At 44.9% G+C, this 69,199-nt stretch overlaps 7 protein-coding genes, 4 non-coding genes and 1 pseudogene across 13 annotated transcripts in view; 7 read left to right on the forward strand and 5 right to left on the reverse strand.

The window, feature by feature from the left end:
- LOC133924547 (DNA mismatch repair protein MSH1, mitochondrial-like) overlaps positions 1-854 on the reverse strand; it is a 15,273-nt gene extending 14,419 nt beyond the window's left edge. For both annotated transcript variants that reach the window (XM_062370136.1, XM_062370135.1), the window contains exon 1: positions 457-854. In XM_062370136.1, the coding sequence (XP_062226120.1) occupies positions 457-566 (110 nt within the window). In that variant the 5' untranslated portion in view covers positions 567-854. The remainder of the gene's footprint in view (positions 1-456) is intronic.
- A 1,589-nt stretch (positions 855-2,443) lies between these two features.
- On the reverse strand, positions 2,444-4,205 carry LOC133924549 (protein LOW PSII ACCUMULATION 1, chloroplastic-like; annotated as a pseudogene).
- A 778-nt stretch (positions 4,206-4,983) lies between these two features.
- Positions 4,984-16,799, reverse strand: LOC133924548 (CLIP-associated protein-like). The gene is made up of 21 exons (XM_062370139.1): positions 16,318-16,799; positions 15,444-15,599; positions 15,271-15,333; positions 14,765-14,833; positions 14,456-14,618; positions 13,250-13,411; positions 12,516-12,613; positions 12,276-12,350; positions 12,133-12,201; positions 11,967-12,052; positions 11,769-11,886; positions 11,107-11,205; positions 10,644-11,004; positions 8,435-10,233; positions 8,204-8,302; positions 6,863-6,967; positions 6,696-6,770; positions 6,549-6,617; positions 6,380-6,448; positions 5,696-5,797; positions 4,984-5,532 (listed from the first exon to the last, which is right to left on the reverse strand). The coding sequence occupies exons 1-21, from the start codon at positions 16,651-16,653 to the stop codon at positions 5,374-5,376; spliced, it is 4,332 nt and encodes a 1,443-aa protein (XP_062226123.1). The 5' UTR covers positions 16,654-16,799; the 3' UTR covers positions 4,984-5,373.
- Positions 16,800-28,823: 12,024 nt separating this feature from the next.
- Positions 28,824-32,486, forward strand: LOC133924550 (GDSL esterase/lipase LTL1-like). Its single transcript, XM_062370141.1, has 5 exons — positions 28,824-29,440; positions 29,589-29,716; positions 29,983-30,225; positions 31,793-32,045; positions 32,154-32,486. Exons 1-5 carry the CDS (start codon positions 29,212-29,214, stop codon positions 32,384-32,386), a joined length of 1,086 nt encoding a protein of 361 aa, XP_062226125.1. The 5' UTR covers positions 28,824-29,211; the 3' UTR covers positions 32,387-32,486.
- A 1,610-nt stretch (positions 32,487-34,096) lies between these two features.
- LOC133925541 (2-phytyl-1,4-beta-naphthoquinone methyltransferase, chloroplastic-like) lies at positions 34,097-36,578 on the reverse strand (the record flags this gene model as incomplete). Its single annotated transcript, XM_062371436.1, has 9 exons — positions 34,097-34,461; positions 34,598-34,727; positions 35,023-35,142; positions 35,426-35,487; positions 35,575-35,708; positions 35,834-35,918; positions 36,014-36,108; positions 36,224-36,288; positions 36,390-36,578. Coding segments are annotated over 7 exons (747 nt in total), but the record flags the coding sequence as incomplete, so codon positions are not given.
- Positions 36,576-38,552, forward strand: LOC133924551 (uncharacterized). The gene is made up of 2 exons (XM_062370142.1): positions 36,576-37,027; positions 37,657-38,552. Exons 1-2 carry the CDS (start codon positions 36,709-36,711, stop codon positions 38,370-38,372), a joined length of 1,035 nt encoding a protein of 344 aa, XP_062226126.1. The 5' UTR covers positions 36,576-36,708; the 3' UTR covers positions 38,373-38,552.
- Positions 38,553-45,078: 6,526 nt separating this feature from the next.
- On the reverse strand, positions 45,079-47,653 carry LOC133924552 (protein trichome birefringence-like 2). The gene is made up of 4 exons (XM_062370143.1): positions 46,416-47,653; positions 46,123-46,315; positions 45,613-46,049; positions 45,079-45,537 (listed from the first exon to the last, which is right to left on the reverse strand). Exons 1-4 carry the CDS (start codon positions 47,651-47,653, stop codon positions 45,195-45,197), a joined length of 2,211 nt encoding a protein of 736 aa, XP_062226127.1. The 3' UTR covers positions 45,079-45,194.
- A 954-nt stretch (positions 47,654-48,607) lies between these two features.
- Positions 48,608-51,594, forward strand: LOC133924553 (uncharacterized). Of its 2 annotated transcripts, none has more exons than XR_009910822.1 (6): positions 48,608-48,809; positions 49,530-49,601; positions 50,082-50,143; positions 50,455-50,513; positions 50,630-50,716; positions 51,272-51,594. XR_009910822.1 is itself a non-coding variant. In XM_062370144.1 (6 exons), exons 1-5 carry the CDS (start codon positions 48,733-48,735, stop codon positions 50,642-50,644), a joined length of 285 nt encoding a protein of 94 aa, XP_062226128.1. In that variant the 5' UTR covers positions 48,608-48,732; the 3' UTR covers positions 50,645-50,688; positions 51,272-51,594. The 2 variants fall into 2 exon arrangements, 1 of the variants encoding a protein (XP_062226128.1); XM_062370144.1 differs by having other exon boundaries at positions 50,630-50,688.
- On the forward strand, positions 49,133-49,220 carry LOC133925735 (small nucleolar RNA SNORD25). The gene has a single exon (XR_009911002.1). It is a non-coding gene; the product is annotated as a small nucleolar RNA SNORD25 (small nucleolar RNA).
- Positions 49,310-49,397, forward strand: LOC133925733 (small nucleolar RNA SNORD25). Its single transcript, XR_009911000.1, has one exon. It is a non-coding gene; the product is annotated as a small nucleolar RNA SNORD25 (small nucleolar RNA).
- Positions 49,486-49,573, forward strand: LOC133925734 (small nucleolar RNA SNORD25). Its single transcript, XR_009911001.1, has one exon. It is a non-coding gene; the product is annotated as a small nucleolar RNA SNORD25 (small nucleolar RNA).
- On the forward strand, positions 49,802-49,949 carry LOC133925697 (small nucleolar RNA snoR136). The gene has a single exon (XR_009910969.1). It is a non-coding gene; the product is annotated as a small nucleolar RNA snoR136 (small nucleolar RNA).
- Positions 51,595-69,199: the final 17,605 nt, after the last annotated feature.

Genomic DNA, 69,199 nt, shown 5'->3' on the forward strand with positions numbered 1-69,199 from the left:
CCTCCGAGATAATCAGCTGGTTACTAGGAAGGGCTCTGGGAACAGATTGCTGTTGGCCAGCAAGAGCATTCATGACAGTAAGAAGTAAACCTTGAGCACCCTGCATTCTCTAGTTGGTACTTGTACATGTTTCTTCAGACTTTCGGACCGTTCCGGTCATAGAGGCCGTAATCAAGTATAGTTGATTTAGTTCTCACCTCTCAAGGAATTCAAATATATTTATCTAAACAAGCGATTAATTCAAGCATCCATAGAATCGCCAAAAGCTACCCCACCATCGCAGCGCCGCACTCTAAAATCCGCACCAATGCCTTCGGATTATGGGGTTCATGTTCCACTACGCCCACACTAAGAAACAAAAAAAAAATCCACACACGCCACACTGCACAAAAAATACGCAGCAAAACGAGACAAAAATGCATAGGAGTAGGGAGGGGAGGAACTCTAGAAGCTCACAGCATGGGGAGAGGGGAGCGGCGCAGGCGGCGAGGCCGGAGGAAGGAGTCGGCAAGGGGCAGCCACCGCGGCATGGCGGCCACGAGCGAGCTCGCGAGCAGCCGCTGCATGGCGCCGCCGCGCGGGAGGGGAGAGCAGCGGGGCACACTAGGGTTCCGCGGCAGCCCTCCAATCCGCGGTGCGGGTCTCGGCTTGGGCGTCGTGTTCCCGCCGGAATGGGAGGTGGTGGGGGAGTGGGAAGTGGGAGGAGAGGCCGAGAGGCGGAGGAGCGGTGGGGTTTTGGCAGGCGTCGGGGCGCGAGCAGCAGCGAAGGAGGCGGTAATGGTGGCAGGCCGCGGCGGTTTTCGTCGCACGTTTCTCGGTGTGTAGTGCGCACGCCTCCCGGAGCGTCTGACTGATGGGCCGCAGGGTGGGCCCTCGCGATGTCAGGCCCACGAGGAAAAGACAACGTCGCATGAGCGTATCCATACATAGCCTCTCTCGTCTCCAACCTTATCCCACAGCGAGAGTTCAAAGATAATTTTGAGGTGAAATTTTAGGTTTTGGTATAGTTTTTAGAGTAGTTTTTGGTTGAAATTAGGAGGAGCTCTGTCAAACAGCAGCTTTCAGCTTTTAGCTTTCCGAGTGGAATTCGTAGGAGTGATTCTCTGAAATAAACTAAAAGTTGGGAGCTGAAAAAAACAGTTTTCCCTGATTCACTTTCCGTAGAGAATTACTTCCTTCGTATATTTTATTTCAGAGAATCACTTTCAGTCACAAAATCACTTCCTCTAAAAATTCACTCCCCGTAGAGAATTTGAATCAAGGAGAGCTCTACCAAAGGAGCCCTTAGATCCGACGTTGATCTCGCCATCTCCCATCCTCTAGCTGCCTTTTCGGCACGTCGGATGTAGTTAGTAGGGTAGGTACTAGTAATTTTAAGTGTAATTTAGTAAGATAGACTAGTTAGCTGGTTAGGGTTGTTTTGTGGTCATCCATGCTTTTGTTCCTCTAAGTTGGCTTCGGTGGCGACACTAGTGGTCGTTTCCTCTCCGGCGTCAATTTTAGGAGGCGTTTGAGGTATGTGTCTAGGTGTTATGTGTTAGTCATTGATAGGTTGCATGTGCGATTTGGAGGGATTTCTCAGTTCCACTTGAGGTCGCGTTTGTTTGGCCGGTTTGTCGGATTTGGGTTTGACAGCGTCAGGATAGGCCTTTGGGTCTACAACTTTGGCAAGCCAGCGAGCGGTGGCACTAGGTTGAAGTCAAATTGGCTTCTTGGTGGTGTTGCAGCCTATGGCTATCACACAAGGGCATGTGCGTTCAGCGTATCAACAACACATCGACATGTTTGAGGTGCTAATTCGTGGACCATAAAAAACTTTAAAGTTTCTTCGTCGAGAAGGTTTTCTGCTTCAAGCGGCATCCTTAGCGTGCTCTCTTGCCAGTGGTGGAGGTCCATCAAGTGCCTACTCCGAGTGCCGGCGATGAAGTAGACTGGGATAGCCTTGCAAGGATCTATATGTAATTTTTTATATCTGTATGGGTGTCTTTGTAAGGAATGGTTTGTAATCCTATTTATACATATATCAAATATATCCCGGTTTTTCTCAAAAAAATGAGCGTATCTATACACGGGTTATCTAATATGTCTATCTCTTTCATCTACTACTTTTGATTCTCTTATTTATCTGATGATTTTTTATCAATATTTTCAATATAAATTTTAATGTAAATTAACAGTCTTGATAGTCTATAGGTAGACAAAGGCTAGTGAAATTTTCACCTCCAACCGAGGGAGCGTTTTGTGTTCGGTTCTGACTTCCGAAACTTGGGCTTGTCTTTGTTGTTTGCATTATCATTTTCGCTTGTCGCTAACTGGCTAATCGTGCTGTTCTGTATGTGATTGGTGCGAGCGAGAGCTAGTAGAGTTTTTTTTTCAGGCAATAGATTTGCGAAGCATTGATCCATTGACCCGGATTTCGAATGATTATCTTGAGAAATCGAACAAAATAACGCCCACAATGTTTTTCCATCTGTATATATGAAGATGAACAGTACGCAGCCTGTGATGTTCTTGTTTTCGGGTCTGTGCTACTGATATGGCCTCAAATCTCGGTTCTTATGAACAAGTGAGCGTCATTCATTCCTTCTAAAAAATGGTCATATCTAGCCAAAACATGTTACAGCAAAATGGCCAAGTTTATCAGATATGATTTCGCCACCCCCTGGCCTAAAGCACCCTCCCATCAATCCCGCCCGACCACATGCCTCTCACCGGGAGGGGAGGTGCGCTACGAACGCTTGCCACGGCGGGTAGCCGACGCCGCTCCCGCTGACGCGCCCGTCCATCCGGAGCGAGAGGTACCTACGACACGAGAGTGAAATGTTCACAAAGCATGCTCAATAACAATGTTCGGAGCCAGGCGAGTTTCGTGGTGCTCACACGGGGGAGTCAGGTGGCACGCCGGCCAGCTTCTTCTGCTCCTCTAGCCATCTCCCATCTGCATCCGGTAGACGAAGTGGCAATCAGCGAGAGACTAAGGTTATGGGCACGGGTGCGATAAGCTCAGCGTGTTTCGTACTGTGCCCATTCGGCTGTGGAAACCGGCGTGAGCTGCCAGATCCTCTTGCTCTTCCTGGCAACGACGTCGTCGTCGTCCTTGGCCTCCTCTCCCCCGTCGAACCGCAGCTCCGGCGTGTTCCCGCCCGTCGCGAAGGGCACCGCCAGCACGGCCCTCTCCGCAAGCTCCCTCAGGAACGGCTGGCTCCGGCGGAACGACTCGGCGACGAACTCCGCGGGGCCCGCGACGATGACAAGCCGCGCGGTACCCTCATCTCGCTGAGCTGGAACGGCCTGCCGCCGCCGCCCTCCCCACCGGCGCCGACGCGGAGCTTGAGCCTGGACAGGCGCTCCTCCCGCGCGAGCCTGGCCACCTGGGCGTCCTTGGCCTTGCTCTCGCGCGAGTAGAGAAACGCGAAGAGCGAAGCCGCGCCGACGTCGATGCCCAGGCCATTGAGCGTGTCGGCCGCGCCGGCGGCCCTCGCGGGATTCGCCAGCGCGGACAGGAGCTGTGTGAGAGCGATGAGGCCACCCAGCGCGCCGCTGGCCATGAACGCGAGGTAGAAGAACATCCCCACCGACCGGAAGGGGGACAAGACCTCACTCCTTATCTTCGCCATGGAGCTGGGACAAGCAAGAACACGGCCGGTTTCCAGGATGACCTTACCTCGGAGGAGTCCGGAGTTGTGGGAGGAGGGGAGGGCTTGTTTCCGGCGGAGCAGCGGCCACCACTGTGGCATGCTCTGTTACAGGAGAGCGATGGCTTGCGAGAAATCGGCTGCCAGGAGAGGAGAGGGGCGCGGAGGACGCAAGGGGCGGAGACGGAGGGAGGGAGATCGGAGGGCCACCGCCATTTCGGAACCGCTGGCTCGCTTACCTGCCTGCCAGCAGAGTGCAGGCCAGAGCGTCTGGTCTGCGTCTCGCTGATGGATAGCAGAGTGCAGGCCGGAGAGTAACGGCCGGAGCGTCTCGCTACTTGGTCTGTGGCGGCAATCGCAACAGCGAGGAGGCAGGGAGAGGCTCAGCCTTTTGGCCTCACGCAGCCGCACCCACTCTTCACTTGCTGAAATAAGATTAGGTTGTTCAGTCCAGTATCCAAAACAGTGCCACCAGAGTTCTGGAAACGGGCCGGCGATCCAAACAGAACATACAAAATGAACCTGCTTGCGGTTGCACAGGACTCTAATTACGCTGTGCTGCAGCAAATCTCCACTCTCCAGCTGCTTTAAATGTTCCTCGAGCACTGGATGGCAGTTCTTGGACGACGATGTTTTCAGGGAGACTGGCAAGCATCAACGGCTGAATGTAAGCAAGAATGCCAGGAAAGTGAGGGAGGACAAGGCGTGCAGTTCCTCACGGAGTGACGGGAGATCCTGAAACAAGCAGAAACACCAGCAGAAAAGCAATGCGAGTCCGTGACACCTCAACGTGAGCACCTTGAACGACAACGGAGGCAGTGGACTGGTAGTAAGATGAGATGTAGATTAGGCAGGTGACGCTTCCCGCGAGCGTCTACGACGAGCTAACCTGAACCGCACTGGTACCCGAGCACAATGGTCCGACAGCGCCACTGAACGACCACCGGTAGTGCCGGGATCACCCGCGGCAGGACGCCAGGACCTCCCGCGCAGCTCGTCGATGCCATCGCGCCTGAAGAACGCCCACGTCCGGTGCACGACATTGTGGACAGGATTCCAGGATGGAGCTTGTCGTTGGCCTCGAGCTCGTACTCCGGGTGGCCGAAGGTACATGGCAGAGCTTGCAGAAGACAAAGCAAACCCAATAGGCACAGAAAAACAATAGATCACTTGGCATTGTCTAAATTTGTTTGGACAAAGCAAACCCACCCACAATCACACACTCGCCGCCAGAGGTCTCTTACACAATGGGTAGAATTTATAAGAGTTCAGCAGTTTATCACGGTGCTCACACTGGAAATATAGAAAACCAAGCTGCAACGAACGCCTGCTTCCACACTCAACAGCCAAACATTAACTACAACAATCAAGTTGACAGCTGGGAATTCACAACAAAGTTTTGCCAGAATGGACCGGCACACCATCATTTAGCCAAGGAAAATGGGCCAAAAATTACATTCCACAAAGATTCTCCATGAAGCTACACTTTCCTTTCTTTGTACAGTGTATGTGCCAAGTAGTACGAATGAAGCCGACACTCAAACACTCTCCACAAGCTAACAAAGAAAAAGGGAAGAAAAAAAGAAGAGAGAATACATAATCACACGGAGCAAAAGCCATGAGCTCCCAGTAGAAGGGAGGCACTTGTTTATACTATACACATACACAAACAACTGAAAAAAACAGCCTACCGAAAAGAAATGTTCATATAGATAACAAATAATAACAATGTTACATCTCATTGGTTAGAATCAATTGCCTTGCCAGACCTTGCTTGTGAAATCCGGTTAGCGTAGATAGTTACCAGGCGCAACTGGGTGCTGCTAAGCCCTTCCAAGTATGGAGCAAATGCTTTCCCAAGCATGATATAGATATCCACCAGGCAGAAAACAACAGTCTAAAAATAAAATTATCAAATAATCAGATATGAATCACTGGGGCAATGCATGAGGAATTTATTCAAGGTAGATGAAAATACCAGTAAGCAATTGAAAGGTCTTGTACAGAATAAGCAAGGGAAAAACATAACATAGCTTATCCAGAACCTCGATTGTACCCACCTTTCGAACATCTGGACTTTGGTTATTAAAAGAATCAAACAGTGCTGGCAAAAATGTAGGCAATTGATCAATCAATTCCTCTTGGGAAAGGCGCCCAACAAGCTGCACGTTATCAGATGAAAACAACCGTCAACAATGTATGTACAAGATGTGTTTAGTTTACTACTTTCTAATAAGCCAGAGCTACTAAACACTCACACAGCACTTTAAGCAAATTTGAATGATTCCTTCCGCTGGATTGATATTCAACTAAAATGATTTTTCACACTATAAGTTCACTTGCCTCCAACACGTAGATGTGACACACACTCAAATGAGTGTCATATATACTCAAACCACAAGTCAAAGAAATTGAAGCGTGGGGCGACTAAAATTCAGAAGACTAGGTTGCGTATTCTGACAGGACAGACTGTTTGTGAGAAGCTTAACACCAATAGTGACTAAAGCTTGCAAGCAAAGAACACGATATGATTGTGAACTGTCACAAGCAACTAGGGAACCTAAAAAGAAATAAGTGTACCGTATTGGTTTTTTGTGCAGCAAAGATAGCTGGTAGGACAGGGTCCATTAAAAACTAACAACTCATAATTCAGAATTGAATGCTCAAATAGTAATATGTTGTGCCATTCAAATTAGTGGGAAATGGTCAGACAGTAATAAGAAGAAACCGCATATATGAGATACCTTTGTCAAACAGTTGATACACACGACAAGTATCTTCTCATCATCACTGACCAACAGAGGTACTATAACCTGCATTAGAACCCAAGACCAATGAAATCAAAGTATAGTAGATTGCACTAAATAGAAAGGGAAGTAGCAATAATTCATACGAGAAAATATTTGTACATACAGCAAGACATCTGAAAGGATCATATTTTACCAACAGAACATTTAAGCATTGGTTTGCCTCATTTGAAATCTGCACAGCAACTAAGAATTTTAGCACAAAACAATCAAGTACACAGATCACAATGGGGAAAACGAAGGAAGGTAATACCTTCGCCACCACATCTTTGGTCACATGCAGAAGTTTTTCAAGAACAATCTCGATAGAGTCTTCAATGGCATCTTTCTGGGAGAAATAACCGTTAGTAACCAAAAAAAAAAGTAGAGCCAATCAACTAACCTAATCTTGTTCATGTGCACAAACGGTGAAAATCAGACCTGATTGTTTAGCATCTCGGCAATTAAAGATAAAGCAAGCTCCCTCGTTGATGAATCAGAGTCGTCCAGTACCTCAAGCACAGCTGTTAAGATTTGATTGAAGTACTGTTGGATGATAGGAAGGCCAGCATTAGAATGCAAATATTATATATTGAAACCTTCCGCGTTTTAAGCGTACTTTGTACTTAATCTATGTGATTCAACACCACCAATACCACAACTAGTCATAAAATAGTGAGCTCACACAGCTAGACAAAGGAGAAAAAAGAAAAAAGGAAAAGAAAACATGCAAGTAGGAAAAGTAGCATAATATGTTCCCACAGGATTCACTGTGCATCTGGGCACACAATTAAAGCAGTTAAAAGTCAACCCAGAGAGAGAATTCTTTCAATACGAGGTACTTTAATTTCTAGGTTAAGCCTCTCAGTAGTGATCGGCCAAGGTCCTGCGATGTATGGTAACTGGTAAGGTCCATTGGAGATTGGAAGGGCCTGCAAACCTCCTACAAGGTCCAGCAGTGATCAAGGTTTAATAACATTTTGGTTCCATGGTAGCGGGCCGAGCTGCCAGATCCAGAGACTGCAGCAACAGCCACTCATTGACCGGTGAAGTTTCAACTTTCGACCATCAGGTGCTATAAAAATCCCTTTCACTTTTAACAGGATATCCCATGATCCCGGAGCCCCACCCTACACCAATTCAAGTAGAGATGACCTCAGATGGGCAACCAAACAGTTCCTTAATATCCATATTACTATTTTCCCTCTTCTCTCTTTCTACCACCGTTCCTAAATAAGGCATTCCAATTAATACTCAACAATGGCAGACTAATCAATCTGCGAGCCACGTCTCGTGCATTGCTGAGCTATCTTTTGTGAGATAAGGAAACTTTGCATAGGTCCAAACCTCAAGTTATACTAGAGGTTTCTTTGTTTCTTTTTGAAGAAAAGTGAAATTGTGGCTTTAACCAAGAGACCAAACTCCATTAACAAGCCAGCGATTGCAGTATCGAACATATCAGTTTGTACAACAGAATCAGACCAAAGGTCAGCATAGATATAAACCAAATAAGTTACACTAACCCAAACTACTTTTACATCACAAATAAATTATCCAAAAAAAACCAGTGTTATAAGTAAACATGGTCATTAAATATCTAAGCTACATGCAAAAACTGTTGAAAAGATTAGATCTCTTCTGTTCTCAAAGAAAAATCTAAAGATTTCATCATGAATTTAAACAGTAGATAGTCCAAGGAGGATAAACAAACTCAGAAAAAACAATAGGAAGAGAGGTGGGGTTAAAATAAGGAATATTTTGTAAGATAATCAAGCTGCAAACCTTTGCCCAAATGGAGCTGTTGTTATCGAGGGAAGCATCAGCCAACTGTTGCAATGCTTCCAGCTTTTCCAAGCTTGAAACTTGAGTATCATTGCTTATCTAAAAAGTTGAGATTAGCAAGTTACAATAATTGACACAGATTTTAGGTAAGAAGACACAGATTTTAGGTAAGAAGAGAAAACAGTCGTAGGCCAGCGATGGACTGACAGCGAAAGGATTTTCTATTGCTACCTGATGAAGAAGTTGCGGTATGCTCAGCCCATTGTCAGCATGTAGGCTGGTCTTTATAGAACTAAGATTCACAATCATATCTCCCTCTTGAACACTTTCTCCAGTGGTTGAAGCAGCAGCATTATGCCCATCAGAAGTAAGAAACCGGCTGAAATTTACCCGAGTATCAGTGGCAGTTTCACCCTCTAAGGAGGCATCAGTTTTTTCAGGATAGTTTGTCCAAGATCGAGCAGCTTCCACAACTGAGCTACTATTGTTCTTTGATTCTCTACTTCTATTTAAAAGAACTTCAGTTCCTGTGGACAGTTCCAAGCTTTGAATAGCATGATCTATGTTCATATCAGAAGTCGTTCGACCTATAGAGACATTATGCAGTGTTGATTCTTGTATTGTATTCATCTTCTTTTCCCCTTCAGCGTCAAGGGAACTAGAAGAATACCGCCCAAAAGGATAACTCTTCTTGGATGCAAATGCATAGCCATCCTCTGAAGAAGTTCCAAAATCTGCCTGGTCATAAGATTTGGGGCGCGGACGTTCTTTCTTGCTCTGCAAGTAGTTCACCAGATCAACCTCAATACGAGGGGTTTTTTGCTTCAGGGCTCGCCTCAAGAGGTTTTGATCTTCAACTGATAAACTCAGAATAAAATTTAGCACTGCTGTTGAATCAAAGTGAGAATAAACGGATATGATACCAGAAATAGATGCCTCCTTCAATTTTGCGTTCTTTTCATTTACTAAAGGTGCCAATTTTGAAAGCCATAATTTAAGGAAGCCACTGTTACTATAACCATCAGAATCTACAGTGTACTTGCTGAATGATTTATTTGCAAACTCAAGAACAGCCAATTTTGCCTTTGGGGACCTCTGTTCATCTAATGAGCGTACAAGCGCAGGTAGCAACATATCAATAGCATATGTTTGACCAACAATCTCCAAGGTTGACGAGCATGGTTTTTTCACCAACTCTTTTGGATCAATAAGCCGGGAAAATACATATGGCAAAATCCTTTCAACATAACTTTCAAATGGCTTCTTGCAAGCTGGAATAATCTCTGCAAGTGTAGAGAAAGCTGCCTGTGCAACCTTATGATGAGGATCATCCAAATGACGGAAAAATAGCTTCATGACCTTTTCAAGATTTTGAGTAATTTCTTGAATACCTTTCTGGCCTTGTTGCAGTAAATTCCGAATAAAATCGAAAGCTGAAACTCTTACTACCCAATCAGAATTAGGGCTGAGACCCTCCGAAAGTGCATCATTTAGAGAAGCTAGAGAATCGGTATAGCCAGACACATCACCCGGTGGTACATGGCTATCATCAAAGCTGTGTCTGCCACTTGCAGATGCCCTTGACATTACCTGCTTCCTTAGAAGAGGTCTCTGGAAATTCGGGACATGGTTATTATGTGAATCTCTGTAGGTGGCATCCCTATAAGGCATATCAACATAGTTTTTCTCCATGTGCATTTGAGGGATTCGCCTAGTTGAACGAATGTCATTAGTCTCGTCCATTCGGCCTCCTTCTTTAAGCCTCTCTGAAGATCTTCTTAAGTAAGGCAGTGCTAAGCCAGACATGGACTCAGATGATATATTACTCAAATATGGTGATCTCGATCGCTCCTTGGTGGCCACTTGTGTTGTCATTGTATCCAATAAGCGGTAACCTCCATTTCGTGAACTAGCACCTGTGATAGCAGGAAGGGATGAATCCAACAGTGCTGAGTTCTGCAAGGACAGAAGCTTTGAAGCTGGTGCTGCAAGTGGCACAGGAGGATCACGAGATGATGGAGGATCAACTCCTGCACTAGGATTAAAAGTAAATAAGAAACTGAATTCTTAAAGTAACATTGGAAAAAGAAATTATAAAGTTGTCAGGCAATGTCTAGAAAATGCTCCCTCCGTCTCTTTTTGAAAGGCATATAATTCTCATCCTGCTGTTGTAATATAATGTGTGCATGTGTTTATCGTGTCTTCTCACTCCCACATTCACAAGTAATGCTCTCAATAACTATTCTCTCCTAATTCCAACATACTCAATTAGGGTGGCATAGTCATTTTATCTTCTCTTTCTCTTGGTTTCACAGCCCCCTTCCTCTAATCCTTGTACATACTGAAAATACACCTTATAATTTGCAGTGGAGGGAGTATATCATAAGAAGAGTAATTCAATTTCTTAATAGAATTTACAACTAAGCAGTTTAAAGAATACCAAGATCCAAGCTTGTTGAGCGTGCAGCAGCGAAATTTTGCCTATCTGATATGCTGACACCTTTCAGCAAACTTTCAATGGCAGAAACTTTTTCTTTGCTGGAGTTAAGCACACTCTCCAAGCTTCTTTCAGAACTTCTGCCAATTGTCTTTGACTGTGATAAGCGAAGACTGTTTGATGAAAAAGATGAATCTGATGAAATAGCTGCACTCTTGTCCATTGCAACGATAGCTGAAGTGCCATATCCAGGTATATGTGTACCACTTGCATGGGATGAAGCACGAGAAGGCTGCGCAACCCTATCACGCAACGAGGGAGAAGCATACCTTTTGTGCACACCACCATCTTCATCATTTATTATCTGCATTTATTCTCCAATTAAACAATGCAATGCAAGTGCATATTTCTTTGAAAAGGGGTCTTAAGATGGGAAGAGCACAGAATGAAGAACAGAATGGCATACCCTCTGTATAGCAGGATCGAATGACATAAAAAGCCGGCGTGACCGCTCAGGCCATGTCTTTGCAAACATTCTATAGCAAGTTCTTGCAGTTGCACGGACCTAGAGTTGCGAAAACGCCATGAAATACAAAATAATCCAAAAAATATATGAATTGAATCAATGATACATTGATACCAAAGAATGTGTGCTTTCACAAGACCAATAGCACAGAGAATGGGAAAAAAGTATATGTGTATTGAACAATTACATCCACCATTAACCAATAAGCAGGTATAACAGCATTCATTAACTATATGAAGCATGAACTTGAAATAGGGAACTGCTATTGCCACATTATTCTCCCTGCAACCTTTTTACTGTGACGCGTAAAAAGGCTGGCACAGCCAGTCTGGTCAAACAGGAAGGAGACACTCGCATGTGTGTGCGAGCACAAGTGCACATGTTAACTTGTTAATTGGGTTCTGAGCATCTGATCGCTGTAGTTCATTGCTATGCCAAGCAAATTAAAATATTTTTTAATGGATTTCGTAGGCATATCTGCAGGCAGAATATAAACCAGGGCGCCATAGAAAGAGAGGAAACTGGCAGGGGTGCGAACATGGAGTGAAACATTGAATAATTCATTTTCAGATATGCAACAAAGGCCAGAAACCCAATACTACCTCACTCATTGCGTCTGCTACACAGCATTTTATCATATCTTCATATAGATCAGCTGAACGTTGTATTTCTGGCGCATCAGCCCAATACTCCAATATTAGAAGTGCATATTCACAGCACCTGGTATAGTGGAAAGTAAATTTGAGTGCCTTGAAGACACATGAACACTGGACAATGTGAAAACAATAAAACACATATACCTTGCACGAAGGATTGCACTTCGGTCATTCTTTGCTGTATCAGCTATGCGAGGAAGAATCCGTGCAACCTTGCAGTTCCGCAGGATCTGCAAGATATTCCATGTTAGTAAAGAGATGAAATAAATGACATCCATGAAGTATATTGACAAACATACAAATAACTCACAGTTTTTATACATGTGTCCGCAGATTCGGCGATTACAAGCACAGTTATGACAACAAGCTTAAAAAGCATCTGAAAATTTCACAAACATGTTAGGTTTATTTAAAAAAGTATACGGAGGGATAGAAAACAATGCATGCAATTACCGGGATGAATAGTTCGGCACATGGCTCAAAGTCACCGAGGAGTTCTTTGGATAGTACATTAAGTAGATGACATGCCTGGTCACAAAAACAAGAGTGAGGAAGTTTTCATCTTGAAGAAATTCATCGTGTCAAGTATTCATTTCATCTTGGGCAACAAAACAGAGGCAAAGGAGTAGGTTTGGGGAGGGGGGAATAATTCTCTACTTAACAAAAGAAGGATAAATGGGTAAACAGTAATACCTGTTTTACAATGCTAGAACGTCGATCAGACAATTGAGTGGACAATGGAGGAACCAGTTGCTTCAATAGCATAAGAAATGATGGATAATCAATAGCACCTGACCAAAGTCACAAAACAGAAATAGAAAACTTGAGTTTTATAACTGAGCATACAAAATCATATTAGCAATGATTAGAGTGTTCTCTCAAAAATGAAGGTTCGGAGTGACAAATTTCTCCAGCTTCATTACATGTTGTAATTGCAATGTGATACTTTCTCTCTTTTTTTCAATTTTGAATCAAACAGACAAGGCCTTTCACAGTATTAAGCTTCAACTCCTTATATCCTTTTTTATGGAACACCCCGGTCAGATCCTCAAAACTGCAAACTGCATTATGAAGTATGAATAGAACTTTTCTTCACCAATACTACTAAAAATGATGTTTAGTGAGTTAAGGATATCCTGTTGATTCTAAAGATGAAATTCGAGTATTTTTCACCTTAGTGCGTATTTCAAGAGCTTGAAATCAATCAGGATAGGCACATAGTTGTTAAGGAATAAAAGGAATTTGTCTCTGCACCCTTCCATTCTAGCCTGCCTAGCAATGAGCCGCCCTTGTCTAGCCATGTAAACATTTTCTAAACTTGCAACTAAGACATACCGCAAAAATCTTCTCTATAGACATAATTATGGCCTAGCAAAACTGCATAAAGCATTATTTAGGAAATAATGATATAGATGCAGAAAAACAACCTCCATAGACCAGGGCTTCAATCCTTTGCATGGCAGCAGTACGAAAAGACCAATCCTTTTCTGGAACAAGGGTAGCTGCAATCTTCTCAAACTCCCGAAGTAATTCTTTCTCAGAATGAACTTTCACTGGTTCCACTGGTTTTTCTGTCATATCAGTGTCACCTGTAAATGTCACAATAAATTGCACATGAGAAACATGTACGTGTGGCAGGTGGTAACTATCAGAAAACACAAACCAACTGACCAACCATAACTTGAGATACAGATTATAACAGATCCACTATAAACCAGAAAGCTACTGATTTCTCAGAAAATATTAATATCTTGTGATAGGGTGTGTACTCCTAAAATTTCTGGAAAGACAGCTCAATCAGAGAACTCCTGGTTACAAGAAGATACTATTCCCAGGTTCACTAGCCAAACAAAAGAATTTAAAGCCCGCATGCATAAACTCCCATTCTTTCCTGCAACAAACATCTTATAAGGATTATTTCTGAACATGATTTCATAAGAAGTAACACGCCTGTACTATATTTTCAAATTAAGAACCTACAATATGTTCTGGACGAAATTATTAGAATAAAATATCATAACGGTGAACACAGTGGCCTTTTGGATTTTCTTTTAAAGGTGTGTTTTATGTGTGATCATCAACTAGAGTACTGCTAGATCATATCAATGGTTTGAGATCAGCGGTCTAAAACAAGCCAGCTATGCCTTACAATTGCAGGTTAGGCTGCATAATAGGACCGGTTAGGTTGTATAATCACTACTAGTGACTGACTGAGCGAATGCATGTTACCTACTTTTAGAACACTGCTTGAGACAAACCTATGTGGTCTGAAAACTCATCAGTCATATTATCTCCAAAAAATTAACTGTATGCATAAAATTTCGGTACCAGTACCATATCATAATTGTAACTCAAAAAACTGAAATTCAGTTTGTTTGTTTTTTTTACAAAGTTCAGAACCGCTAATACAGGATACTCGACACAAGGTTGCCTGTCTGCCTGGTGCTGCTAGGAAAAGGTAGCCTCTTCATGGCTGACTACACCCTATTATCATGACATGTCCTGGGATATATGCAGCAAGAAAAAGAAGGATATGGAGCAATAATGTCCTGGCTTCCACTTACAGTCGGATGAAAATATATTCAAATGTTCATGTGCAAAGTGTAAACTCTTCATCAAAATATGGAAATTACCTCCAAATAATGTACTTTCCCTTGATGTGCTTTTTGTCCTCGGGCTGCCTCTTTTCGGATTGGCACTAACAGATCTAGATTCTGAAACCTTATACTGCATTACAGTATCAGATGATCGAACCTTTGGTTCTATTTTATCCAACCTTGAATTTATTTCTTTTAGCTGCAGGCATCAAACAATACAAATTAGGGTGATCCAGCTGTGCTGTTCTGCAGACCATTATAAACATGAGCACATAATCATCTAATTATCTAAAGTATGAGATTCCTAGTCCAAATATTAAAAGGAAATTCTAGCGATAAAAGTACCATGTACGAAGGCAGATTATGGCGCTGCAACTCTTCATGAAACTGTGATCCCATGTGCTTGTACATCTCCTGTAGTGAAAAAAAAAAGATAAGGCCTACCACATAACTATATGCTGACTAGAGAACGGGTGCATGCCCCTAACTAAGCGATGTGACCAGCTTTCTACCAGTTTCAAAAAAACGGGGCAACCTAGTTAAACAGAACAATATATGTAGTACATAGAAGAAATAAAAATGAATGAAACTGAGTACAAGGGATTAAATGAAACCAACTAGAAGTAAGGGTTTGGAGCTACATTCAATGATTAAATGCTTAACTACAGTAACTTGTAATAAAATGATTCAGCGTCTCTAACTTGCAAAAGTGGGATGGAACTATTGAGAAATTAAACAATACCAATAAATTAGAAATGGTGAGCATACAGTCAAACGCAGCATAAAATCATGAGTGGGAAAAAAAAAGAGATAGCAGCTGAAGCAGGTCTATATAGTATGGACCAACTAACCTCAATACAAGAGATAGCAGCTTCTCTAACACTTTGGTTTGAATCATTCATCAATTGCAAGACCTGTGACGCCAAAAAAACTTAGGGCATCTATTTATAGAGTACAGAGGAAGATAAATTTGGATCTATGAATAAAAAGAATAAACAGCAACTATCTCAACGTGTTGACTTACAGGTGAAAGCAAAACTCGTTGCAAGGATATCTCTGTAGAAGCAAATAGCCCAACAGCAGTTGCCACTGCACGTACAAATTCTTCCCGCACCCTCCAACTTTTATGAGTCCATGCATAACTTCCAGCTCTTTCAACAATGATCGTTGGCGAAGAAACCTAAGATTTGGAGAAAATCAAAATATTGCATGCTAATCATCCAAAACTTTAGAACAAGTCAAACATGATTGGCTTGACAGTCAAAGGATGAAAATAGATACGCAACCATTGTTTAATAATGGTAACTTAGCACTGTAATTGAGCACTGACTGGTAAAAAGGAAAAGGCATCAAGATTCAGATGTTATTTACATTGTGGAGATTGAGCACTAAGACATTTGTAAAAGTTCACAGCTCCAACGGGCATTCTAGATTCCAATGCTAAAAGGTAAATACAATAAATAATGATCTTTACATGCTCCAACATCAAACTGCAAACAGGGAAGCAGTTAAAATCTTTACTTGAATCCCAAGTTTATCTTTGCTACAACCAAATTCACCCTGGAATAGGTAAGATGCGCCCCTGGAAAACTTCGGAACAGTACTCGAGCTCAAGAGCACACAACTCCTGCAAAAGTTAGCCTATTGGTCCATTTAGATGTTATACCTCTCAATATATTATGATCCGCCAGATATAACTGTATTTCTCAATTCAGCACAGGTCTGCAACTTTACGTCTACCGTGCCCCACCCGAACTACCCAAAACAAGCCCCAAATCTCCAATCATCTCCTGCTCAGACTCTTAACTCGAATTCGCACCCTCATACAGCTTCCAAAGTACACACATTTCTCCGGAGTGATTAAAAAGCTAATGAGAACACCGACGAAGGGAGCTCACCTCCATCAGGGTGATGAGGAGCTGCCGCGCTGCATCACGGACGGGCTGCTTGCCGTCGCCGAGGCGCTCGACGGCGGCGGGGACCAGGGCGTTGAGGTGGATCTTAAAGTGCTCGCCGGCGACGACGGCGGCGGCGGAGAGCGCCTGGAGCCCGCCCTGCGCGACGCGGAAGTTGGCGTCCCGCGTCAGATCCATGCAGGTGTCCACCAACGCCGTGACCTCCGCGACTGTCAGCCCCCGCCGCGCCGCCGCGTCCAGCGCCTCGTGCAGCCGCTCCACCCCGGCCAGCCGCTCCTTGGTGTCCTTGGCGCGCGCCGCCTCCAGCGCCGCCTCCATTTTCCGCCCGCGGGCTCCGGCTGCTCCGCCACGGAGCAGGCGCTAGGGTTTTCGAGCCCGGGGGCGGGCGGCGAGGGGAGGGGAAGTGGCCGGATCTGAGGATGGAGGAGGGTGGGGGGGAGTGAGAGCGCAAGCAGCGAGTCGAACACCAGATGCTAGGGTGGTTGGGGCTTTAGGTGGCTTTATGTACTTAGACCCCTGACGTTTTGTATCCTTACACTTGGGTGCCTCTCGGTACAAGTCTCCTGGTCTCCGCATGAACTGTCTCGGGAGACTGGAACAGTGGAGCCCGCTGCGAAATTGAGTTACTTGGTGTGTTTGATTTTGTAAAGAGGTATGATATAGGTTTTTAAGTGGAATAAGTCAAAATGAGCCATATTTATTAAAAAAGGAGTGTTTAATTCTTTATATTTGTTTAGATAGATTGAGTTGAATTTTTGTATGATTGATCGAACTTGATGCTAAATGAGCGAATGTAAGGGTTAAAATTGTAATTTTATATTTATATGAAGATGATTTGATAATACCAACAAGTGAGTCTGCTTATACGAGTAGATGCAGGGTGATCAGGCTACGGAGTGAAGCTCGGTCAAGCTAAAAGCTTGTATTTGCATCCGTCGAAATAGACTCAAACAGCTCTCTAAAACTATACGTATCTACGAGACAGACTAGAACAAATTTGGATAACTAAACATACCATTGGTGGCATGCTGAAAATTGGTTATATTAAAACAGTGTTTTTATCTCAAAAGCGACAATTTAAGCTGATGGAATAGTCAAATTTCTGAATTCACTTTTGAGAATGGTTATGTTTTGTAACTCGGCGACAACGTTAGACTACACAATACAAATATACAATCCAAACAAATAATAAATACCCGTAACATACAAGGCGTGAGAAAAGATTGCAATCCATTCCAAATCATTTCGACCATGATGTTGTGGCCTCGCTGTCTCCTTCAGTTGATTCACTGGAGTGCAAGCATCATTTCAAGCTTGAGTGCCATTCTTACGGCAGCAGTTGCTTCTGTTAAAAATGATGCGCCAATATATTTTGTAAAATCTGAAGAAAAAAAATATCAAATGTTTTCGCATGCGTTTTGTAGGACACTGTCAGTCAGATTAGATAAAAGTTTCAACGCACAAAAAAAATAAAAAAATAAAAATAAAGCTTTGCTTAGTTGCACACTCTAGCAGTATGATGGTTACCAGTTCGTGTGTCCACCTCCAGCACTCTTTTACACTCTACTCCTAGGCCATGCCATCTGAAAACGCCTGTACGAGTTACGCCTAGATTTATCATGGACTAAGCCATGCCCTGCTGCGGCCACGAGAGATAGGGATAGGCATATGAGCAATCCGTGCATCCACAATAGTTTAACTTAATTAATTAATTAGTCAATTTGATCTAATCAAATTAACTTAGTTAATTAATTAAATTAAACTTGAATGAATTCATAGATACTCACGAATCACTTCGCACTCGTCCCTAACAATAGAGATTAGGAAAGCATCGCCAAAACCAAGTAGAAAATTTCAGTTCCGACAGCTTAGGCCCTGTTTGTTTCAGATTATAAAAGCTGGATTGTGATCAAAATCCAAAAGCTGAAACAAACAGTTGAATTGTAAAATCTGGATTCTGATCACAATCCAAAAGCTGAAACAAACAGCTGGGTGGAAAAGCTGGATTGTTACAATCCAACACACAGATTGTAACAATCTAGCAATCTGCTTTCCACCAGATTCTAACAATCCACAATCCAGCTTTTTACAATCCAGATTTTACAATCCAGCTTCTTACAATCCACAATCCATAAGCTGATTTTCACAATCTACAGCTGAAACAAACAGGACCTTAGACTTGTGTTCGCGTGAGCTGTGCCCGGGTCGTGAGCCGCCTATAGTGATGATAGTATGGCGATGCTACGCTTCAACCAATCCTCCCCTGGCCCCCAACTCACTGCCTCCGTTTCCGTAACACGAATTCCGTTCGCCTCCCCCAAAACAGCCACAAGGAGCAGCAATACGAGTTCGGAGTTCCAAACGTGCGGGCGCAGCTCATTTATCGCCGGTGGCTGCTTCACTTCGTACTGATAGGAGCCAGTCAGACGTGGCCAACTGGCACACCTGGCACGTTAGCCAAACGGCTATGTCATACCGGCTCACGTGCGTAGTCTCAGATCTAGCTACAATCTACTTATGAAAAATTGAGATAGTTAGGAATCAAATCGGAGATCTCATACATTTAACTAGTGCACTACCATTACGCTACAGAATTATGTTGTATTAGAATTAAACAAAATATATAAAATATTTAAGAAATAGAAAAACTTAAACGGATCATGTTGTGGCTACAGCCTAGGCACGGCCTAAACCGCCGTGCCTGAGCCAGGCCGAAATAGTGGTGCCTCATGCCGACCCATTTGATTCGACCCACTTGACTAGTTTTAGAGGCAAGCCCCTGACACTAGGACCTCTCGTAGAGAAACAATTCCTCGAAGAATTTTAAAGAGTAATTGGTAGTTCTGCACACATGCTTTTGCTTCATGTTCGATGAACCAATGCCGTAATAACCGAGATTTTTTCTTCCTATTCTCCTCACAATGCCAGTATGCGGACCAAAATATCTCCATTTACATCATCTGTTCGTCATATGCTCTATTTTTTTACATATGAGACGTACACTACCTACACTCACAACAGACGCACACACATATGCACATCTATACATACATTAGGAAGCGATTATATGGATGGCAATTGGACCGTGGGTCCGGGTTCCTGCGGGTTCTGCACCCGACGAGTCCGATTTTATGTCTAGATTTTCATCCACGGGGTTGACGGGTTGAGTACCCGAAATAGGCGAGTCGGATTTGCGTTTTTAATTTTCACTCATAGGTGCTCACGGGTCCCATGTCAACCCAACTCAACTCACTCGTTAGCCCAACTTGCCCATCAACCGACCTCGGGCCTCTCGATTCCCTGCCTGTCCTCTCTATTCTTGAGTCCCCGATGTCATCACGTAGTCACGCTCGGCCTCTCCGCCCATCCGCTGCCATAGTGCCTGGTCGCCCCACTTAGCCTCCCAAACCGCCAGCGCGCCGTCTGGCCTCCCCAACTGTCGACGCGTCATCCTGCCTTCCTTTCTCCTGGCCTCCCTGCTCGATCCACCTTCACAGCCTCCCCACATAGCCCTGCTTCCACGGCCTCCCCGTCCATTTCTAGTGGATCTACTGCTGATGTTGTTGATCTCCTCGGTCAGATGACCTCCTCCCACCCGGCGGCCTCCTCAAAGATGGCTCGGTGACGGTATGCCCGATGACGGCCAGCACGAGCCAGCCCAACGGTGAGAGCCAACTGGCATTGCCCATCGGCTGGTCTGAACAGCCTGCCTGGCGACAGCTGGTGCAGCTCGAACGACGGCTGGCGCATCCCCGCCTCTACCCCTCGACGCTACCCCTCCGTGACTCCGCACGCTCCTCTATTAATAAGACCTGACAAGTCCCCACTGGGTTTTGGATCCCTATCAGGTTTTGAATGCGAGGACACGTTTTAACCCGATTAGCACTTTGGGTGCGGATCGAGTTTTGAGGTTCCTGTTTTGAGTCGGACGTGGTTTTACTCCCCGGTCCCAACCCAATCCCGTGCTATCCCTTCGGAGGCCCGAGGTCTCCATTACGCAGAAACATACAGTACCATTAAACATGCATTCGTATGCAACTTAATCTAATCCATACGCTACTAAAGAAAAACCAGCAAGATGCACTGTATCAAACCCGCATGGAGCACCATCACACCAAGCCAACCGAACCATCGTTCGGCTCTCATCCGTCCGTCCTTTGCTTTTTTTCTTTTTTTTGAGAGGTCCGTTCGTCCTTTTGCTGAAAGCTTACGACGGTATGATCTCTTGAAGGAAGCCAAGGTACAGGCTGGCGAGCCAAGAAAACACTTTGGTTTTGGGCTTAGCCTTGTCCTGGGCCAAACAATGACAATCTTTTGAAGCCTGACGAGGTGGCCGGTGGGGCTGGCCATCATCTTATCAGATCACCTTTTGCTAATAGTGGGGCACTCGTGCTGTCGCATGCCATCGCGGCCGTCTCCTTTTACTTTCACCCCGAGGGCAGAGCACGAGGTCACAGTCTGCACTCTCTGCAGGAGAGGCACGCATGCACGTGATCGATGGGTTGCTTTGCTCTCGGCGTCCAGTCCATTTGCCCATCGGCATCGTTGGACTGGGCCTCGGATCGCCAGGCCAGGTATGGTATGGACCACTAAGGCCCTTCACTGCCTATATCACGACAGGCTAATAGTAAGGTCAGCCGAACACGAACTGTCATGTGCTCCCGCTTCGCCCTCCTCTCCGCCGGGCGCTGCATCTACCAAGCCCATCTCCACTGGCCGCCACTTCCCGGGCAAAATTGCACGTACATCGGTGCCTCACCCCATCTTTGCGGTTCTCCAAGCTGTGTGGTGTCGCCTCCACCTCCGTCTCCTCCAGTCGCTTGACGCGATTCCACGCCTGCGCCGTCTCCATTCACATCATCCACGCAGATCCCCATGGGCATGGCCTCCACCAGTTCACCACTCGAAGCATGTCGCCTCTATCGAGCTCTATCTAAGCTCAGGTCATCTCGGATGGACTGAGATTCTTTGCATTGGAGAAGCCAATACAGAGAGGTTACAGTCATCTGCATTAAGGTGAACACGCACCGTCCGATTAAGAATGGAGAGCTCAGATCAGGCGCTACAGTACCAATAAACAGTAAGTCATGTCGCTACAGTAGCTGTTGACTTATTACACTGTTTACACAGTGATTCTCCACATTAATTGCAATTAAGGCAGAGGATCCGGGTCCCTCTCGGATATGCTGCATCGAGAATTGCACCGTCTTCCAGCCAATTCAGAGAGCAAAGTAGGAGACGACGTAGCTTTCCAAGCTATATAATTCATGGAAACTAAGGAGAACATTGAACTCTATGATTTCAACCATAGTAAGAAACAGGAGAAGCTAGACGAGAAGGGCAGGTTTCCATCCCTGTCGTATAAGATACATGATGCTCATATAATCTATACATGTACAACGTAGTATGTAACTAAGTTGTTGAATCCAATCTATCTATCATCAATTGTATTTGTTCTGCTTACTTTCTCATCACGCACAGAGTACAAACCTCTCTTTAAAAACCAAGTATCGCTCAGTGCTTACGGACTTACCTTTTCAAATTGCCCTCTCCCCTGACGGCACCTGCTTTTACTAGTTTGATTAATCCATTCAAATATATTAGAATATATCACCTAAATAGCAAAGTTCCCAATTAAAATACGACAGAGAAAGATACAGGGGTGCACACTAAGAGCACATACATCGGTCACTCCTAAGAGGTAGTCACATGAGAAAGAAACTCGTTCGATTCGGTGCCAACCGATACAACACTCGAAGCTAGTGGTAGAAATTGTAGCAACACACAAAAGTTTACTCGGGTGTCGAGTAATGGAGGTTTTGATGATTCAACTAGAAATAGAAAAAAATTGAATGATTCAACTATCAACTACTTTGCATTAGTTTTTTTAGTTGGACGTTTTCTACCGGATCTCAAGGTGGACATTTTCAACTTTGTACCCGTGTGAGTCTATTGGATAATTTTATTTCCACTTACGTTGTATTTTAGTCACATTTCAAGTTATTCTCTTCATGTAAAACTAGATTAATATTTCTTCTATATTTTGTAGTATCATGGAAATATATATTATAAGTATATGAATTTATATATAAATTAGAATTTAAAATTTTAATAATACTTAAATAGGTGTTAAGTGATACAACACAGGTAACTAAAGAAGAGGTGAACCTAGACAACCAACCTAAATGTCTAACATAGCGTAACGGATGCGCATCTATAAGAGGAAACCAAGAAGGGACTCCATTCCATTCTCGGTTGCTTTGCTACATAGGCTGCGGGCAACAGCGCTACTGCACCGACCACCTTGACTACGCGCGCCGCGTGTCATTTGCACTCTGCGAGTTGCCACAAGCCCGCAACACCTGTGCTTGCTGCCAGCAGCCGTCGTGCAGCTTGCGATTTGTGCTTAACCGTCGTCAGCTGCGGTGCCGCACGAGCCGAGGAGTCAAGGACAGTGGCTTGCTTTTGCAAGGTTGTGGAATCATGCTTTTGCAATTGGGGGAGAAGGAAATAGAGCTGTAGTCTACAAGAAGATAGATTCGCGGGAATATATCCTCATCAACCACCATGTCGCACAACCACAGCGACATGCCGACCGCCATGTGGCAAATTGTTGAAGCCCACTCTTTGGAGTGACAAATTGTCAATTTCCTCCTACTAGAGTTTTCTATGTGGTGCATACAAAGATCTCAAGTAAGCAGGGGTTATAAAACTTATAAATATGGGTATAGATTCCCAGCTGATGAAACAGAAAATCTGCAGACCTTTCTCCAACCTCCACGTCTTCACTCCTCCTGCACTGGTGATCGCGATGACTCTGGCGAGCTCCGCACACACCAGCGCCTTCCCTGCCCCCGCCCGACGGCCCCTCCTCCCCACCAGATTTTGATTTGGTGAATTTTCACCAAATATCAAATCCCAAGATAAACTACGGATGCACGTATCATCAACCCATATGCATCTTTACACTTGCCATGACATGATTGAAGTATTGAACAAATAATGATGCTTCCTTCAAGAGGTTCATACGTGGAACATACATACTTTCCATAACTTTTGGAGAATATAAAACCATAGGGAATATGGTATTATGGTGATTGGTTGTCTTATGCTATATCAGGAGGAAGTGTACTTTAAATTGTTCATGTCTTTGCCTACCACCGTGTCAAAACTTTTGTTTTCAAACTTAACTATCAACCGTATGTGAGATGTGTGTATAATTATAGCCATTGCTTGCTGATTTTATCTCATCATATTATATCTTTTATAGGTGTGCCTAGCCGTTTTGACAAATATGATGGGCTTAGAGACTTAGAAGTTTGCACCCACCACTTCACCACAATAATAATGATCTAATGCTTAATACTTGGTTTAGTAGTTTGATGTTTGTGCTTGAGATAAGCTTTTGTTTCAAGGAGATTTAATCATGCTTATGATAAGAGAACTTGTATGACATGGTTATGTGTTGCGTAGGGTTTTATTTATTTTTTATATCATGTTAGAAATTATTGTTGTCACGCATGTGTTATTTATGCTCATTTTGCTACCTACTACAAAGACGATGCTACCAGAATTTTAATATTTAGGCAATATTATGCTTAGTTTATGAAGTATGGTGTTACAACCAACCACCAAAAAACAATAAATTACACTTCACATTTGTCTGTGTCAAAAAAGAAGGAGAAAGATAGAGAGAAAAAGTTTTGTAAATGTAAAACTGTCGACCAACAAAAAAATTATTGGAAATCAACCACTGCAAAAAAATATTGAATATATAAATATTGTTGAGTCATGAATTTTTTTAAGCAACATGTCTTGCAAAAAAATCGAGTCAGCAAGTCTGTAAATAGATTTTTGCACCCCCCCCCCCACCCCCAAGACCCAAACTGCTCTCATTTGGTACGATGCAAAAGAAGAAATGGGCCGCACTTTCCCGCTTTTTCTGGCAACCCAACAACGACACGGCCCAGGTCCGAATGGTGAGCCACGTAGCCGAACCGAACGTGAGGCTGCGGCCGGGACATCCCAGACACTGTCACCCTGGCTTGCGGGCGCGAGCAGCGATCACTCTACAGAGGCCATAGCTCAACGTGAGGCTGCGGCCGTCAGATCTCAGTACAGAACGGTATAGGATGGTAGCAAGAAAGACGTGCTTCTCCTCTAGGCTTCTAAGAGGTCCACGGACGGCTGATCGGCAGCCCACTTTTACCTCCCATGACAAAACTCTACAGCGTCCCGTTTAATCTGGTCCCATATAGGGGTTAAAAAAACCGCCATGTGTCGAGTTAGTTGGCACAGTTTGCGCGCATAAATGGCGCGGCACATGATGTAGCCCCCAGCTAGAACACCGCCCCGTCGTCTACCGCCGCGCCAAACGAACGCTGCATCAGCAGTTCAGCATTCACGCGCTTCGCCTGTAGAGTGCAGGCGGATCGATCACCGATTCGCGTCGCCAGCAGGGTAGAGTTCGCGAGGCCACGGTACAGCTCCGTCACCCAGCAGCAGCTGCAGCTGCTGGGATGGCTGGCCTGCATGTTGCTGCTGCTGTTGCTCGAGTGCTCGACCCCCTCCGCTGTTGCCGTGTTGCGTACGGCCGTCGGGAGGAGGTACGACGAGCACGACGGAGTAAATGCACGTACGGGCGGTGGTGGATCAGCTGCCGATCGGAGTAATTGATTCCGGTTAACTGTCTCTCGTTTCGAGTTCAGGTCCAACAAGGGGCGGTGTGCGCCTGCAACGAGGCTAATTCCTCTGTGATTTGGGTGTTCGAGAAGCTGCTGCTCGCTGTTCATCGGCGCATGCAGAAATGACTGTCATAGTCAGTCTTCCAGTCTCTGGGGGAAGTTTCAGTTTCATGGCATCAGGATGCAGAAATGACTGTCATTGTACGCTTGCAAGGAATTAAGAAGCTAGTACAACGCTACTGGTACACGCTTGCTGTTCTCGATCTCTACCGTTTGAAACCGATCGATCGAGAGGGAGCACTTCCTCCGGTGCTCAGAGGCACGGTCGTGCAGTAACTGATGAACTGTACTACTAACTCAGTTTACTTTATTTATCACTAACTTTTTACTATAGTAATTTTAATTTTATATTTTTTTAAATTTTATAGATACTAAAATTTTCGTATCATTATATGATGAAATATATTTATTACTATATACTTTTAAGTATTTTGTACATTTTGCAAAAACGTAAATCAAAATTATTATATTAAAAAATTGTGACAAATAAACGAAAATAGAGATAGTCCAGTAGCTTGCTGTGACGATAGGGCCTGTACGATTTGCAGGGGATAACGATGGGGAGCGTACCACGAAACGAATCGGATCTCGACGTGGTTGGCGTCGATCGATCTCTTTTACTACGCCTCGGGATTTACTTGTCCCAGAGCGCGTGCAGCTGTATACATTCGCTGTTCTTCCTTTCTTTTCGAAAGCAGTGGGATGATCGATCTCGTACTCTCGCCTGCATGAGCTGTTGCCAAGGTAGCTAGGGGGTGAAGGAGCTCATTGAAAATTTTCTACCCCACTGGCTTTATGGGTTTCACATGCGCTGCTATACTGTTGCGTGCAAAACGTTCCTATCCTATCCCTGACGCTCACTGACAGCAGTAAGTCCAGTGAACGACTGTGTACATATGTATAAGTTCATCCATATTTTTTATATAATATTTATCTATCCTTTTTTTTTTTTAATTACTCTATAATTTTTTTACCTACACCTTTAGTATGAATTTTAATATAAATAAATAATCGTGATAATTCATACATATATATATAAATAATCCAATGAAAATTTCCCTTCCAGACTTGTTGGTTGCCGATTCGGCAATATACTTGGTGCCTTGTCTAGTGTATTTTCGGCTAATTCCTGGCTGGAATTCGTACCCTTTTCTGGTGCTAGCTGCGGATACAGTCATACAAACAGTCAAGCGCACGCATGGAGCGCATGGAGGTCAACAGTACCAGTACATGTATCACGGCTGAATTATGAGGGTACAGAAGCTTTTCTGACGGAAGTTAGGGCACAAAACTTTGGTTACCTGTCAACCTCTCCAAATTAAGTTGCAGGTACGTGTTGAGTGCTTGGGTGTGGATTCCGCGCATGTGGGTCGCGAGAGTGTTCACTTTACTTTTACGTACTGATGAAAGCGGAGAGGCAAGAAAGTAGATTAGGCTAACTTGCAATAATCTTGCGTGGAGTGGCTAATGGCTTTACTGGACGAGTACTTTGGAGCAGCAACTTCACAGTATTTACCCTGTCATAAGGTTACAGCGCGAGTCAAGTTTGCGACCATTCAGTTTGAATTTGTCGTGTACTCTACCCTCGCTCGGTTTGAAATTACAATGGTCATTAACTCCGGTTTTAATCACGCAATAGTGCTAGCCGTCCTTTCATCGGATAACCGATCGAGCTGCCCATGCCTCATGCCTAGATTGTCCTGCTCTCTGTAACAAACGCCCATTACACCACTTTCAGGGGAGATAGCGATAGGAATTAGGGTAAATATTTCGGTCCGGTATATCCGATAAATCTGATTTATCAGGTATATTTGTAGATTTTGGTAAAAAAAATTACGATACGAAGGGTTAGTGATGTTTTTAGAGGAAAATAAATTATGACACTTAGAAATAATCGGCTCTAAAAATTTCATAAGATAAATCTATATCAATTTTTATCTAAATATGTTATAGATTCATCTAATATGTCTACTTTATGTTTCAAAGTTTTACAACATATAATCAAACCTAGAAAACTATTCTATAAAGATAAATATACAATGATAGATTACAAGAAATAAATACAGAAACGTAAAGATGGTAAAACGAGTAAACTCCAAAAGGGATTTTTATCCCGTGGTATCGATGACATAAACACCACTCTAATTCACGTTAGAGCAGCCACATATGTTATAGCTCTCGGACGGTATCCGATCACGTCCCTTGAGACACCTATGCCTTAAGTTGGTTGAGCCACCAATATAAGATCTCACCACAAGCCTATCTTCTGATCACTTGCTTTTATCTTCATTTTGAAGCTTAAGTTAATAAGACAATGATTTCCGCATCCCCGTAGAAGAGTCTTGACATTGCTTCACATCAAATCGGAGAGTCAACAAGCTTGAGCCACTAAAGCCTAAGGTCCTAGTGAGTCACTAAAACTCTAATGTGTCGACGTACCACTTGTTATGAGTTAGGATCACTCCTCAATCCCCTTTTTAAGTAGCAACATTTAGACACAAATCTCTCTAGTCCTATTAGTATTAATCACTCTCTAAGTATGTACTTAATTACCTTAAATGATCACTTTAAATGTTTTGGTAGTTTAGATGTCTTCTTAAGTGTATATGAGCTTCTCTAGACTCTAACACCTTCAAATGATCGAGTGAATGGGTATTTATAGCCTCAACCATGCGGATTAGCCATTGCTCCAATGGTCACATTTTATTGTACTCATCGAATGACCCAACATGTGCAACATTAAAAGCGTCGAAATATTCAGCGTGTACTCTCTACGATTAGCAATTGGAATTCCATTTTCTTTCTTGTGAACGCCGGAAGGTCCGACTAATGTCCTCTTTGAACGCCGGAATATCTGGTATACATATGATGCTGACCGAGCTATTTGCAACCTCTCTGAAAAAGTGGTCCGATGTGTTCATTTTGTGAATGCCAGAACATCTAGTGTGTATTAATCTTCGTTGTAGACTTTTTATGAACTCTAGAGTATTTTTCTTTATGAACGCTAGAATATTTTTTGAACATTGAAGATTTTGATGATTTAGATTCTATAGAAAGCTTATAAGGATATAAGATTATACAGAGATCTATCCTATTTGACCACATAAAAATTCACATGGCAAGTTCAATTAATTCCTCTCATTATCTAGACCTTAGTAACTTTTTTTTTTCCATCTATGAGATCTACTAAAATATATACTTGAGAAACATGTTAATCCCATTGACTATATTATCATTAAACACTAAAATCACGTACATATCCTAAGAGGATTATATTCGCTACATCATGCTTACCAAAATTTTGTTTGAATTTTATTTAAATATATTTGAATTTTATCCATTATAGCTGATATATCATATTTATCGGTGGATTCTAATAAATTTTATTTGCCGGTAAAAAAAAAACCCTGTTAGGAGTGCCGTTCCTGCCTTAGAACAACATTTCCTTGTCTGAACATTTGTCTACAACGCAAATCTAAGACCCCAGTTGACTCGACCATAATTCCCATTTCTTCTGCACGCCGAGGTAGCTCCATCACGATCTGACGTTGACACCCCGGGACCCTGCTGCATTCTGAAAGCCAGGAAACCCATCCGCATCCGGGAACGGGTTCCATTCCTGTGCCGGCTTTGAAGTTCTTGAGCGACCCTCCCCTGCCACCGCCAGCGGCGCCTCCTAAGTCCTATCTCCTGCACGGCCGCACATGGTCCGAGGCATCGTTGGCCAGGTCACGGCCGCGCCGCATTTAGCTGCCAACAACCGTGCATCTTGTGCTGCGGCGCGCAAGGCGACGGTAGCTAGCTTACGCTCGATCTGCTCGTGATTTTAGCACTCCGGCCTACTCCGCCGTCCGTCTCTGTGCGTGGTCCTCACGCGAGCAGCCGAGCACAGAGCAATTGCTCTGCCTGTCTGCCGCCCGCTAACCTACCGCCCCCCTCCTAGCTCGGCGCGCGCCCTTAAGGTGACGAGCGACCGATCGAGGTCGAGATCTATAAGAGAGACACCGCAACGCCACCTTTCTGGCCCCGTGCGCCACGAGCCCACGACCTGCCACTTGGCTCCCCTCCATCAATTCGATCTCCTCTTCCCGCTCGTCTCAGCGTGAGTGAGCTGAGCACTGCCGCACTCACGATGGACGCTCTACTCGTGACCTTCCTCGTTGCCGTGGCGACGCTCAACGGGGCGGCGTCCGCGGCGCCGCGCGCCTTCTTCGTGTTCGGGGACTCCCTCGTCGACAACGGCAACAACAACTACCTCATGACCACGGCGCGCGCGGACGCGCCGCCCTACGGGATCGACTTCCCCACCCACATGCCCACGGGGAGGTTCTCCAACGGGCTCAACATCCCCGACATCATCAGTTGCGTCTCTGCCTTTGCCTCTACCCCGTCCCTGAGAATCCAGACTGCATGCGCGCGTATTTCGTTCGTCAAGTACGCGCGCGACGCTACTTAAGCACAAAAAGACGTTCTTGACACTGTCGTTCCGTCTGCACGCCTCTAATGCAGGTGAGAATCTGGGTTCCCAGCCTGCATTGCCGTACCTGAGCCCCGATCTCCGCGGCGAGAATCTGCTCGTCGGCGCTAACTTCGCGTCGGCCGGCGTCGGCATCCTCAACGACACGGGCATACAATTTGTACGAAATAAGCGACTCTCTCTCTCTCTGTGCGCGTGCGTGCGTGCGTGTGTGTCACATACTCCCATTTCACTTAACTTGTCACTTAACGTGTCTCTCTCTCTCTCTCTCCCTCTCTGTGCGCGTGCGTGCGTGCGTGTGTGTCACATACTCCCATTTTACTTAACTTGTCACTTAACGTGTCACTGGGCTTCATCTTAATTTGGATCAAGCGTGCTAACTGCTAAGTCTCTGGGTGTTTGGTGCCCGGGATGGTGCATGTTCAGGTGAACATAATTAGGATCGGGCAGCAGCTGCAGAACTTCCAGGACTACCAGCAGAAGCTGGCCGCGTTCATCGGCGAAGACGCGGCGACGCAGCTCGTGAACCAGGCGCTCGTGCTCATCACGCTCGGCGGCAACGACTTCGTCAACAACTACTACCTGGTGCCCTTCTCCCTCCGGTCTCGCCAGTTTGCCATCCAAGACTACGTCCCCTACCTCATCTTCGAGTACAAGAAAATCCTCACGGTAACTTCAACTTCCAATTGTGTTCTTCCTCCAAACACAGCTTAGCATTGAGATTTACGCTATCCAAAAGCGGATTATTGTGCCTCACTTCCAAAAATGGAAAATAAGAAACGCTGCATACTGGCTCAAACAGAAGCACGGAGATATGGGTCGGTAGCTAGTTTGACTGTTGGCATTGGGATTTCCGGAGGGAGACACCAACAGCAGCAGGTGATCGTTCTTGGACGGTTGTAAGCTTTGGGTAGTATGTTCTGCATACTAAAATAACTGACATGGCCTGTAGCTTCTCTAGAGCAAATTACTAGACTGTCTCTGCACACGGTTTCAGTAGTTTCAGGCATCAGCCCAGGAAAGATGACAAAACCATCATGACCAGTTTCAGTAGCGGTCTGATCTTCCCTGTAAAAGCAAGAGTCCAAACATGCAGTTTGCAACATCACAATTCCAGCCATCGGTGTCAAAAGGGCCACTTTGATTCAAAATGAGGTTCAACAGAATAAACAACCAGTATATTCATATCCATATGTAACTAAATATATATAAGTACTACTGAAATACGAAGGACATACACACTTAGTAATTCGGTTCAATAGGATAACTGTTTTCCAGCCTTAGAGACCTCAAGGAGACAAGGACTACAAATAGAGTAGGAGGGTGATTTATATCACAAGTCAATTTACTGGAGATAAAAAGTTATATCCGATGTCAATCATAACTAGTTCTAATTATATCTCCAATATTCGTATTGTGCAAGACATGTACTCTAACAAGAGCAATGCAAACGATAGCTAACTCGCTTAACCAGCAACATAAAACACTCCACAAATAGCATCCCAAAGTGCAGAGTTCTCAAATTTCAGCCACACGCAGCATTTAAAAAAAAGGGAGCACGTCGTCGTACCAGATCTCTTTGCTGCAGATCTACATTCGATCATATTTATGACGATTTATCCCTTTATGGGTCCAGTGATAATAAGCCTTGAAACATTTTTTCTTTACCGAGCTAGCAGCACAAAAGAACCATAAAAGTTTCCAAGGAGCGAGCAACGAGGTTTTCACGGTATGTTTGTGTGATGTGTCGGTCTTGTTCGGGTGCATGCATGCATGCTGTCACCAACCACACTGCACACAGGCAATAGAAGCTCGATGCCTCGATCACCTAGTCGTACTGCACCAGCGCGCATGGCCGCATCGCACGACACAGCTCTAACTTCCGCGGTAAAAACCAGCTGGGAGGCTGTCAATGAGTAATAAGTGAATACACTGGCATCAAGGACCGCGTGTTAGGATTACATTTACTGGTGTACCCATGTGGTGGTTGGCAGATTGGGCAATATTTACTCCTGCCACATGCAAGAACAGTCGTCCTCGTGAAGCTGATGCATGCCGCATGCATCCTATAGCTAGACTCGTAGTAGCACGAGTACGTGGTCGTCGTCGTCGTAGTAGTACTGCTATATATGTTCGTTTTAAGATTAGCTGGGGGGGGGGGGGGGTTAACTGGCCGGCGACAGTGCATGCACTGTATGATTTGTGATGTTCTGAGAGCACGGAATGAACTGTGCAGCGGCTGTACGAGCTCGGGGCCCGGCGCGTGGTGGTCACCGGCACGGGGATGATCGGGTGCGTGCCGGCGGAGCTAGCCATGCACAGCATCGACGGCGAGTGCGCGCGGGACCTTACGGAGGCCGCCGACCTCTTCAACCCTCAGCTCGTGCGGATGCTCGCCGAGCTCAACGGCGAGATCGGCAGCGACGTCTTCATCGCCGCCAACACCAACCGGGCCAGCTTCGACTTCGTGTTCAACCCGCAGGACTACGGTAATGCATACTACAACGCTGGGACCATCTGCCAGCCACTGTGTCAGCCAAGCTGATTAGTGAAGTGCGAGCTGCCGCGCATGGTGATTTTTGCATTCATTATTGCAGGGTTCGTGACCTCGAAGGTGGCGTGCTGCGGGCAGGGGCCGTACAACGGGATCGGGCTGTGCACGCCGGCGTCGAACGTGTGCCCGAACCGGGACGTGTACGCCTACTGGGACGCGTTCCACCCGACGGAGCGCGCCAACCGGATCATCGTCGGCCAGTTCATGCACGGCTCCACCGACCACATCAGCCCCATGAACCTCAGCACCATCCTCGCCATGGACAACAGGGACTAGCAGGGCTAGCTCTCCCTGACATTCCCAGCTATATACATAGCTACGCCGTAATATATGCTTGTAATTGGTTGCAACAAGAGATTGGTTGTGTGTTCCTGAAGCTGGTGGATCAGAGGTTTTGGTCTCCTTTCCTTTTCACGGTTTAGCTGAAGTGAAATTAATGGTGAATTGATTTGTTCGATTAATTTCTTTAAGAATTTGTTGTGCCAGTAGATCGTCTACTTTGATACTATAAGGTACCGAGAACTCATTGCTGGAATTTATGCAAATTTCAATGTTTATGCTTTTGGGCCGTTTTGGGCTGCCAGGACTAGGCCTCCTGTCTGTTTCGGCCCAGGTCCATTTTGGGCGCCGTATAAATGTGCTCCTTCTAGGGTTGGAAAGAGAGAGATTTCTCCCTGGCTGCTTCATCCGATGGCTACTGGGTGCTGGCGGCTGCAACAGCTCCGGCCGATTCTCTGGGCGGATGGGTTGGCAGCAGCAGCACCAGGAGTCGACGGATCGTTGGGTGGCCGCGGAAATCTCGCAGGGAAGATGCGGCGGTTCTCTGCAATGAGGATAAGGCCTCTATTTCATCCCCTCTCCCTCTTCCTCTCCGGATGGCGACGGCAAAAACTTGGCTGTCTTCTTCCCCTGTGTTCTTTCTTGGGGTTGCACCAGGAACTAGATCCTGAGTCTTCTCTCGTATTTTCTCTGGTGCTCCACCCAAGAGTGAGCGCTTTGTTGGTGGCCGGAGCTGCAATGTTGAGGCTCAACCGGATTGCGGTGGCAGTTCGGTGCAAGGCTTTGTATCTCCGATCTCCTCTCACCGCCGGCAACGGAGGGTGATTGGTTTTCTGGGTCAGCGGCTTCCTAGCCGTGCCTAGCCAATCTTCATTTTGATTTCGATCAAAATCTTCACTGTGAGTTTTTCTCTGCCTACTACTCTGGTCAGCATGCTCTGTGATGATAATATATATTGAGATTGGGCTATTAGATGGGTACAATAGCTAGAGGTTTGTGGTCTGGATAGTGTGCTGAAGTCCCTGATGTATTCACTTTGGCATAATCCTGCTGAGTAGAGGATAGTTGCTGCAGTCTTGTGCGCATATCTGGATGTATGCTGACTGCAATCCTATGCGCATTTGTTACTGATTGCGCTTATGGCATTGTCAGTATCTGTTTAGCATGCTCTGTGATGAACATATATGCTGCTATACTCTGAGATATCTAGTCATTCCATACTGCTAATGATCTCATGTGCTGGGCAATCTGGTTGGCTCTTTGATGGTTAGAAGGATTATGTAAAAGGGTTCTTTTCAGTCACTGTCCAGAACGTAATTTAATTTTCAGTCCAGATTCTCTAAGCTAGTTGAGAACTCGTTAATAGCCCAATCTATGATAAAAAGAAAGAACAATTTGGGAGCAAGATTCATATGTTTTGGGACCAATTGTTACATATATCTGAGAGCACTTTATTCTTTTCAATTTACTGCTGTCAGTTTGTTGTGCAGATCATACTCATATGCTTTATTTTGATATTCAGTTATTGTTGGTACACATGTTTGAGGTGTTTTCTGCTGTTAGACTTATTTCTTTCAGCTGTTTAATCATGTGTACAGTTAGCTCTATTATTTGGTATGTTATACTTATAGTTGGAATAAGGTATATGCTCTTTATAAGGCATAATATTATTCAACACTCATTGCCAATACCGTGGTGGCTCGTTCGTTGGGCTTATTTATACATTGGTACCATTGCAGTGAAGTAGGTCGAAGCACTGAATATACGAGTAAATACTAGTACAGCAGGTCTGATCCGACTCGTAATGGGGACCGATTAAACGGAGAGCAGAGGACTCAGAGCAATGCATCTCATCTCTTGAGAGCAATGCATACCGAGGGCCAGAAACTTTTACCTATCTTCATGCCTTCCAATTACAAAAACTGAAATTTGTATGAGCGCACATCCACGTTTGCATAAGACACAAGATCCAGTCAGATGATAGCTCCCGAGTGGCAGATCGGTATGCTCAGTGCCGGCCTTCATCTCATCCATCTGATTTCGATCGAACCGCTCCTGCGCCGAAGGGCAAGCTGAAAAGCAGGTGATAGGATTCAGGTCCCTCCGGAATCAATGTTTGATCCATTACTTCATACGGGATTGGCAAAACAAGAAATTTGGAGATGTAAAAGAAACGTAACCAGCTAAAAGAATCCTGAGAAATCATACAAATTGAGAGTTTATCGCTACAATTCTACCCAGCGAGTTGCGACAAGGTTCCCCATGAGTCCACCACCAAGCTCATAGTGCTTGGCTGCAGAAAACCCAGCTTCTTTGGCTAACTTCTCCAATTCTTCTCCTACACATGACATAAACAAATATAAGCTAGATGCAATTATGGCAGTGCGGTAACACTATGATGCAGACTATCACTGGCAAAATGGCAAAACCCACTTCCACTGTTTGGAATAAAAGAATGCACTTTTCGGTAAAAAGAAAAAGGTGTCGTGGTCTAGTCTAAAGAAAAAAACCATATTGTACCCTGTCAGTACAATAGTGAAATATTTCTCTGTGTAGTTCTACCATCAGAATGACAGATGGCATCTTAATTATTTAATGGATGTGCTGTCGGAAAAAGAAATATATGTGCAAACCTGTTAGATACTGCGATGAAAGACTATGCAACGAATTCCGCAAGTGTGCGATATGGAGCTTTTCAAGTACTTGTATTCTTCAGTGAGTCCATAGCCACTAGCTAATTCGATCATCCAACCCTGTGCAACAGAAAAGGAAAACATCGTCTCAAAAAAGAAAAAGAAAAAGAAAAAGAAAAGAAAAGGAAAGCGTCAATTTGGTCAGTGAGAGGATTACAATACCAGCTAAACAGTCTTAAATGGGTCTGGAAGCCAACACATGGTTAGATTTTGCTACAATGTCATGGATAATGAAGATTGGATCTTTGCAGGGGAAATTGAACTCAGACCCAATTCATCGGTACAATATGTTTAAGATGGTCCCACTTAAAATAAAATTACTCAAGATGGGCTAACATTTTACCTGTAATGATGCCATGAAAAGGGATGAGCTCTTGTTAAAATCAAGAATAGACACTCTTGATCCTGAAGTCCAGTAAAACCTATCTGTGAAAAATTTACCCAGATTGCGCAACATGCAGAACTCGAACAAATTTGAAACCTGTACCAAACCTGGTTTCAGGACTCTAAATATTTCTCGCATTCCTTTGGATTTGTCAACAACATTGCGCAACCCATAGCCAACTGTGACAGCATCAAAGTAGCAGTCTGCAAAAGGTAAATCAAGTGCATCACCCTTGATCCATCTGCAAGCACCAAAGTCAGATGCAGGCATACCGCGTAGCGCATACGTTAGCCAACCACACAAACTATTCAACTGGAATCACAGAATGTTCTTAATCCACAAAACCGTCACATTGAGGATGCTCACTTGATGTTCTTGTAGCACAGCTTCCAGCGTTGCTCCTGACGGTCAGCAGATGTCTGCAGTTGCTGCCTCAAGAAATCGACAGCACCTGTGTCAGTTGGGCCCAAACGACGATAAGACTTTCAGTGGATAAAATTTGGCTGGCCAATCTGAAGTCTGAACTCTGAAAAGCGAATCCAACACCAACCTCTCCATCTAGGCCGACCTTCTGAGACAGCAGGAACACTAAATCCCCGCTTCCACAGCAGAGATCAAGAACACAATCCCCTCTCTTCGCCCTATTCCTCAAAAGAACAAACCTTTGCATCAACCAATTGTAGGACAGAGCCTTTTTGATTCACATTACTAATCTACGATGGTTAGTTGGTTACCACTAGTCAACTAATGAGATACCTTGACCAAGAGACGCAGATGCGCTTCAACGTCCGGTGCTGCCCCAGGCTGAGCACGTCGTTCAGCTGCAAAAGACACGGCACCGTGCTGCCTTCAGCATGACATTGCTATCTTCAACGCTAATTTCGCGGGAGGAGCAAGGGGAAGGAGAACTGGAGGTACGGACCTGGTCGTACACGGGGGCGATGCGGCTGAAGAGGGCCTGCCGCTCGTTGGCCGCGGAGGACGAGCAGCGCACGGCGGAGGGGCTTAGGCGGCGTTGGCGGCCGGTGGTGCTGGAGGCTGCCACGGCGGCGGCTACGGAAATCGCCGCGGTCAAGGTGCCAATCGGTGTCCGTTTGCTCGCCCCGCCACGTCACGTGATTAGGAAGGATAAGCTGCTGTGGCTGGTTGTGTTATAGGTTTGACTATTTTGCCCCCGCCGCGGAAGTAGTAAGACGAGATCGTCTCTTGTCCCCGCCGCCGCCGCCGAGAGAGATTTCAGGATGGATTTGGGCTCGTGCTACCTCGGCGGGAACGCCGACGCGGTGGAGTTCTGCCCGCACCGCCCGTTCCGCCACGTGCTCGCTGCCGCCACCTACACGTTGCAGGAGCAGGAGCAGGACCGCGCGGGCACCGTGTCGCTCTTCTCCGTCGATGCCGGCGCGGAGGATGCGTCCCGGCGGCTCCGGCTTCTGCTCACGGTGGATACCGCTGGCGTCTTCGACTTGAAGTGGAGCCCCGTGTTGCCGCTGCTCGCGCAGGCTGACGCCCACGGCCGCCTCACGCTGCGGCGCCTGGAGCAGGAGGACGGCTCGGACACAGGTCTCGTTTGTCCCTGTATTTAGGAAAATGCTGTTTCGATCAAAACTGATCATGAATTAGTGAAAGTGTCCACTTGCTAAGCTGCCATAAGCTTTGGCAACGAAAGCTCAAAGCTGAAGGCAATCTGAGGTGTTAGGCTTCTCAATGTGTTCACTTGGTAGAGGGGTGATTGATGCTTGCAGAAACATTTTGTGGTTCCGTAGCTATGCAAGCTGTAATGTTCATTTGAAGATGGTAGCACTTGGATTATACCTTGGTTTGTAAGTCATACTGAAGATTAATCTAGATTCAGAACAAGTTGTTTCTACTCTGTAGTTCTGGGTAGTTTGTCGTTGCCTCATAGAAAAGAAGGGTTACTTCGAGCTGACCGATGACAGAAATCAAATCTCGGGTTCTTGCACTGCTAGTCTTCTTAAATATTTTTTGCTGGATCAGAATTGATCTTTATATGTACTAGAAAAAAGAACTGGTCGTTATATTTGTCTCTGACAAGAAGTGGGATTGGGATAACTCATGTAGTTATAATTAAAAGTTAAAACACTTTATTATTTGTCATATATGTAATCTATGATGTGTTATTGCATATCTTCAGGGCTAACTCAAGTGCTTTCTGTAACCAAATTTCACAGGCATTGTCTTCACGGATGTTTGCCTTGGAGATATTTCTTCTTCAATGTGCTTGTATGTGGACTGGAACCAAACTTCCGACTCTCTGTCTGTTGGATTATCAGATGGTTCGCTGTCTGTGGTTTCAATTAGAGAGGACCGCTTGGAGGTAGCAGAACAATGGGCCGCACATCAGTACGAAGTCTGGACATGCTACTTTGATCGTGCAAGGCCACACTTGCTGTACAGCGGATCAGATGACTGCTGTTTCAATTGCTGGGACTTGAGAGAAAGCCCATCGAACACTGTTTTTCGAAAAAAAAAGTCTCATAATATGGGTGTCTGTTGCATTGCTCAGAACCCATTGGAGGGGAATATGCTACTCACTGGAAGCTATGATGAATTTCTCAGAGTTTGGGACATGAGATTAATGGCAAAACCTGTTAATGAAAAGTCGATAAATTTAGGAGGTGGTGTGTGGAGGATGAAGTATCATCCTAGTGTTGCAGATGTTGTATTGGCTGCATGCATGCACAATGGGTTTGCCATTGTTAAAGTAGGTGCTGGAGACGCTACAGTAGTGGAAACATATTGCAAGCATGAGTCCTTAGCATACGGTGCGGATTGGCAGATAAGTGAAGAGGCAGAGCAGAATGGGAATTCTTCAGTTGTTGCTACTTGTTCATTTTATGACCGCATTCTTCGTGTGTGGCACCCAGCGAACCTAGTTGAGCTTTAAGACATAAAGCTTCATTGCGCTTAGTTCAAGCATGACTATGGCTTGAAGCTATTTCTTGAATGAACCAATATAATTTCATTCAGGTAGCTCGTTGAACTTATGCTAACTTATCGAATTCACGAGCTTATTCATGTTGTTTTTAAACTAGACGTTCATTTATACTAGTATTTGTTGCCAACTTCCTCAGACCTCACTGATAAACTTTGAAGTTTTCTGTTGATGCTATTCGATGAGAAACTATTTTGGAGTTTGATTTGTGTTGGTCTAGATTTCAGAGCAAGGTACTTTATTGAGACTCAGGTCCAACTGGCTCAGTGATGTCTGCGTTTATTCTTCTGCTTATGACTTAGGAGGGAAATGCTCATTACATTAGCACAAGCATTTTTATGATCAAAAGAATGTACATACTAGCATTTGAAAAGGAAAAAAAATGGCTTGAGTCTGGAAAAATGAATTAGGAACATCAACATTCTTTGGTGCTTGTTTACACAATGTACTGTTCTCTGGTTAGAACTCTGGTTAGGTTATGAATCAGTTTTACTTCTGTCATTCGGTATATTGATAGCTATGGTTTTTTTTAAAAAAAACTTCTACTAGCTGCATATATTTGCTAGTTAGATCTGCTCTCTTAGCTGGAAGTGCAGTGGATATGTTGAACTAATCTTCAGTCGAGCTTTACAATATTATCTTGATTTATATACTGGATTTGCTTGAGGCTGGCAACTTGGATCGATACAAACTTTGATGTCTATTGTCTAAATTCTATGGTTTTAATAAAATCAACAAGGTACGACATATACAATTACTAGTGGTAATCAACCAGTCGCTACTGGCGGAGGCCTGTAATGTTTGTTCTTGTCATGGAGAACTGAGCTATCGCTCGGTTGGTAGAGCTTGTTAGGTAGATATATTGCTCTCTGTAATATCCTCAGACTATATGGTGTTTCTTGCATATTATTATCTATACATGTGTATATATCCTAGGTCAAGGCTAATAGAGAATACAAGTTGCTATTCCTAATATAGTATACAGAGAAAAAATTAGGGTTAGGGTTCTTCTTGCGTGTTACAATTTCACGCATCGACTTCTTCCAATAGAGAATACAAGTTGCTATTTCTAACATAGTGTACAGAGCAAAAGATTAGGGTTAAGGTTCTTCTTCTTGCATGTTACAACTTCACGCATCGACTTCTTCTTGTTACTGTTCATCGACAGTACGTCGGATTCACCCACCTCTCTCCTTCGGATCTGATCTCCCCTGGATCCCCTGCTGCCTCTTCTCGTTGGGCGCTGACTTCTGGGGTCGCCCCGTCAGAGCCGCCACCTTCTTGGTCGCCACACTGGAGCCGTCGCCTTCCCGTCGGGCACTGACTTCCACGGTCACCTTGCTCGCCGCCTCAGCTCTGTAGGCTGTGCTGGTCGACTCCCTCCCGCTCGCCTCTGTCTGCTACTGCCCAACAGCCCGCTCATGTCCAGATCTGCCTGCCGAATTCGACGCATCGTCGGCCTTCGCCGCCGGATTTGACACGTCGCCGCGCTTCGCCCTCATGCTCCCGTCACACACCTGCCCGGTCACCTTGGCCTCTTCGCCGACACACTCCCTCGCGTTGGGCCGCCTTGCTCCGCCAGGCTGCTCTGCCTCACCGCCGATCTTGCGACCTGTTGTGATTGGGCGGGGCAGCTAGTTGTTCTTTGTTCTTATCTGAACAAATAGCTATACAGTAAAAAAAAGAGCCAAAAACCCAAAAAAAGCAAATTTTTTTGCAACAGTCGTCGCTTCTTTTGTGCCCTTGCCGTCGACTGCCGCTTCTCTTTTGTGCTGAGTCGTATTCGTACCGTGATGTTGTTGTTCATTAGGAATGACAACATGCGATGATAGATGAGCTAGCCGCTCTTGAGCGTATCGACATGTGGGATCTTGTTACTCTTCTCCCACATGTTCGTACTATCACGTGCAAGTGGATGTATAAGGTTAAGGCCCGCTCTGCTGGTTCTCTTGAGCGCTACAAGGCTCGTCTTGTTGCCGGTCGTTTTCAACAGGAGCATGGTCACGACTATGATGAGATTTTTACTCTAGTGGCCCACATAACCACAATGCACACTCTTCTTACTGTTGCCTCTGTACGTCAATTGCCTATTTCCTAACTAGATGTCAAGAATGCATTTCTTAATGGTGAGTTATGTGAGGAGGTCTATATGCACCAGCCGCTAGGGTATTATGTTCATGAGGGCATAGTTTATCATCTCTACTGCTCTCTCTATGGCTTTAAGCAAGCTCTTTGGACTTGGTTTGAGCGTTTTTCTTCTGTGCTCATTGCTGTTGGTTTTCTGCTAATGCTCCTGATCTTCTTCTCTTGTATGTTGATGACATGATCATTACAGGAGATGATTTTGAGTATATTTCCTTTGTGAAAGCTCATCTCAATGAGCAATTTCTTATGTCCAATTTTGGTCCTCTTCGCTACTTTTTTGGGATTCTTAGGATTGAGATCTCTTCTACTTTTGAGAGTTTCTTTCTGTCCTTAGAGAAGTATATTCATGATCTTCTTCATCGTATTTCTCTCACAGATGAGAGCACTGTTGAGACTCCCATAGAGCTTAATCTTCAGTTTTAGTCCACTGATGGCAGGTCTCTTACTGATCTCACTCGCCACCGTCATCTAGTTGAGAGTCTTGTTTACCTTAGTGTCACTTGCCCTGACATTTCTCATCCAGTGCACATCTTCAGCCAGTTCGTTTTTGCTCCCACTCAGCTCCACTATAATCATCTCCTACGTGTTTTACGCTATCCTCGTGGGACTATATCTCGTCGTCTCTTTTTTCCACATTCTAGCTCTTTACAATTTTGTGCTTGTTCTGATGCTACTTGAACTAGTGATCATTCTGATTGTCAGTCTATTTCTGTCTACTGTGTTGTCCTTGGTGGTTCTCTCATTGCCTGGAAGATTAAATAGCAGACCGTAATTTCTTATTCTAGTGCAGAGGCAAAGTTGCGAGCCATGGCCTTGTTGATAGCGGAGCTCAGTTGGTTACGGTGGTTACTTGAAGATTTTAGTGTTTCTTCTTCTGTACCTACTCTTCTTTACTCAGACAGTACATGTGCTATCAGTATTGCTCAGGATCCGGTGAAGCATGAGCTCACCAAGCATATTGGTGTTGATGCTTCTTACACATAGACACATGTGCATGATGAGGTGATTGCTCTTTAGTATGTTCATTCCGAACTTTAGTTGTCTGGGTTCTTCATGAAGGCACATAATGCAGCTTAGCACAGGTTCCATCTCTCCAAACTCAGTGTGGTTGATCCCTCATTAGTTTAGAGGGGGTATTAGGTAGATATATTGCTCCGTGTAATATCCCCAAACTATAAGGGGTTCATGCATATTATCACATGTAAATGTGTATATATACTGGCCCATAGCCTTTAGGGAATACAAGTTGTTATTTCTAACAGAGCTTCCAGATGAGAGGCTGCCTACCCGAGCTCGAACCTGGATGCTCACAGTTCGTGTTAGTACCTCTCTAAAGGGTTCTGTACCTCTCTAAAGACAAAGCCAGGGTAACGTCTTCTACTTGTGGTCGAGTTTTTTTTGGGTCCTTGTCTCGCATTGGGTGCATTTCTGAGAGGTTCCTCACTATCGTCACACCTCAGCCATCTATTAAAAGAAGGAACAAATGTTCAGAAATTCGGTTGGATGGTCCACTTGATTGTGCCCAGCGATTAAATTCCACTTTGGTAGCGCCCCACAATTGGTGGTAGCAATTGCTTTTCAGTCCTAGTGGAAACAGTCATCCACCATACGTAGATCGGTAGATTATCTTTTGAAGTTATTTCTTAAGGATACTTAAGGATCGTTTAGTTGAGGTTTGGGAGTGTTATCTTACTTGAAACCGAGATCTTGTCAACTTCAATAGCATCATAATGGGAGCTGATTTAATTTAAGTACATGGAGGGCCATTCTAATTTACACTTCAGGGTTAGGAAACGCAATGCTCTGGATAAGCATGAGCTAGTGGCTGAACAGGAAGGCCACATTGCTCGAGCTCCACATTCTAAAAAAGAGTAGCTCTAAAGGTGGAAAGTGCTCTTTTAGCTTTTTGTAAAGGCAACCTTTAGTTTTTATTTTCTTGTTTTATCAGTAGATTAGATTCCACATCACTTACTGAACTTCATTTGTTGATAAATGTCACTTAGTAAGGCTAAGCACCAGGTTCGCGAGGAACTTATACCTACACAACTGACAATTGGTTAATACCTGCTACTGGAGAAACTGAAAGGGCAAATGCCAATGAAACAACAATGAGTGAAAATCAAATGGCAGAGATGACAAGAGGGTGCATTTTGTATGCTGTAGAAGAGGTACTCAAGGGTTTTACCAGTATAGGGCCTGTTTGGTTGCCCGTATGTTCTCAGTTTGACTCGTATGAGTCATACAGGCTGAGTTAAGACAGGCTGGAGAGATGCAGTAGGGGCTGTTTGGTTGGCTGCATGTGGTCAGCCTGTCTGAGAAGAGATTGTGTTTGGTTACCCGCATGAGTATATATTGCATTACAAAAGAACTCACTTTTTTACCAAATAACATAGGGTTGAAAATATTTTTATAAATGAGTACATCACAGGATAAGAATATTAGTGAATTTTTTTTATAATTTTTAGAGAATTTTAATTAAATATTAATTTAGGATTTTTGATCAAACTAATTAAAATGGGTTGTTAGTGAGCTCTAGTTTGCTCACGAAAATATTTAGAATTTTTGGATCACTCTTGTACCCGTAAATAAAATCTAAAGTTAAATAAAAAAATAGTGTTTTTGGTACGCCCGATTCCGACGTACGCACGGAGCCAGGCTCGCTCGATGCATTTGCACGGGAGGGTGCAGGCGAGAAAGCCGATCCGGGCAACCAAACGAGCGGCTGAGCACGAACGGCTGCATCCACGGATGCTTGCACGCGGAGCGGAGCAACCAAACACGTCCATAGATGCCCTCAGAAGGCGGAACTGGAACTGGATAGCAGCTTCTGCACTCTTTGCCGATGTCCAGCTTATTATACATTAGGTTATGCATTTGTTCTCCTCAGTAAAATACTTATGGATAATATTAGGTTTGGTAGTGGAATGAGAATTCGTCTGGAGAAGGAATATAGTTAGAATTGGCATCTGCTGAGGCATGAACAGCACTGGTGTGACTTCCAGCAAATGAGCACTTAAAACAGTAAGCTTAGTTTAACTTTCATTGTTCTTTCTCCACTAAACATGCTTCAGTGGCCATATAAAATACCCCCATGCAAATCTCAGTGCTTGCAAAGCTGGACAAATACCTGCAGACATCATCAACCTCATCAAGGTATAAAGTAGCCCTCTCCCCTCCCCTTGTTCGCAGCCCACACAGACCATGGAAGATGCATGGCTTGAACATCTACACGGTTCTTGAGAGCAGAAGCAGAATGAGGATGGAGAACAAAAGCTGAGCTCCGCCTCAAGAAGCACAGTTTTGTGATGCCTTTCCTGGCCTCCCAGGTGGTCGGCTGAGGCATGCACAAACCGGCAAGTCACAAGACGGCAATGGTGAACTCCCATCAGGAGTCCTCTTTTTTTCCCCCTTTGCCTCCTTTCAGTTGTGTTAGGTGGAACAAATAATCTTAAGTATCCATATGCGATGGATTCATGTATACTTCATTGTTGAGTCGATGCTTGTCTTACGTGTACTCCAGAAGCAGGCTACTATAAATGGATGATGTTTATCCAGCAAGAATGCTTTGATGTTTTCTGTCTTCTCATTTGATTGTTTTTTTATCTCCTTTTACTGTCTGCAATTTATTATTTTCCTGTTTTCAAACAAATTTGTTTATGCTGGGAGTTGAAAATGAGCATGCATTATTTTAATTCTTCTTGTTCTATTGCAGATATATTGATCGTATAGTGGTCTGCGCTGCAATAAAGCATTATCCCTTTTTTATATGGTGTATTATTGTCACAATTTTGTTTAACCCATTTTGTTGTTGCTCGTAAATCGTAAGATGTAGTTGAGCTATACGTTACTACTGAGGGAGAAAAATTCTAGATTTTTGTTGATATAAGGAAATTATTTATCTGAAATATGACGATAAGAATATTTTAAAGATCGAAAAAGAGAAGCAAGAAAGGTTCTAAGAGAACCACTCTTCCCTTCGGCCTGCTCAGAGAGTTGAGCATATCTTCTGTACAGTGGCAAGCAACAAAGTACCTCTGGACCGGAAGAAATGACCTATCATACCTGTATTTAACGGACTCCTGAATGTTGGAACCTCAGACATTGCCTATGGAACTTTGTTAGTGTACTTGTGGTCTTGGAGTACGGGTTTGACACTCGAGTTATGAAAGGTTTGGCAAAATTCTTCTGTGACGCATTTGTCTTCTAAATTTTTAAATGATGCATGTTCTGCTAATTTTCAGTTTTGTCTGAATTGGTGATGTTTACCATCCCTTCTGAAATCAGCTGTTCTAGTCAAATAACTGGAAGACCCAGCTGCTAATAGAAATTCATGCGAAGAAACTATGTGAAAATCATCATGTGCTGCGAATTCCCAATTTCCAGTGCCCATTTGACTCGTTACACCTGTTATTGAGGTCTCATGCACGTCAGTTCATGAGCTACAGAAAAAAATTATCCATCTTATGATGATGATTGCCTGCTAATAATGGGTATACAGCAAACACAGGATTTGCTACCGTATCGAATTCTAACTACAGACCGGAGCTTCATGAATCATCTGTAATAGCCGTCTCTGCCTTGGCATGTGAATTGATGAAGCCTAATGTCTGTAAGACTGTAACCATCATCTCATAATTTCCAGGAACCTTTGCCTGTCTGGAGCAGCGAAGCATACAACAGTTCATTCCACGTATCTGGCACGCCAGGCAAGCACCAGTGGCTGCAGTCCTGTTTTGTCACCGCTGCCATCCGTTCCTCTTCTGTATCATAGCGTAATCGGTACAATGACGGATGACCGTCTTTTCGGTAATCAGTGAGTGTGCTGATGTTGAGGTATATCACGGGGGTTTTCATCTGCCTCAGGACCTGCTCCAGGATTATCATCTTCACAGGGTACTCAGTAAGGTATGTATGATTGAAGATTGGTTCGGTCTCACTGTGGCATTTCCCTCCTGAATTCCACAGCCCTCCCCTGCGGCAAAATTTGTCGTTGTCAGACGAAGAAAAATGGTACCAACAATTTGCCAGCGTAATGGCAGTCTCTTACCTGAAATGTGCCAGTGAATATCCTCTGAACACAACCTGAGTTCTTCCTGAGTCGATGTTTTTGTCAACCCATCTAGCCCATGTGGTTAGAGCTTTCTTGTATGCATCTAAAACCTCAAGGCTGGGATACACATGGCTGCCCTCTTGATAATAGTTCAGCCTGTGGACAAACAAGTACTTCAGCAATGGTTGGAAGGATGGAAAATAATTGATGGTATTCAGTTCAGAAATTAGTGTGATATACCCTCTTGATGTTTTTGAGTGAGTCCACCAGTGACCGGTGTTGAAGACGACGATGTCAGCAGTACGGTACGCCGGAGTTGTTGCATCTAGCTCGTCCAGTTTCAGCTTTGCGTCTTCAATACCGTTTGTGCCCTCATGGATCATCTCCTTGACCAGAAATGTCGATCTTATGAAATCAACCGAGCAATTGTATTCCTGCAGTGAAGTAACATTGAGTCATGAAACTGATCAATTTCAGAGTTCTCATGAAGCGAGCAAACCTTTATACCCTGAATTTGAAGGAGTAGTATCCTCTGGTTTTGAACTGGTTCTTCCCTGATGCTTCATGTACGTTCCTCTTGTCCCTGACGCCATGGCGAAGGATGCAGACCAGTGACTCCCACATGTTCCGGTTCAGCGAGTCGCCAACGAAAATGATTCTCTGGCCTCTCAGCCTCTCCAGGAATTCAGTAGCGTTCAGCCTGGTGCACGAAGGCGAAGAAAAGTATAGTGAGATTGTAAGAACTTATATATCTTCTGTAGAGATCACAGAACAAAGTTCAGTCCACGAATGTTACGTACCTGGGAATGTCGCAGCCGTGCGGCTGCCACCGCCACTTGAGGAAGTCGCTGTCCGGCCGGCCGTTCTTGTGGCAGTTGAAGTCGTCGTCGATGTGCGGGCACGACCTCGGCGGGTAGAACCCATAACTCTCGTCCCTCACCCACCTCCCGCTGAACACGTCGCACTTCGCGAAAGAAACCAGGTCTTGCACGCCCGACGTCCACACGATCCGGTTGTTGCCGGGCCCGACGACGGCCACGCTGGTGTTCACGACAGCCATGTCGTTCCCAGGCCCGACGGCCATGCTGGTGTTCACGCCAGCAGTGTCGCCGTCGCTGTGCACGCCGGCAGCTACTTCCTGCGCCGCCGGGAGGACGATGTCCTTCCGCCGCCTCGCGTGCCCGTGCCTCACGGCTCTCATGTGCCTGTGCCTGTCATCCTTTCGCGCCGGTGGTGATGGTAGAGTCGTCGGCCGTGTCGACTTCTGCACGATCTCGATGCCGGCGTTCTTGGTTATCTCATCTTTGTTCGAAGTCCCGGTGTCAGTAGAGCTGCCAATGGCGACGTCAGTGTCTCCTGCCGGCTCGGCTTTGTGCGAGAAATTGGCTCCGTCCGCTCTCTGCTGCCGTGGAGTCGCAATTGCAGTTTCCTCTTGCGGGTCTTGTACCCTCGTGCCGTTACCGACGGTGGCGTTTCCGGCGTCCCGCAGGGGAGGACCCTGCGCGTTGGCCGATTGCCCCGACACCGGTGTCTCTTGTCCCGATCCCTCTGAAGACGAAGACGATGAGTCCTCCCCGCTGCTCTGCACCTGACGCGCCCCCCAGGTCGCGTTGCGCGCGTTGTCCTGCCGATCAGCAGCTGCGCTGCTCACAGTCACAGCAGGAGGAATGGGCGGGTGGGGAGGAAGAGGCTTCCTCGGCAACGCGGTCGTCGGCGACGACGACGACGAGGAGTTCGACGCCAGCGACGACAGGAGGAGCGCGGACGACGACGCCGAAGACGTCGCCGGGGAGGGGAAGGAATCGTCGGCGGTGGGTCCGCTGGTGATGGAAACGTAGAAGAAGGCGAGCGCGAGTGCGGCGGAGAAGCAGCCGACCACCGCCTTGCCGCTCACGTGGCCGTTGCCGTACTTGCCGCCCCTCTTGTAGTTGGTCAGGGAAGACGACGAGGAGGATCCCTGGAGGTGCGCCTGCAGGGATCCGCTGCCGCTGCCGCTTCGGTCCAGGACGGATAGCCACGCTTTCCTCCACCCTGCCATTGCCAGGTAGCCCATCAGCGAGCGACCACTGATCGATGCGACCGTCCAGACGTGGTGGTGGCGAGAAGAGAAACCAACCTAGTATAGAAGAGAAAGGTGCCAGTGAGGGGTGGCTGCAGGCTGCTGATGAGTGTTAACTGCCGAGTGATCAGTTAAGACTTTAGAGAAAGAAATGCAACTGCTTTTACTGGTTCTTGGCAGGTGGTAGATGAGATCGAGGAGGAGACCGCGTGGACTTTTTCTAGAGATAATTAGCTCCGTGTCACATAATGGTAATGAAATTCTCGATTTTCTATTGAAAATATTATAATTCTTTCTATATCCTTGTTTAATTTTTATTTCCCTGTGTGTCATCGTGATCGTTACGGAATTGACTGTAACGACACATAGGGATAAAAACTTATTTTCTCGTCCACTATGTGCCACTATTGTTACATCTTTTATGATGACAATAACACTAGGATAAAAAAGTTAAATTGGTGATACGTAAGAGGTTATAATTTTTTCAGCGGTAAATCAAGAATTTCAATAGCACATGTAATTATCTCCTTTTTATACTAGAGGCATACTCCGCCAGGAAAATGATCCTATGAGACCTGATCTAATGTATTTGTGATATGTACCTAATTAATAACGTGACACATGATAAAAATTATCACAGAACTTATGATAAAACTAGAGGAAATCGTGTATGAGAAAACAAGAAATAAAATAAATTAACATGTGTCACACTATAAATTAAATACAAACCCCAAATACATAATACCATGTCTCCCATTATTATTTTCCCTCAGCTATCGTTCGCTTTTGGCAGCGGGGCGCTGGATAGGGCCCGGTCCCTTACGTTTCCCACCGGAAGCCCAGATCCAGCAGCGGCCCACGCAGATACGAACGCGATCCTCGGCTTCAAGGGCTCCCAGCCGTGCATTCCTCCCTACTCCGCATTCTAACCGTCCAATCTAACAGCACGAGAGGCACCGTTCTCCTAAAGGTCTCGCCCCTATCGCTCGCCTTCCTTTTGACCTGCCGCCTCCACACCCCCGCCCCTCCCCCCTGGAAGCTTCTTTCCCTCCTCCGCCATGGCCGGCGGCAACCTCTTCGGGCGGGCGCTGAGCTACGTCGTCAACGAGCTCCTCGTTGAGGGCCTCGCAAACAAGTACGCACGCCTCCCTCCCTCCCTCCTCCCCTATCCTTAAATCCGTTGCTCGCATCTCTCGCGATTCCGTTGTCGATTTGAGGCGATGTGATGCTGTTTTTGCGCTTCGTCATCTGGTCCTCGGGAGGATCGGTTTCCCTGATCGGTTCCCTACGGACTCGTTCCCTTGAAGCAACATCACCCCGTCGTATCTTGGGCCTGCCCTTCTCAAGTGCCCTAGTTGATTCCCCATGAAGCAAGGCACATCACGGCTCTTACATACATGATATGTTTTTGTACGATTAATCCTTTTCTTTTCATCTTGATTTCATTTGAATTGTGTCCACTACGGCGATGAGCCCTAACAAACCTGTAATGATTCTTACCGGTATGATATCTTGTTACGAAGAACATCTAAGGAACTGAGTTGCAGTTTTGTTTAAACTAGTATTTGAGCTATTGGTCTGGTGCCGTTTGTGCAAATCGATTGCTAGATTAATTCTGAGACGTGATATGTTGATGGCAACAGTGATGAGTCCTTACAGACCTGTAATGATTCTTGCGGATATGATCGCCTGATCATAAGAACATCTAAGGGATTGAGTTGTAACTGAATTTGATTTTAACCTTTATGTTTAGGTTACTGGTCCTTAATGCAGTTTGTATATACTGGTTATATTCGATGTAAACTGTTCTTGGCAATGGTGATGAGTCCTTACAGACCTGTAATGATTCTTGCAGAAATGATCGCCTGATTCATAGAACATCTAAGGGACTGAGTTGTCATGAAGTATATGCACTCGATTTTCTACTGTAGGTCGATTGTTTCCTCTACCAATATTTACTGGCTGGTGCAGCTTCTCATTGTTGATGCTCATGATATATTTTTCTCTGTGCTGCTTCTCTTGGTTCATGCTCATTAGATGATTTTAGTTTTTGCTGCTTCTCATGGTTGATGCTCACAAGAGGCTTTAGTTGTGCTGCTTCACTTGGTTCATGCACATTAGATTATTTTTGTTTTCGCTGCTTCTCTTGGTTCATGCTCATGAGCTGGTTTTGGTTCCCGAGCTTTGGAAAGGTGAAGCAAAAGGCTCAATGGTTCCTCTCGCTATCCGGGGCATTATTTCTTTTGATGCCATTGGACATCGAGGAACTACATTTACCAGTTTCTCTTGAATGCTCTTGCTGTTGTCTTGAATCTAAAATTTTCCTTGGCTGCTACATTCAATGGTTCTGTGCTGTTCATCTTTTTTGGCTGATGGTTCTTACAGTGAGATATCTCATATTTTGCAGCCGTGCATTCCAGAGGTTTGCTGTGAAGACCAACAGGACTCTGGAGAATCTTTCGTCTAAAGGTAGCATTCACAGTCATTGCAGTGTTTAATACCTGTGAACAAGAGTCATCATGTTGCAAACTGTGAACTATGATCTCATAGTAATAACATATTGTGTTGAATTGTGTTTTCCCCAACCCAACTACTGTTGACATCGGGTCTTTCCTTTTTGTCAAAATGCACATTTCACCTTTTTTTTTTGCTGAAACGGTACATTAGCATATGATGTTTTTAGTTTCTTGTAACTCTTTTTTTTTTGTAATTTTAGTATTACATTATTCTAAATTCATGCAGTTGTGCCTGTAAAATTGTTCAATTTCTTTCATTTTCAGTTAAGGAAGTGAGGGAGGAGGTTTCAGAGCAGTTTAGGGAATCTCGTGGCCATGACGATGTAAGTGTTTATGCAATAAGTTCATCTGATTGCTTATTGTGCTAATTTGTAGTACCATATCATGCTATCCTAGTTGCTTGCAAGTTTTGTATCTGATCAAAATTTTCTGCTGGCAGCACTTCAAGCACTGAAGCTGGTTCACACATTTCATGCCTTCACCAAGACAACGCTAACGGTTCAATCTTGTGCTACTGGTTTTCCTTGTACTTTTCTGGGTCTTATTTTTCGACGTCATCCCACTGATGGAACCATTGTATAGAATCCACTAGAAGGAGGGTGCGGCAAAGCCGCGCTTGGTAGTATACGCATGCTGACCCTCAATTGTTAACATTCGCTTCACTAGCCTTGCTTGATAAAAACATATCCCATATATGTATTTTGTAGTGTAACTAACTTTAGTATCGTCTGGACCGCTTATCTATTATGTTTGTTACTTGTAATTTATGACCCAATATTATAATACCACATGTAATTCTAATATGGGTTAGTGTTGATAACTTGCTATATTTGTACAGATCATGAAAAAATAGTAAAACTATAATAGTAACACATAGCAGTAGATAATTAAGTGATGTGTATGAAATTATAAAAAGTCTTAAGTGATGATAAGCTAGTTCAATAAAATACATTCATGGGAACTTATACACATGCAGTAAATAAAAAGTAGTATGTAAGATTGGAGATCTTCATTCTCGACCTTTCGTTATAAAAGCAGCATTAGAATTATATGGTACCAACAATTTGGTTGATTAATGCAGGAGATCTTCAATTTGCTTGGACACAGTCTGCAAAGCTAAGAATATGTAATTTGTGTTGCATGTTGTATCTCCTTGCACACCAAATTATATTTTGTTGAGAATTTGCTTTTGACAACTGCTGTGAACATAATGGAGCTCTTGTAATATATGCCCCTAGGCCCCTGCAATTTCATTTTAGCAGTGTACCTTGTTGTTGTACCTGGATGAGAAGTTGTAGTTTGTGATGTTGTTGGAGTAGAGTTGCTTGATAATTGTAATACCGGAGTTCTATGCTATGTGTTGTTTGAAGATACTTAATAGCTTCTATAGCAGCATTGTCTTCAGCTGTGTTCACTGTAGTTGATGGTAAGCCATATATGCTATCGATTTCATCATCGGTGTATGAATCATTGTGATGTAGGTAGAATGAAATTGATGCAATGCATATATCTTCATTTGCCCGGTCATGGTAATATGTAGCTGATGGCAGGCTCAACTGCTTTAGAATTTCATCGAAGATAAACTTGGGTGCTATTTAATTTTGGGTGTAGCCTCATGATGTCCCGTAAAATAAAGGGAAGATAAAATTAATAATATAAATATGTGTATGAAACATTCGTGATGATTGTTATGTTTAATGTGGAAAATACTTGCAGTGGAGCCATGGGGTTTGTTCACATGAGATGGTTGAAATCTGGATTGATACCGGTTGCTTTAGGATAGAACAATTTTAGACTCTGATGCGAAGTAGTGGCTAAATCTTCCAACCATTGGGCAAGTTGGTTCACTTGACTGAATATATAGGGAGTAGTGGAGTTAGTTGATGTTTCCTCACTATGTGCAAATTGTGGCAGTATTGAAATGAGGCAAATATCTTTCAGTGAATCTAGCTGATGTGCCATGCTTGTCCACACTGTGAGAAACAAATGTATTTCGATCCTGTTTGCGTTGCTACGTTTAGACAGGAAGTGAACATTTGAATAGATATCTTTTAGGTGTTAACTATCAAGAGTTGTGTCTATTAGAGATGGATGTCTCTATTAGATATACCATTTTATCATATCTTTTTAGTATGTATAAATATACAAACATCTCCATAAATCAATAAAAAACAATAACTATTTAATCTCTACTTTCTGTTTCCTATCAATTTTCTATTGCAACACGTTATTAGCACCTAGTTCACCACTCTGCTAATCAGGTCGCACACATGACGGTGAGCATCGTCATGGCTTCATCTTCTCCAAGAGATCATCGTTTTGCATCTGGAAGATGGACGATCAATGAAGGCGATGCACTCTCGCTCTACCGAGTCTCATTAGCCACGCTGGAAACACCACAGCGACGAACACAAGTGGCACGAAGGCCTTTGCGTAGAGGACACACAAGTCCACATCATGGTAAGCACACAGAGGCACGAAGGCCTCTCCTAGAAGGTGAATGGCAAGAAGGAACTTATCTTTAATTGCCTGCTCTTCTTCACGATCTACACCATGGACACCATCGCCATCTGCGCTGGATACACCATTGCCACGATATTCCGTTCGCCCAGGGATGTGGCCACCATAGGCGCCACATCCACCATGGCAGAGGATGCCATGGCCACCGCTTCCTCCATGGTCGTGGATGTCGTGGAAGCTGCTTCAACCATGACCGCAGATGCTTCTTCCTAGGACGTCATCGTTGTGGTCCTCACCCCATCCGTCGTCCTCGTATTGGCATGAACGACACTGGACCAAGCCGCTCACTGGCCACGACAAATGACAGCATCGTCATCCACCCTCCGATGGCTTAGCACGCCCTTGTCTGGTACCCCACCCACGATCGAGGCGGCCAATAAGCACCACGGCCTTGTGCGCTGCCCCTTGATCTCCTCCATGGTTGCCAATAGGACGCCATAGGCACTCCAAGGCAGTGCGGTGATGCGCCCGCATCGGTGCTTCTATTCAGGCGGTGGCCCCTATGTGGCGAGGTGACACACTCGCATCAAAGCCGATCACCATAACGACACTCAACGTGGCGCGACAATACACTCGCTTTGGCGTCGCACACCCATGGCCGCAACACGGCCTCAATCTGCCGGTCCGCGGCACCCAAAGTCGACCGGTGGCTGGCGGCTCTTCGGCGACGGCCCCCATCGTGGTGTGGCGACGTGTCTGCATCGGAGTCGCTCACAACAATGGTTGGACCTTCTTCCTTCACGTCGGCATACATCGACTCCAGTATTGATGTAGAGGAGGCCTCCTCCGACAAGACCTCCACCTCGGCCTCCACTGAGGCCGGGATGCCCGCCTTCACATTCGCCACCAGCAACGTTGATGAATTCGGCTGCACGAAGCGATGACTCCTGGTCAGCTTCATAGCGGCCCATAACGGTCCCTCCATCAACGATGTGACAGGGCCTAAGCGCTCCAAGGTGGCGCGGCGACGTGCCCGCATCGGCTCTTTCATACTGGTGACGCCCATGGCTCGATGATGACGCGAAGGCGCCCATGGTGGCTGGCACTTGCGCCGGTGCGACCGCTCGTGTGGCTCCGACACGATGGTCCAGCATGACCCCAACACGGGGACCCAACGATGGTGGCGGTGCAAAGCGCCCTAGCAGTGGAGGGCATAGTGAGGGGAGGGCCGAACGGTTAGGGTTGGAAACTCTAACCACCGTCTCCTCTCCATTTTATACGACACGGGGTGGGGGGCGTCCCGCCTGGGCCTTGGGCCGAAAGGCTACCTAGGCTGTGACTCAGGTTTTCTTAGCCCGCGCAAAAAAGAAAAAAAAAGAAAAGCCCTCCTGCTACTGTTCTTGGATTGGATAGTAAATGGGCTTCGACCTAGACTCATTTTCACCTTAAATTCAACACATTGGACTGGCTATTTCCATTTAGGTCCCCTAGGTTCCAATAAATAGAATATATAAATAGTATTATGTGTATATTTCTGTTATAGCCCATGTAATTATTTATAATTGTACTAGTTTATGTATTTTTATGAATGTGTATTTCTAGACCCAATGAGTGCTAGATTTGCAACATGTTCAATGTATTTGCGTCACTGCATTCACAACAACATGTATTTACCTTTCAATAGTTTTAAATTCTTGCAACTTATTTTTATATTGCAATTGATTACTCTCCGTACTACATTCTGTTTTAAGCCCAAAATTGCTTCATAAAAGCACAAAGCGCTTAATTAAAAGTGGACTTTAATGAAGAATTTTAATGCTCCATTTAATATTTATGAAACACAAAGTGATGGAACAATGACATCTAGTGCATATTTGCAGATTATCCACCATTACTGTGAGGTCTACATTTTATTAGCTTGACTTAATTATTACCTTCAATATGTTCTTCTAAATATTACACTTAGCATAACACTAGGTAATAGGAACATAGACATCTACTGACAAATGTCAGATTATTCCTCCTACTACTGTGAGATTTATATCACATTTGGTGTCTTCAACATGTTAGCTACATAATTTGAGGTATACATTATGTAATTCGAGTCTCAACTTGACTTTACATATTTTGCATTATTATTACAACATCACAATGCTGATTTTAATTTACATATAGTAAATTAATCAAATTTGTGGTCAAATCCATATAGCATACAATGATTGGCAAATAGTTCGATGAACTTGTACTTGATGGTCATAACTATCCAAACATAGGCTATGGACATCAAGGTAAGCCTTGCGTCGAGCAAAATAGTAGCGGCACTCCAACCTCCCCAAGAGGGAGATCCATCGCTACCAGATCAAGTAAAATATGAAGCTTTATACATAATACGACACTATATCCATTCGTATCTCAAATATGAGTATCTGGTGGAGAGAATTCGATCACTTTATGGTTACCTCTCACAATATGTAACACCCAAAATTCAAATTTTTGCAATAATTTAAAATTTTACTAGAAATTTAATCAAGTGTTGCAACTTAGTTCAATAGGATCATAAAAGCCTAAAATATATTTTCACCCAACCGGATCTTAATCTGCGGCAACGAAGATGGTTGGAACTAATCAAAGATTATGATGTGGGAATACATTACCACCCTGGGAAAGTAAATGTTGTGGCAGATGCCCTGAGTAGGAAGGGTTATTGCAATATGACTATGTTGCAAGGAAGTCAGCCGGAATTATGCAAGGAGTTTGAGAGGTTAAATTTAGGTTTTGTTGCTGACATGGATGCAACAGTAATAGAAATGAAGTCACAATTGGAACAAGACATCCGAAAAGGACAATGAGAAGATGAGAAAGTAAAGGAGATCAAAGAACTCATAAAAATAAATAAAGCAATGGGATTCTCGGAAGATAATTAAGGAACAGTGTGGTTTGAGAAAAGGATTTGTGTGCCCAACCAGAAAGTTTTGAAGGATTTGATTTTGCGATAAGCACACGATTCTGCATATTCCATTCACCCCAGAAGCACTAAGATGTATCAGGATCTGAAAGAGTATTATTAGTGGTATGGTATGAAGAGAGATGTTGCAGAATATGTGGCTTTGTGCGACACCTGTCAGAGAGTAAAGGCAGAACATCAAAGGCCAGTAGGATTATTGCAACCCTTGAAAGTTCCAGAGTGGAAGTGGGAAGAAATCGGTATGGATTTCATCGTTGGGTTACCCCGTACTCAAGCAGGCTACGATTCTATCTGGGTAGTGGTGGATCGTTTAACGAAAGTTGTGCATTTTATCCCAGTCAAGACAACATATTCAAGTGTGAAACTTGCCGAGTTGTATATGTCAAGGATTGTGTGTCTACATGGGGTACCAAAAAGATCGTGTCGGACAGAGGTACCCAATTTACCTCTCGCTTCTGGCAGAAGCTACATGAATCCTTGGACACTAAACTGAACTTCAGTTCCGCATATCACCCCCAAACCGATGGACAGACAGAGAGGACCAACCAAGTGTTGTAAGACATGTTAAGAGCCTGCACCTTGAAGTACAAGCAGAGTTGGGATAAAAGCTTACCATATGCAGAGCTTTCTTACAATAACAGCTACCAAGCCAGCCTCAAAATGTCTCCATATGAAGCTTTGTATGGTAGAAAGTGCAGAACTCCGCTGTATTGGAACGAAACTGGAGAAAGCCAAGTGTTTGGGCCGGAAGTTCTTAGAAGAGCAGAAGAACAGGTTCAGGCCATACGGGAAAACTTGAGGACTGCACAGTCCTGACAAAAGAGTTATGCGGATAGTCGACGGAGAGGATTGACCTTTGAAGTGGGAGATATGGTGTATTTGAAAGTCTCACCTATCAGAGGTCTCCGCAGGTTTAAGGTTAAAGGAAAATTGGCACCCAGGTATATTGGACCATTCAAGATAGCCGCTAGACGTGGAGAGGTAGCCTATCAGCTGGAACTACCATCTGCACTAGCTGACGTGCATGACGTATTTCATGTATCTCAATTAAAGTAATGTTTAAGAATGCCAGAAGAACAGTTGTCCCTGGAAGAAGTGGACCCAAAAGAAGATCTGACCTATGCAGAATATCCTATCAAGATTCTGGACACTGCAGAGCGAACGACGAGAAGAAAGGCTATTAGAATGTGCAAGGTTCAATGGAATCATCACTCAGAAGATGAGGCAACCTGGGAGCGAGAAGATGATCTGAAGGCAGAATTCCCGCAGTTGTTTGAAGATCAACCCGAATCTCGAGGGCGAGATTCATCCTAAGGGGGGTAGGTTTGTAACACCCAAAATTCAAATTTTTGCAATAATTTAAAATTTTGCTAGAAATTTAATCAAGTGTTGCAACTTAGTTCAATAGGAAATTAATTTCTAAATTTAACCTGGCCTAAGAGAAATTGTTTGGTTGCATTCATGCCGTTATAGATGCAATAAGGTTTTATTGGGTGGAAAAAGTTTGCAAAATTTCGCTAGGATTCGCCGCTTTAAAACCTCTTTTGAAATTTGATGAAAATTCTAATGGAAAAAGTTTTGGAAATTAAGAAAATGCTCTCAGGCCGAAATCTCCTTTTTCCTTGGCCCAAACCCCCTCCTCCTCCCTTCTTCCCCTCCCGCGTGGGCCGGAATTCCCCTCAGCACCAGCCCAAGCCAGCCCCCGAGCCATCCTCCTCCAGCCGGCCCGTCGCCCCGCTCTCGCTGCCGCGTGGGACCCACCGAGCCGCGAGCCGAGCCGCCGCCTGATCGGCTCGCCTTCTTCATCCTCTCGCTGCCCGGCGCCCGAGCCCTCTTATGCCGCCGCCGTTTCAAATCGGAGCCGCCCCGCACATTGAATCGCGAAATCAATCGCATGGCCATGATCCTCCCCCTCCCCTCTCTTGATTCCGGCCGTTTCCCCCTCGTTTCCCCTTCCGCTTGCATGGAAACCGAAGTTTGGATTAAAATTGGGGCCGCCGGCCAATCTTCTCGAATCCGGCCGCCTCCCTCCCCCCCTCGGCTATTTAAGCCCTCCTTTGGCATCGTTGCTTCATTCCCCACCCGAACCATCCTTTTTCCCCTCGATTTGCGCTTGGATTTTGTTGACGGTAAGGAGCTCGGCCGCCACCCGTTTCCTCCATGGCCGAGCCTCAATTAACCTGGTTCTTCACTCAAACGGTGCCGTAGGGTCTCGATCGTCATCCCTCGGCACTTTTTGGTGTGTCTCTCGCGACCAGACGCCACTTCTGCTGAGACCGAAGCACGACCGGCCTCCCTCGCCATCGCCAGCCGTCTCCGGTGCTCCTCGGCTGCCGTCGAACCCGTGGTGAGATTCCCTTTCTCCCCCTTTCTCTTTTGCGCCGCTCGCCGTTGAGCTCCGTGGCCGGATGCGCGGTCTGGCGCATCGCCGGCGAGCTCGCTGCCACCCTTGCAGCTGCCGGCCGTCGCCCCCTCCGTTGAAAGCTGCCGGCACCGCTCTTTTAAATCTCAGCCGTCGGATCTCCAACCAACGGCCTGGATTAGATCGGTCGGTAGCATACCCCTTCGGTCCACCATGGACCAGTGGACCGGTGTGTCCTCCGTGGTCCACAAGCCCCGTGAACCTTTTCCACGCCTTTTCTTTTAAGAAATATATCTGTTTCGCTTTATGATGTCATAAATCCAATTTTCCAGCATAAAAACAATTCGGATTTTCTCTGATAATAAGGAAATTTTGCAGAAACACCCCTGGAACTTCAAACGCTCATAACTTTTTGCTCGTAGCTCCGATTTAGGCGATCTTTGCGCTCATATTCTCGGAGCGACGTGTAAATTCTGTTTATAGGGTTTCCCCCTAGTTTTAGGTTTGTTTGGTATACTGTTCTTATGTTAGATTGTGTGCTCGTGTAGACGATTCAATCCAGGAGTTCGGCAACTTTCAGGAGGAAGATTTTGAAGGACCTGTGCATCACTTCGACGAAGGCAAGTGTCTTGACCATGTTGCAAACCCAGTTTTTACATAAAGATAGTCTTTATCAAATATGCATGCTGTTTTACAAAATGGGTAGTATAGCAAATACTAGTGTTAGTTGTAGATGTTTTATCCTTACAATATCATCATGTTTATGCTTAGCTATGCTTTAGATGAACATGTAGCGTGTAGGTGATGAATCATGTGTTATGAACTAAAAGTTGATATAGGAAGAATATCATGGAAACTGATATTGTTAAGGGAGTTAACAACAAAGATAATTGGGGTTTTGGGCAAGAAAGGGCTACTTTTCCCAGCATGGTTGGTTGTTTGGAAATGTTTGGTAATATACCCTTATGGGGTTATTGGCGGTCTTGCCCTGGCCATTTTAAGGACCGTTTCGTGGAGCGACCATCCATGGCAAACAGAACAACCACAAGATCAATATGGTACGACTTGGCCTAGTAATTAGGTGTTCTCCCAGTGTTGTATGAGCCAATCGGATGTGTAGATAAGGAAGGGTTACTTCCCGATTCTACCCGGCACAAGAGGGGATTTCTGGGGTGGAGGGTTACTCCACTTATGTACGGCGGTGAAACCTCAGTGGGCAAGTGCATACTGGGACACTCTTTGGAAAAGCCTCGTAGTGATCTCTTGGCGCACACCCCGGAAGTGTGTAAGGTACCATCAGGTGCTGGCAACAGAGAAGATCACGACTCGTGGGTAAAGTGTGCAAACTCTGCAGAGTGTCAAACTGAATATTCAGCCGTGCTCACGGTTATGAGCAGCATGGACCCTCACATGATTAGTTGGGTGGTTGTTTTTCTTGGACTGGGAATTGGGTTGAATTCTCGGAGGTTAAAGAAAATCTTTGGTACATCTTTTCCCGTTTAAAATAAAATTTGTTTTCCATAGTTCAGGGCTAAAATCGGGTTTTATGCAAATGAAACCCTAGAGAATAGGAAGCCTTGATTCAAGCCACCATATCAAATTAAATCTTCCCCCACTTGTTGAGTATTGGAAATACTCACGCTTGCTGTTTCAGAAGGTGAAACTTTTGAAGAATTTCTTGAGGACGACTTCCCTGAAGATGATGCCGAGTTCTAGACTTGTGGAACTCCCGGTTGGCTGCCTGTTGGCTTGGAGCTGCGCTGTTCTTTGTCCGCTGTGGTATTTCTTTTCTTTAGACCCGTGTATGGTCATTTTGTAATAATTAGCATTGTAATAAGAAGCACTATGTCTGTTACACTAATGAAGTCGCTATATGTATGAATAAACTGATCCTGACATACATATAATTTACATCTGGTTTCGGTCTTAAAACCGGGTGTGACATATTTGGAAAATATGTTTGTCAAATTTGCTTCATACGACATATTTGGAGATCTTAACTAGTCTCACAATTTTTTAGATATTATTTTATCTACATTTCATTAAATGTTGTAATACAATATTGTATCAACACTTATGATACTAAATAAAGTTTGTATGTATTCTATATATGTGATAAGAATTTCATATTACATTCTTCATTTCTATATATAGATTTCTACATGAGTCAATCTGATGGAAGAGGAAATATGCCTTTTGGACAGTTATACCATAAACTCTATACTACAGGGAACCAAAATATTCCCAAACACTTACTAAAATACAAGAAAATATTTTGACAATCGCTAGACGCGATGCAGTAATTGTTGGCTCTAGTCGGGCCATAATCACTCTCCCTATGGGTACTCAAATCACAATCAATGATGCTGTAACACCCTGTGACAGAGGATTAACTCCTGTCGCAGGGATCCCGAGAGATCCCTTTTTAGAGATTCGGCCGGGGGGTGGAAGTGGGTGTAAATGCAACGGCCGGTGGTGGGGGATGATCGACCTAGTGCAAAGAGAAATAAATGCACCGGAGTTTAGACAGGTTCGGACCGCACGGGGGCGTAATACCCTACTCCTGTATGGATGCACTAACGGTCCTGAGAGAGATCCCTCGAGTGTATCTGGTTACAAGAATATCGTATCTAACTAAGAGCTTGAGACTCCCTGTTCTTGGGCAGGGACTGCGGTTTGGTTCTTGGTGCTTCTGTTGATTGCTCGATGCCTGCGGTCTCTTGCTTGAGTGATCCCTTTTTTCTTTTTTCTCCCTCTCTCTTTTTTGTGTGCCGACCCTTTTATGCACTCGCCGGCGGCGATATGCTTCGAACGGGAAGGAGGGGGCACAAGTTCCAAGACGCCGTGGCTGATAAAGGCGTCATCATTTCCTCTGGGCGAAGTGACTGGGGCGGTGGAAAAACGCGGCGCACGTCCGGTCACTCGTCACTGTGGACGCCCTGGCAACGGGCGCCGTTGAGAGGGCCCACCGGGCAGCCACAGAGCCACCCGGCGTGCCCGCCCTGTCTTGTTCCTCTACCACGGAAGGGCGGCAGGCGGAACGCCTTGATCCTGGCAATGTTATCCCGAGACACACCGGATGATACGGGACGGGACCCGTGCAATTAATAGCCCCACGCCCCTCTGCCAAAGCATGGCAGGAACTGACGCTGCGGCGGGAGCAGTTGGATATGTCAGGCCACGCGCGCTCATTTAATGCGGCCTTGGACCTCTGACGGGCGGACACCTCATCGGTGGGCCCCTTGGGGGCCTCTCTGGGTCGTCGGGGAACCGAGTGCTCGGGGGTACCGTTCACCTCCCCGAGCACTCTCTCCCGGGAATGCCTATCCTCGTCTTCGGGGTACCGGGTGCTCGGGGGTACTGTTTACCTCCCCGAGCACTCTCTCCCGAGAATGCTTATCCCTGTATGAACCTTCGGGGAACCGAGAGCCCGGGGGGCTACCACGAGCAACCCCGAGCACTCTCTCCCGAGCACTTTTCGCACATGTCTTTCGGGGAACCGAGAGCCCGGGGGGCTGCCACGTGCAGCCCCGAGCACTCTCTCCCGAGCACTTTCGCACTGGCCTTCGGGGAACCGTGCGCTCGAGGACTGCTGCGCGTAGTCCCCGAGCGCTCTCTCTCGGAACTTAGCCTTTCTGATCATTGGGGGACTAGGGTGCTCGGGGGTGACCGGGCACCTCCCCGAGTACTTTTTTCCCGGTACTTAGATTCTATGGGTCATCGGGGAACTGGGGTGCTCGGGGACCAGAGACTGCGGCCCCGAACACCTTTCTCCCGAAACTTGGACTTTCCTCATCCCGCAGGAGGGACCTCGCGGGATGGTGACACGTGGCGGACGGCTGGCCTGGCCTCGGGACTCAGGGACCCCCGGTTCCTGATACACCGACACCCTGATTTTCAATTTTTGCTAATTTCTAAAATTTTATGGAATTTAATTAGTGTTTAGATAAATAGAATAGGATAAAACCTATTTTTCAAATTAAATCTAATTTGACATAGGATATATTTTGCTTGAAATGCATTTCATGCTGTTTTTAGACATCTAGGGTTTCCTTTGTTTTATTTGAATTTGATTTTTCCTTGCTTTCATTTGAATTCAAAAGCATTTAGAAAATGAAAAAGGGAAAAGATAAAACTCTCCCAGGTCTCTTCCTTCTCTTTCCCTCCATTCGGCCCAAACCCCAGCCTATCCACCGCGCGCGCCTGCGCTCCCTGCCTAACGCCACACTTGCCTGCCTCCGTGCCCCTGCCCGTGCTGCCTTCTCCGCATGCCGCCGCCATGTGGGACCCACCTATCAAAGTCGTCATCTCTGAGTCAGAGTGCTCGCCTCCGCCGTGTTCGAAGCAAAATCCGTCGCCATCCGAGAGTCCCAGGCCTCCCCGAGCCTCCTTCGCCCGCCTATATATGTGTCCGCCTCTCCTCGGTATTTTCCCCAAGCAAAGCCGTCGAATCCAACGCAACTCGTCGAGATCCGAAGCTCATCGCCATCATTAGCGCCGCCACGGTCCATCTCACCACCTCGCCGTTCTAGAGCTTTACAGCGTCGCCCAAAACCACCTTTGGATTCGCTTGCTCTTGCCGGAGTTTCTCTCGCCATCGCCTTCGCCATTTGACCATCAGAGACCCCTCGCTGATGAGTTCACGAGCCCCTCCGTTGTCCTCGTCATCGTCGACTACCTTCCTGAGCCTCGCCAACCTCGGTAAGCCTCAAAACAGACTCCCCATATGCTTCTCATCATGATCCGCCGCTCGTCGTCATGCCCCGTGGCTGGCGATGAGGTTCCGGGGACTTCCCCATCTGTGTGTTGCCGCCAATCCTTCGACGCTGCCATGTCTCTCTTCTCCGGTCGCTTGGTCCCCTCTACGCCATCGAATTTGATCTGCACAACCACGATTAGATGCATCGATACATCTTCAGCACCCAATAGGATTCCTCGACGTGGCACACACTTAAACACAGTCAGCTCTTGACACCTCAACGTGCCATGTCACCTGCGCGCCAGCTCAGTGCCAAGTCATCAGATCTAGCCTAGTCAACACACAGTCAACAGCCACACAGTAATAGGTGCTTTTCAATATAAAACATTTCTAGATATTTCTATTAATTGGTAATTTTTCAAATAAGCCCTTGAATTTCTCTATTTTCACGAAAGACCCTTGTCTTTTTACACTTTAGTCCCAAAACTTTTCCAAAATTACAAATAGGTCCCTAAACTTTTTGTTTATTTAAAATTTAGTCCTTTTCTTTTATAAAATAAATTCTAATATTGCTTTTAGCATATCTTTTGTTTCCTAGCTCCTTTTTCAGTGATTCTTGCGCCGTTGAATTCGTTTTTTAAGCTCTCTCTTTCTAGATAGATTTTGTCGTGTTGATCTTTTGTTTTGTGTACTGTTCTCAGTGTATTTTGTTTGTGTGCTTTGCCGGTAATTGTGCGATTAGATAACAACTCCCCGGATCAATTTGAGAAACATCAAGACAAGGAATTAGAGTACACTGAGCAGTTGCAAGGAGAAGGCAAGTGTCCTTGATCCTCTTGTACCTATGTTTTCAAATGTTTTGTTCTACAAAATTGCATGCAATGTCTATTAATTTGATGTGTAGTCACCTATGTTAGTATTTGCCCTAGGTTTTCCCTTATTATTCTTTGAAACCTAGGTGGTTTATGGTTAGATGTCTTATGGGTAGAAATGCTTAGCCATTCTGTCGGGAATATTAGGAAGTATCTTATACTTAACTAATGATCACATATAACAATGATGGCAAATATGATGATGAATTTGATATAGCAACATGTAACCTTAGTCCTTGAGCAAAGTGGTTTGTGGTGGTTTTTATGGTTATGTTGTTGGTTTAGTGTTTGCTCAAGTAACCTAAGTAAGGACCAGTTCGTGAAGCGATAAACCAAGAAGTATCGTACCAATCACGAGGCTAATATGGGTAAGGATTGGCATACTAATTAGAGTTTTATCCAGTGTGTGTCAGGTCAGCACAAAAGAGGCTTCTGGGTTGGAAGGAAATTCTATAATCCCTGGAGATGAAACCTAGTGGGCAGATGCATACTGGATTAAGCTCCGGTTAGTGGAAAATATCATACAATGATTTCTTGGCGGCACATCACTGACATGTGTTAAGTGTTTTCCGAACACGACAACTTGGAATTCACTGACTCATGGGAAAAACTAGACAACCTCTACAGAGTATAAAATCTAATACATCAGCCATGCTCATGGTCAAGAGATTTAGATCCTCACATGATTAGATGCTTATGGGTTTGGGTTTTGCTGTGGTCATGGTTCTGGTTTGGTACAGGGAGTACTAGATGGTTAAGGTTTGTAAGGTGGGGAGCCTTGTATGTTAGTTGTTGAATTGTTCAGGTTACATTCACTTAACAACAATTTAATACTTTTTAGTTACATTACTGTTTTCTTTACTCGCATTTATGCAAGTATACAACGTGTTAGCCTATTCTTGTTGAAAGCCTACATGTCATTACTTTACCACACTTGCTGAGTACTCCTTGTGTTCACTCTTGCTATCTCCCACAATACATATGATGCTCAATGGAAGACTTTGAAGATTTTCAAGATGATGACCCTATGTTCTATGAGTGTGTCTTCTGCTCAGTGCCTGTGGAGTGCTTGGTCACCTATGCTTTTGTCCCGCTGCCATCGTTTAGTCACTATTGTTTAGCTAATAGAGTTGTTTACGTGAAGTCTTTAATGTAAGAGTTGAATGGTTGTAAGTTAAAGTATCGCTCTTGTTACTTTACCTGTGATGTCCTTATGCATGTTAAACTTCTTGGGTACACATAAGCCGCACTTGGTTTGTCCGTTAAAACTGGGTGTAACAAATGTTCTATTGTATCTCGATTCAGCCCGTACCCTACTAAGTTATAGAGATATCTGTCAAAATAGTTTCCATATCGAAACCCATGATGACAACAAATATGAATTTCTCCTCTTAATCAAAATAACTGATACAACAATCTTCACTATATATTTCACATCCCAAAATATTAATTACATAATTAGACATGCCTAATCATAATTGCATTATGTTTTGTGCGATTTATTATCAATTTGAGTTTAAACGTGTTTCAAAAGTTACACGTTTTGAACCATCACATATTCCCCCCCCCCCCCACATACACGTGAGTATTTGAGAGTGAAAATGGCTTAGAAGCTAATTAGGAGAAACCCCATAGATATTTGAAAAGAAAAAGAAAAAGAAAAAGAAAAAGAAAAAAAGAATGAGACTTTCAGCACCAAACCGCTCTCGTGGTCTAACCGAGGCTCCCCGCGGTCTGACCGCAGTACACAGAGCGTCCATTAAGAGGATCGATCACACTATCTCTCTCTCTCTCTCTCTCTCTTGCTCTCTCACTCTCTCCCTCACTCAAGCTTTAGAGAGAGAAGAGATCACCTCGACGGATTCGACGGCTGGAGATCAACAGATGAACCTTCCCCGAGCTTCTCGAAGACTTCCCCGAGGTCTTCCCACTTTTTCTCGATCGCTAGAGGCGCGTTCTTCCTCCCCAAGATCCCTCAACCTCTCCGGGAGTCCAATTGATGGATCAAAGCTCCCCGCGGAGGATTCCAATCCGATAGAAAGTTCCTCTACGCCGAGGTGAATCTTTCCATGCTATCTTTCCGTCGTTCCTAGCTCTAGTTGTCCACTGTTTGGATTTGAATAAAAAAACCCGAGTATACCCCATATCTAGATCTCGTTCTCAGGTTTTATGTGTTCGGACCGTGCATGTCATCCGAACAATCATAGAAAATGTTTCCCTAGTCTTATGGAGTACTTTGGTGCCCTTTGTCATTGAAGGTTTCGTCGGAGTCCTCATCGGCAACCCCGCAATATCGCTTGTGCGGAGAGATGCGCAGGCACCATTTGCGTGAGAAGTAAAAGGTAGCATTAAGGGTGATGATTGGTAGTCATTGTATATATGAATGCATGTGGTCTTGATTTTTGTTATGGAGTGATTCGCTCGGGAGAGAAACGTGTTGTGAGTTGTGCGCTAGGCTACATTTTCACATATCTTGCACTACATTTTTAATCATGCATTCTACCCATTATGTGATGCCTTAGCGTGCATCGATTGTCGGGATCCGGATAATGCCGTTTTGTGAAGTTGAAGATTGACCGTCTGCCTCTTTTTCATTTTGTCATCTCAAACAGGATAAGAACCCGCCAGGGTGCTTGTAAAGACAATCCGGAGGGTTCGAATGCCTGTGGTGGAGAGCCATCTCCTCCATCCCTTATGACGGAGGTGTTGGACCTTCTTAAGGTTATTACTGAGAACATGACCCATCCTGTTGGAGTTGGAGGCGGCCTACATGAAGGTTTATTTTAGTTTCTCTGTACCCAGCCTCTATCTTCACCCGCGCCGAAGATCCCAGTGAAACTAATGATTGGCTTCGCACCATTGAGCAGAAACTTGCTCTCCTTCGGTGTGAGGACCATGAGAAAGTTGGATATGCCACTCACCAACTTCAATGCGCCACCGAGGCATGGTGGCAGAGCTACCCATGCAAGCCCCTGACCACTCTGTCAATTGGGCACATTTACATACAAATTTTCGTGCTTCCTACATCCCTAAGGGTGTGTGGGACATCAAGAGGCATGAGTCCTCAACATAAAGCAAGGGGACAAGTCGGTGATGGATTATGGGCAGGAGTTCAACGAGTTGGCACAGTATGCACCGGAGTTCGTCTCCACTGACAAGCGAAAGCAAGAGTACTTCATGGACAGGCTTTCCACGAAGTGCAAGAGAGGCTCTCCGCACATAATTTTGATGATTTTAACATGATGGTGAACAAGTCTATTCTGGTGGAGTAAAAAATGAAGCAGCATCAAGATGAGAAGAAGCGCAAGAGGGAGGAACAATTTTCTAATGGAGACAGTGAGCAATAATTATGCACACAGTCGCCGCTTTTGTCTCATGCAATGATCATGGTGCCTTCACAGTATATGTGTTTGACCCATTCCTCTCCTTCCCAAGACTAATCCCAAGCAGCCGTGAAGGATCAGATAAGCAACTCAAAACGTAGAAGAGGGGGCCCATGCTTCAATTGTGGCAAGTTGGGGCACTTTGCACAACGTTGTCGCTATCCAAAACAAGGCGGTGTGGTAAATACCCCAATCATACCACAACCTCTTGGGTCACAGAAGGTCCCAGCTTTGAAGCAGGGGAATATCCACATCGTCACAGTCAAGAAAGCCTAAAAGGAGATCGCTGTGCTTTTAAGCACACTCCCCATCAATTCTCATCCGATGATGGTACTCTTCGATTTTGGGGCTTCTCATTCCTTTGTCAAGCGGAGTTGTGCCACGACCCATGCTTTTGCTGTTGAAATTATGCACACTCCCTATCTCATAACAATACCCAGTTGGAAAATAGTCTCGAAGGATTTCGTTCGGGATGCACAAATTCTCATCAATGAAGTCACTTTTCCAGCCAACTTGATCGTGATTGACTCAATGAGTTTGGATATCATCTTTGGGATGAATTGGTTAACCCGGAATGGTACGATTATCAAGTGTGCACCAAGATCCATTTCTCTTGCAAATTCATTCAATGATTAGGTCACTCTATGCCTTGATGAGAGTGACTCCCATCTCTATGCAATGGAAGGTGCCATCTCCACGAACCTTGCTCATATTTCCGTGATGTGTGATTACCCGGATATCTTTCTAGATTAGTTACCCGGGATGCCACCCGACCGAGAGTCGAGTTTGCCATTGAGCTTGTGCCTAGAACATCTCCAATATTCAAGCATTCCTATCAGTTGCCGCCAAATGAGTTAGTAGAGTTGAAGAAGCAAATTCAGGAATTGCTAGCGAAAGGTTTCATTCGTCCAAGCTCCTCACCTTGGGGATGCCCAGCACTCTTTGTAAAGAAGGATCAAACTTTACGGATGTGTGTTGATTACTGTCAGTTGATTACAGTCACTATCAAGAACAAGTATCTGCTTCCTCGGATTGATATTCTATTTGATCAATTGTCCGATGCCCGGGTTTTGTCGAAGATTGACTTAAGATCAGGATATCATCAAATAAAGATATGGAAAGAGGATATTCCAAAGATGGTTTTTTCTTCTCGCTATGGAATATATGAGTATACGGTTATATCCTTCGGCCTGACCAATGCACCGATGTACTTCATGTATTTGATGAACACAATTTCATGGAGGAGCTTGACCAGTTCGTCGTGGTTTTCATTGACCATATTCTCGTTTACTCCAAGACCGAAGAGGAACATGTCGGTCATCTTCGTGTTGTTCTTGAGAGACTTCAGGAACATCGTATTGACGCTAAGCTTACAAATGTGAATTCGGGCTGAAGGAAGTCTCTTTCCTTGGACATGTTATTTCTAAAGATGGTGTTGCAGTTGACCCGAGCAAGGTGAAGGGTGTGCTTAATTAAGTGCAGTCCGAAGTGTTGCTAATATCCAGAGTTTTCTCGGACTTACAGGTTATTAACTCCAGTTCATTGAGAACTTCTCCAAGATCACCAAGCCGATGACCGAGTTATTGAAGAATGATGTCAAATTTGAGTGGTCCGATGGGTGAGAAGTGGCTTTTCAGGCTTTGAAGTCCCATCTCACTATGGCGCCCGTTCTGGCACAACTAGATATTCACAAATTTTTTGATGTCTATTGTATGCCTCTCGCATCGGTCTCGGTTGTGTTTTTATACAAGAGGGCCGAGTGGTTGCTTATGCTTCACGCTAGTTGAAGCCCAATGAGGAGAACTACCCTACTCATGATTTAGAGCTTGCAGTTGTTGTGCACGCCCTGAAAAATTTAGCGGCACTATCTCCTCGGGAATGTTTGTAACGTCTACACCGACCACAAGAGCCTCAAAAATATCTTCACCCCGGTTGATCTTAACTTGAGTCAAAGAAGATGGCTTGAGTTGATCAAAGACTATGAGTTGGAGGTCCAATACCATCCAGGCAAGGCAAACATTGTCACTGATGCCTTGAGCCGAAAGGCTTAGTGCAATTGTCTTTTGGTTTCGCTTGAGAGTTCCACGCTATGTGATGATTTCTGGAGGCTTGACCTTGAGATGGTCTCGGAGGGGTTTATTGCTAATCTGAAGATAAGATCCGCCGTCCTCGATCAAATCAAGAAAGCTAAAAAGAAAGATAGAGGCATGGAAAGGAAAGGATCCATGACAAGCTCAAGGAGGAGAAAGCTACATGCTTTACGCTGGA

Source organism: Phragmites australis, chromosome 7 (assembly GCF_958298935.1).
Source record: "Phragmites australis chromosome 7, lpPhrAust1.1, whole genome shotgun sequence".
In the NCBI taxonomy this organism is placed as follows: domain Eukaryota; kingdom Viridiplantae; phylum Streptophyta; class Magnoliopsida; order Poales; family Poaceae; genus Phragmites; species Phragmites australis.

Excerpts from the sequence above, each read along its gene's own strand:
- LOC133924548 (XM_062370139.1), bottom strand. The coding sequence starts at position 16,653 with ATGGAGGCGGCGCTGGAGGCGGCGCGCGCCAAGGACACCAAGGAGCGG. Across the intron at positions 15,600-16,317 it reads TCCTCATCACCCTGATGGAG|GTTTCTTCGCCAACGATCAT; the intron begins GTGAGCTCCCTT and ends TCCAAATCTTAG. Across the intron at positions 11,206-11,768 it reads TAGCAGACGCAATGAGTGAG|GTCCGTGCAACTGCAAGAAC; the intron begins GTAGTATTGGGT and ends TCGCAACTCTAG.
- LOC133924550 (XM_062370141.1), top strand. The coding sequence starts at position 29,212 with ATGGACGCTCTACTCGTGACCTTCCTCGTTGCCGTGGCGACGCTCAAC. Across the intron at positions 29,441-29,588 it reads CAACATCCCCGACATCATCA|GTGAGAATCTGGGTTCCCAG; the intron begins GTTGCGTCTCTG and ends CCTCTAATGCAG. Across the intron at positions 32,046-32,153 it reads GTTCAACCCGCAGGACTACG|GGTTCGTGACCTCGAAGGTG; the intron begins GTAATGCATACT and ends TCATTATTGCAG.
- LOC133924551 (XM_062370142.1), top strand. The coding sequence starts at position 36,709 with ATGGATTTGGGCTCGTGCTACCTCGGCGGGAACGCCGACGCGGTGGAG. Across the intron at positions 37,028-37,656 it reads GGAGGACGGCTCGGACACAG|GCATTGTCTTCACGGATGTT; the intron begins GTCTCGTTTGTC and ends CAAATTTCACAG.
- LOC133924552 (XM_062370143.1), bottom strand. The coding sequence starts at position 47,653 with ATGGCAGGGTGGAGGAAAGCGTGGCTATCCGTCCTGGACCGAAGCGGC. Across the intron at positions 46,316-46,415 it reads CACGGCTGCGACATTCCCAG|GCTGAACGCTACTGAATTCC; the intron begins GTACGTAACATT and ends TTCGTGCACCAG. Across the intron at positions 45,538-45,612 it reads TATTCACTGGCACATTTCAG|GGGAGGGCTGTGGAATTCAG; the intron begins GTAAGAGACTGC and ends ATTTTGCCGCAG.
- LOC133924553 (XM_062370144.1), top strand. The coding sequence starts at position 48,733 with ATGGCCGGCGGCAACCTCTTCGGGCGGGCGCTGAGCTACGTCGTCAAC. Across the intron at positions 48,810-49,529 it reads GTTGAGGGCCTCGCAAACAA|AAATGATCGCCTGATTCATA; the intron begins GTACGCACGCCT and ends TGATTCTTGCAG. Across the intron at positions 49,602-50,081 it reads TATGCACTCGATTTTCTACT|CCGTGCATTCCAGAGGTTTG; the intron begins GTAGGTCGATTG and ends CATATTTTGCAG.